Below are 72,089 nucleotides of genomic sequence, written 5' to 3' on the forward strand. Positions count from 1 at the left end.
AAGGCAAGTGTCCTCTGACCTATTATGTCCCATTTACTTTATAATTCATCAACCCGCATACCATGATCAACCTAAGGATTGGCTAGCTTTGTATTTACCTTGTCCTTGATTACCTTTTGGATTATTCTTGTTTAGTTTTATGCTATTGCTCAACTCTAATCAATGAACATGATGAGATTTATCAATGATACGTTGTTTCCCTTCTCTATTATGATGTTATACTTGTGTCATTCAAGGGGGCTCGAGCGGTTTCTCGAGTGCCTCTCCGTAAGGACCTGTTCGTTGGATGATCGCCCGGGAAAACAGTGCAACCATGAGGGTGGAATGGGATGCCCTTAGCTGAATAATTAGAGGAACCAGAGTGTAGTTCGCTTAGCCGTCGTGTCGTTAATGGGGCTCGGTATATGCGGCTCGCTCTGCCAAGTTTGGTTCGCCCCTTGGGGAGGAGTGCGGTGCATTTAGGAAACCTAACGGGTGGCTACAGCCTCGGGGAATCTTTGTAAAGGCTACGTAGTGAAACCCTGCCTATTCACCTTGGTAGTGTTTAAGGGTTTGATCGGCCCGAGGCAAGAGGGAATCACGACTTGTGGGTAAAGTGTGCAACCTCTGCAGAGTGTTATGAAACTGATATATCAGTCGTGCTCGCAGTTATGAGCGGCCAAGGGAGCTCCAGTGATTAGTGGTACTTGATCAGAGATGGTCGGATTACAGGTGGCAACGAGGTTGATGGTTCTTGGTTGACTCTGGTAATGGTAAGTGGTACTCTTTTCGTTTGGAAAGGAGTACGTTTGGGTTAATAACGTGGGTTAACTCTAAAACTTGGCTTTCTCTACTAGTAATAATAATCTGACCAACTAAAAGCAACTGATCGACTTACCCCCACATAAAGCTAGTCCACTACAACCAGACAGGACACTTGCTGAGTATGTTGATGTGTACTCACCCTTGCTCTACACACCAAACCCCCCATCCCCAGATTGTTAGCATTGCAACCCCTGCTCAGGAGAAGGCGAAGCCGTGGAAGAAGACTTCCAGGAGTTCCAAGACTACGACGACTTCTAGGCGTGGGTTAGCGGCAACCCCCAGTCGGCTGCCTGTGAAGGCCGCGTTTATCTATGTTTCTTTTCCGCACTTTGATGATTTGTAAAGACTATGTGGATGTCTCAGACATATGATGTAATCGACTACTATTTCCCTTTTTAATACTATTTGAGCACTGTGTGATGATGTCCATGTTATGTAACTGCTGTGTACGTGAATTGCTGATCCTGGCACATACATGGTTCGCATTCGGGTTGCCTTCTAAAACCGGGTGTGACAGATACAGAAGTCCAAAGTTGGCTCATTCCCACTGTTTTTTAGATTTCATGGTTAGGGTGACTCATAAACTTTTGCAAATTACTCCATGTTTCACCACAAAACATGGAAATCCCCAAACATGAAAGTTGCTTATCTTTTGTTACTCTATCACTTTGATGCATACACTTTTGACTAAAAGTGCATAGAACTTGAAATCACCTTATAGGACACTATTTAGGGTTTTAGGGTTCCAAATTAGGGTTTTGAGTGTTCTAGGGTACATATGGCACTTAAGCTCTCTAAGATTAACCTTCCTTGAATATTTTTACCAACTTGTTGAGATCATACCATAGTGCTCATTTCACAAGGCCATAGGTCTCTAATCCTTAAGGAGAGATACTCTAACCTAGGTTCAAGAATCCCTTTTACCAAGTCAAAGCATCACATCACATGTTTGTGTTGAAATTTTAGCCTAGTGGATGCATCCTAGGTGTATCATACATAATGAAATGCCAATGCATATGGTGTCATGCCAAAGTTTTAGTTTTCGTAACACCAAGAGTGTTACACCACCATGGACCAATCTTTCATTATAGCACTCGAAGGCTCAGCCCTGACATGGTACACCAGACTGCCGCCATTATCAATCGACTCATATGGAAAACCCCTCGCGACAAATTCTTGTTAAATTCCCAAGGGTACAGGCTGGACACATATGCCCTGGCAGAATTATCACTCTGCAGGCGGTAGGAGAAAGAAACCCTTCGGGAGTACTACAAAAAGTTCCTGCTCCTAAAGTCACAACTGCCCTCTATCGATGACCACATAGCCATCCACTACGCAATCAGTGGTCTTCACGCCGGCATCTTATAAAGTCACTACATAAGAGACCCACCCAAAACCTTGCAAGAGTTATATCAGCTATTCGAAAAGTATGCCCGGTCCGAAGAGCTCCACTAGAGAAAAGTCAAGTCACAACAGAAAACCAAGGACACTCCGCAGTCCAGCAGGACATGGGTCAGGCCTGCACAGTCGAACTCAGGCCAGCCAAACCGTAACCAGTCCCAAGTGCACACCATCGCTAATCAGCAGCAGACTGGAGACACCGCTCTCGCCACAAGTACCCCAAGCAACAGGGTCGCGGTGTCACCCGGATTTAAGGGCCAAATCCAGGCACAAATCAAATGTTTGCTAGGATCAAGTCTCATACCTATGATGACTCATGGTACAGAAATGAATGACATATATTTACTATATAATAGTAGTTCTGTACAAAATAAATAAATAATTACATCATAAGAAGACAACGATCCAGCAACCATAATTGACTGGGAGACGACGGACTAGACCTCTCACGAACTCATCGCGTCATCCTTCATCCTTCTTATCTTGTGGTACCTGTCCTTGACCTAGGGGGATGTGAGTACAACAAGAGTGGGCTCACATACGTTCATTACTCAACAAGTTGTGAGAAATAATGTGCATGAGCTCACTTACAATGGGGCTCATGTGAAGTGTAAGGCTTACCAAAAGATATGGTTAAAGCTGAGCATTGCTTTTAAAGTTGGTCAAAGTTTTATTAGAAGTTACTAGGCATAAGTAGATACCATCCCAAATAAATAAGAGATCAAAATTAATAATAACACCCACAATGCAATGCAAATGACAGATTAAGTTTAATTCCATAATTTAATCATGCGAGAGTCCTGAGTTGCTCTTGACCGTGAGTACGGCTGATATACCAGTTTTACACTCTACAGAGGTTGCGCCCTTTACCCACAAGTCGTGTTACCCATTTGCCAAGGGATCGTGACTTCCCATTCATCTCTACCGAGGAGACGAGGCAGGGTAGCACTACAAGGCCTTTACAAAGTTCCACCAGCTTCAAAAAACCCGCTATAATTTTTGAGAAGGACAATATAGGAATCCCTCATCCGAAAAGCCATCGCAACATGATTGACCCGAGAACTTCCCTATACCGCAACTGCTCTACCACCCTTGCCCCTTTCGGGTAAGGTAGTCTTCCACTAGCTTTCCTAATTAGTCAGCCAATGGCGTCCCATTCCATCCTTGTGGTAGCATGATTATCTCAAGTTAAGCTCAATGTTCCAATTAACACAATGATCTTGTCATGAACTATAATTAAAACAGCAACATAATTAGAACATGATCATAATTCAAATGTAACATTAATCCCAAAACCAGGTAGAGCAATAGCAAGTCTACCCAATAATTCATTTATCTGCAAGGGGTGGGGTAAACAAATCTAGGGAAACCTATTAGGTCCCATCAAATTAACCTAAGCATGTCACAGTGATTAACAGAGAACATTATTAGGTAAAGAAAAGTGATCAAGGGCACAACTTGCCTTAGACTTTGAGATTCCAAGGTACTTCTCCAAGTTGGTCTTCGGGTTTCTCGTGACCTCGCTGCTACTCGTAGCAATACATACAAATAGGCAAGTAGTACATAAAAATAACATTACAACAAACATGAAAACAAACAGTGTAATAATATTGTACGCGTTGCTACGAGGTCGTGGGTTCAAGAATCACCGGAATCGGAGTACTGTTAAGAAGATATGATTTTCTGAAGTTTTATGTGATTAAATAGTAAAAATACATTCTATATTCATTACTACAAATCATGTGAGAAAAGGTATAACCAACTTAAGGTTAATCTATGTTGTATCTTGATTAGAGATGTAGTCGGATTATAATTATAGACAAATTTACTTTGGTTAGAAAGATTAATCTACATAGATTAAACTAATATAATTATAAAAGTATGTGACACGATACAAATAGTGTGGTTACCGCATATGCAATATTATTACGAAGCCAACGCAACTAAAATGGAGTTAAAACGAGCAATATATGGCTTAAATGAGTTTCAGGTCATTTTTATAATTAAAATCGAGCCCTAGGGACTTATTTGCAATTATCCAGGGACTTTGGTGTATGAATTCTCTATAACCGAGGATGGCGGGTTGATTTATTAAGTTTCTGAGGTCTCTTTCACAAAAGGACGCAGCCGAAGGGGTATGAATCTATCATGGTCAATCGGATATGGACGATCTAGATTAGATATACGTGGGCCCGAAGCGGTATGTGATTTCGATCGCCCGCTGTAAACCCAAAATATTAACATGTGACTTAAGGAAATCCTTTAGAGAAAAAAATAATAATAATCATCAAAATAAGTACCATTGATGAATAATTAATCTTTAGAGTTCACCCCTTTCCAAAGTAAATCGTCATAATAAAATAATGTTAGCTAAACCATATCTTGATAAAGATTTAGACATTTGAAAATGTTTTCTATCAAAACAAAGGAATAATAATTTAATTTCAAATTATAAAAGAGAATAGAAAACAGAAAATGAGTAAAAAGAAAGGAAAGTGTAATGAAGTCAATTGTTTCCTTCTACGATTAAATAATAGGAAGAAAAGAAAAATAAATAAACAATATTATTGCCAACAGAAGGAATGGTATTCGCATTAGGATTATTTTTGACACTTGGAAATTCAAAGTTCAAAACAAGAGTTTAAAAATTAGTTTGAAATTTGCAAATTAGAGAAATAAAAATAAAAATAAAAAAGGAAAGGTAGCCATACCTGCACTTGGGCTGATTTCCCCATGTCTCGGCCCACCAAACTCCCCTGCGTAGCCTAGTCAAGGGTCCGGCGTTGACCAGTGGGCCATGGCTGGCGGTCTCAGCGTGTACTCACCCTTTGCGTGATGCCGATGACAAGCGGGCCCGTACGCCAAGTCGTCACTGAAATCACGGACCCTCAGACACTAAAATCACGGACCCTCGAGCTAGCCCCGCTTCCCTCACGGTATCGCTGCCAGTGGACCCAACCTCACCACGCCATGCACCGTCACTGCCACATGGGGTCCCGCTCCACTGTTCTTCTTCATATCAACCACCTTGAGGGATTTGTGTGTCGTCGCAACGACCGCACCTGGAACCCTGTCGGTGCATAAAAACCCAGACCGCGACCCTATAGTCATCCGCATGCCCCCCATCTCGCCTCATAGACACCAGCCGCCGTTGGGAGAGAAGAGAGGAGGGAGTGGAGGCCCAGAGCACCACCAACACCGTCTTCTGCCACCACCGTCGTTCGGCCCTCGCTAGGAGGCCCAGAGGGTCCATCGTGTCGCGTGGGATCTAGGCGGACCTTCCCTCCTCTGGGAGTCAGTTGGGCTCACCGGGAATCGCTCGATGGAGTCAACTCGCCACAAGCATCCGCGCCCTGCCATAGACCAACCCCTCCACGACAATTGCTCGGCGGTAAGATCATCCCCACCTGGTCACCTTAGGCTCCTCTCTATATAGCACCGGTTTAATTTCGAGATACTACAACTAAGCGAATGTTGGTCGTGCGACGACGAGCTCGCCGCCGTGGCTAGCTCGGGCGCGGCCGCCCAGCTGGTCGTCGGGGTCGAGGAGGGTGCCCTAGCCATCGATTCGATCTTGGGCGACTCGGATTTGAGGGTGTACCGATCGCTAGATATCGAGCGGACCGCAGAGATTGAACTGATGGTGTATCCCTCGTAGTCGGTTGTGCGCCGTCCGATCTGAATCTGACGCATGAAAACCCATCCAATTCTTTAAAATCTGGAGCATTGATCTTGATCCGAGGGTTGTCGGTTGGAGTCTGTTCGGTCTAATCTGGATCATCCAATGGAGATCCAATGGCCAGAGGTCATCGATACCCCTTCGGCTGAACGGTTTTACATAAGAGACCCTGATCTTTTAATATATCAACCTGCCATCCACACCAGTATTAAGATCAATACGATCAGGTCCCAATACTTATGAAACCAACCCTTAGCTTTTCACAAATAAAACCAGTAGTCCAAAGGATTTGCTGATTTGTATAAATTTGATTTTAAATTGATTTTTAGTATAAAGGTAATTCATACAACTTTGAAAATCAATAACTTCTACTATATAACTCCAAATTACTCCATTCAAGTTGCACTAGCCTCGTAATAAAATTGTCTACACTTTGGTAACCCTATTTTTTATCACGTGACATGTTTTTTTAAAAGAATACTTATGTTCTTTGGATTAACTTTTTTAATTAAAGTTAAAATGATGTTTTCAGTCCCTAGTTATAACTTGACCTCTATTCAAGTTATACCATAGGTTTAAAATTAGTTCTTTAATTATAATGTCTTTCTCACCTGAATTATAATCGATATAGAACATTAGTTTCAATATTCAATCCTCTGAACCTTCCGAAAGTCATATCTCTTTAACCATAACTCCGTTCTTAGACATTCTACAATCCATGATCTCATAGCATCGCGTAGAATTTACTATTTGATTTCTTCATATATTTATTTTATTATTTATATTTTTTTCTTATACAAAATTTGGCCCTTACATTATATGTGGTATCTTCTACATTGTCACATGGGTATGATTCTATGATCTCCGCGTACGACGGCTATGACTCACTCTTCACCGCGGGGCATTGTCATTTGGCACTAAGGAGTTTGGGATCACCATCCATGTAGGCTGCGATAAAAGGTACGTAAACTCTGCTTCTCCCTTATTTGACGCTACGATGATGCAAATGTGATACAAATGCTTGACAAATTTTGCAGGATGGACGAGAAGTACAAGGTGGTGATTAATGATGCCACATGATCAGCCTGTTGCATTTGAGAATGATGTTAGCGGGCTACTCCACTAATATCTAGGTCTTCGACCGTGCCGTGTGACGTAATAGTTGATGTAAATTTAGAGAGTAACACTAAACTGGTTGTCGGTAAAGAATTTATGAGATATTATGCCTCATTTTTATATAATCATTATGCACTAATATTTTATCGTATAATTATGTGTCATCGTAACGCACGGACATTGTACTAGTCTCTTATAAAACACCAATTTTCCAAGTTTCCACCGTCGTTTTTCCAAAAAAGTCCTTACAGTTCTTTTTAATCTAACCCATGGTCATCATCGTTGTACGTTATCAAGTGTCGTGAACCGTTACCTCCTATATGAGTCATGAGAAAACACTCAAACCCAACACAACATGAAGCAGCACGCAACGCTCCCGAATAATACCACCTCGCTAGCTAAAGGAGGACGGACAACCGAGTTAGCTATAAAAATGGATAGGTCTTCCTGTTAACTCATATATTTCTTGATCTTTTGGCTAAGATAAAATGCATTGGCTGCAGTTTGATATCTAATATATGGGTTATATGTCTATTTTAACTTTAGATTTATTATGTATGTGAATAATTCAATTTAATTTTAAATTTATCTTTTATCCATCATACTAGCTTATCATGCTGTTAGACCGTTTTCACTTAGAGCATCTCCAAGAGAGGTTCTAAACATGGTCCTATTTTAAATATAGGGATTAAAACAATAAAACATCCTTCCAACAGCGGGTTATAGGCCTCGTTCTCTCGTGCCCTAAATATAGTATCCTATATAATGGAGCACTATCTTCATTTTCAATTAATCTCCAACTATTTATTTTCTAATAATATGATTTATTTGCTAAATAGCATTATTTAAGTCCTATTAGAGTAAATATTTTTTGAGACCCTAAATATTTTAAATACGGTCCTATTTAAAATTTTTCGATTTTATTTTAGGATTTGTTGTTGGAGATGTTCTTATCGTTATCCAAAACATATAATAAATAAAACATTAATATTAGGCTAGTCACAATGGGGATTTTATGTCTCTGTTTCAAAAAATGCCACATAAGCTTTATGAATGAATGAAACACCCTCTCTCAATAGAGAGTTTCATCTCACTATTTCATATATCAACATACTTCTTAAATGCTGTATATAAATAACCAATAGGATTTACTTAATTATATGAAGATGAAACAAAACACTCTCAGTGGAGGTTTCACACAGTTTCAAAGACATTGGAAACGAGTTAATATGGTTTCATCCTTATGAAACTCCATAAAACCTTTCTTTCTTAAATGATGTGACATGTCATCCAAATAGCTGATTTAGTAGACTAATTAATACATGAAACATATCATGAAACAAAACCTTCATTGTAAATAGCCTTATGATGAAAATGTATAAACGGAAGCAACCATCGGGTCCCCTCAAATCAATCGATCACACGCGTCCCGCCCCATTCGGCCATTCCCAGCCTTCGAGAGGTCGCCGCCGCCGGTCGCTGCTCCGCCGACTCGGGGATGCCACCGGCGGTAGCGCCCGCCTCGCCGCGCCAAGACCCTAGCGGCTCCAGTCTTTCCGCCGCAGCCGCCGCGGCTTCCATGGCGAACCCGGTCCTAGGGCTTGGCCTCGCGCCACCGGGCGCTGAGCCCTCCGCCGGAACGCCACCGTCTTCACGCCGCGCGCCGCGCTTGGCCAAGCGGCGCCACGCGCCCGCCTCCTCCCGTTTCCGCGCGGCGCAGGCCTCAGTCGGAACATGGAACCCGTTTGGCGGCGGCGGCGGTACGGATGGACAGACTCGAGGTTTTGTGTTTGGTGCTGCTTCCCCAGTGAGCCAGCAGCCTTCGGAGCCAGCAGTGGAGATATCTTCATCCAGTGAGGCGCCCTTCGTGTTTCAGAGTGTGAGGGAGAACCTTCCTCGGTTTGAGGAGGGATTGTCTGGTTCATCAATGCTCCCTGATAAGATGGGGAAGCTGAACCTGCGCACATCAGGTGAGGTTGGCGATGGTCTCGGTCAGGGGAGGGATCGAAAGGATGGAAGTTCAGCATTTGGTGTTGATATATCTGGTTTGTTTTCTAACAAGGAAGATAATGGGCTCCAGGAGAAGCTTACACAGTTGAATTTAGGCCACAGAGAACCCTTGCAAAGTGAGAAGAGGGATAGTGCTAATGGTGTGCCACAAGCATTTGTGTTTGGATGTAATGGAGCTGGGAGTTTTGCTGATTGTAAGAACACAGTTGCCTCTGGTGCACAGTCAGATGATCCTAGTTCAGTTTGTGGCACTGATGCAAAAGCTATGGCTGGGAAGTCGACGCAATTCAATATAGGCAGTCAAGCACCTTCCTGGGGTGGAGGGATTGAGGGTACTAATGGAGCACCAGAAGCTTTCACGTTTCAAAGTACCGCAGTAAGTGGTCATGTGGATAATATAAACAATGTTGTCTCCGGTGCCAATACCAGTGCCAATACAAGTTCGTCCACTGTTGCTAAAGGTGTGGGTGATGTAGATTTGCTTCCAGAAAAGTTAACACGGTTGAATATAGGAAGTGACATGCCCTTGCATGAGTCGAAAAGTGGTTATCAGCCCAAAGTGTTTAGAGCAGTCCAAGGGACAATTTTTGGAAATGAAACAAGCAGCACATCAGATAGGAGCAGTGAATTCCTCTCTGCAAATAGCAATACTTCTAGTTCAAGCAGTGATTTGTTCTCTACAGCAAATAGCAACACTTCTAATTCAGCTAATGGCACTTACTGTTTTCCTCCAGAGAAGACACCAGATTTGAATGCAGGAGAGGGAGTCATGTCGGAGAGCTTGGAAAGTGATAGTTCTAACTGTCCACCACAAACCTTTTTATTTGAAAGAAATGAAACCCGAAGCTCTGTTTCACACTCTGCAAGCATAGCCATGGATGACGGTGGCAATTTTGTCAATCACAAAAATACTGACACCTGTAGTTCAGCTCGTGGTACATTTGATTATGCAGGTGCTCTCCCAGAGAAGATGACGAAATTAAATATAGGATGCAGAAATTCATACCATAGCAGGAAAGATGAAACTGCTACTGAACCACCAGAAGTATTTGTATTTGGGTGTAATGTTTCTAGCTTTTCTTCTACCCATACTGCAAGTAAATCACATGATCCCACGACTCCTGAATTTTGTTTTCAAAGTAAAGCAGAGGCAACTTCAGGATATGGGGCTGTTCCCCAAACCAAAGTTCAGGAGTCATACTTGTTTACGACTTTGAATAATTCTTGTAGTCCCTCTACTTTTGAGAATGCAGTTCCTGCTTTCAGTTTTGGGACAATGGATGCAGAAATAGAAACTGCTCCAGATGATCATTTTTCTGTCAAACAGGATTTGCCTGGGTTTTCCAGGGAGACCTTATTTGGTTTAGACAGTATAAAATCTGCATACAAGGACAAAAGGGAAGCACACAAAGGCAAAATGAAAAATAAAAGGCCAACTAGGCTAAAGCAACATGCTCAGCTCCATCAGGTTATTTCTAAGGAAGCCTGTAACGATGGAAAATCATCAGATTTAGCAGGTGACTATTCACCAATGGATTGTTCGCCATATCCTGCAGAAGCTGAACATGTGCCAACAGAGGCATATGTGGCTTCTGGTCAGCCCGTTCACATTGGTGATAGTGTTATCTCAAACTGGAACACCAGCTGTGCTGAAGATGATGTAGTTTCTGCAACCGAGCACTTGATTATTGATGTAAACCTACCAATGTTTGGAGATGAAGGTAGAGGACCGAAACTAGATGCATCTGAGAGCAATTTTGGTAGCAGCTTTTCTAGTTTTCAAGGAGATCAAAGTAATGGACCACAGCATTCTTTCACTAATATTGGGCAAGACTGTAACGATAATACCTACAGAACTCCCCATGATTTTGTTGAGCCTCCTGCTTTTCAATCAAGCTCATCAAATTTCAGTGGGCTGAACTTTAGATTCGGTGTGTCATCCTCTCCACAAATCTCTGCAGCAGCACAAAGACGTAACACAAGAAGGAAGTTAAGAACAAAGGGCAGTCTGGCATCGAAACCTTCAACTATCGGCTCTTTTGAACAGTCAAAATCTTCACAAGATACTAAGGGCATGCGGTTTTTCTGTGAAACAAGCAAAAATGAAGACCCAGTGAAAGAGCAACCGTCAAGAAAGTCTTCTACTTCTGCGGCCTTGGAGGCTTGTGAAACCTGGCGTACTAGGTTTGTGTGAACATGTTTAATGCTATCTTACTATCTCAATTTTCATGTATTGTATATAATTTTGTATTAACTCATGTGATTACACACAATTTCATATAGCATAGCCTGTTGTTTCATTTGTTCCAGTGGAAATAAAGCCTATGAAAATGGGCACTTTGCTACTGCAGAGGATTATTATACCCGTGGAATAAACTCTGTTACCCACTATGGTGTTTCTGGACATTGTTCTCGCGCATTGATGCTGTGTTACAGCAACCGTGCAGCTACAAGAATGTCGCTTGGCATGATGTGGGAAGCACTTCAAGATTGTTTGACTGCTACATCAATTGACCCCACCTTTCTTAAAGCTAAAGTTAGAGCTGCCAAGTAAGTCTTTCTTTATCTTCAATTCAACCTTTTCTTCTATTGGTTAAATATGTATTGGTATTATTTTAAACATGTAAGTACGGTGAGTTTAGTGATTGCAACCATAGTAAGTCTAAGAACATTCTGTTATGTTCCCACTGGAATGTGCTGCTTTTATATGTAACATGCCATGATAGCTTATCAATGTTTTCAACCATATGCTTGGTTGCGAAATCATAGGTACACGTTTTAGCACAATTATGCTTTGATATTTCAGCTTGAGTATAACCATGTTATATTTGAAATGGATAAAAATGTATTCTACTGGGAATATGTTCACTTCATTAGTTGAGTTGGTTAGGTGGTCTGAGTAGCACTCAGGTCCTAGGTTCGACTCCCCGTGGGAGCGAATTTCAGGTTGTGGTTAAAAAAAATCCCCTCGTCTGTCCCACGCCAAAGTACAGGTCTAAGGCATGGCTCCGGTCGTTCTCACATGGGCTACAGTGCACCTATGTATAGGTGGGGCAGGGGTTCGGGGGATTTCTTGACCTGCGTTAGAAGGTCTTGTTAATATAATGCCCGAGGGTTGTCTTACCCCAGGTCGAATTTTTTTATGTTCACTTCGCTTGTGTTATATTTGAGGGCTTGTCAGAGATTATTGACTCTGCAGCCTCAGTTGCACATATTTTCTATTTATTTATTGTTTTATTGCCTCCTTAAATGTCGATTAGGTTGATTTTTTATCATATATGATTGCAGTTGCCATCTTGCATTGGGCGATCTTGAAGATGCATTAAGGAGTTACATGGCCTGTTTGAACAGTAACACTGGGAGTTCTTCTGACCCTAAAATATTAGCCGAGGCTTCTGATGGCCTGGAAAGAGTCAAGGTATCTTGTTTTTTTGCTAGAGCTGACCTTAAATATATAAATGGCATACCTTAAATGTATAAAGGGCAGATCTAGTGCTAGAGGCTCTTACATGAGTGGGGTCTGGTAAAGGGATAAACTGAAGCAAGCCTTCCCCTGCAAATGCAGAGAGTCTGCTTTGAACCCACGACCTGGTAACTCAGTGAGAGCTCTCACCACTTTATTAGGCTTGCCCTTCACCTTAAATGCATCTGTTCACTATATCTAACTTTTACATTCCATATTTTATACATATTTAAATTGATATTTGTGTGGAAGGGCCTCTAGTTGAGTTGATTAGGTGGTCTGAGTAACACTCGTTAGGTCCTGAGTTTGACTCCCCGTGGGAGCGAATTTCAGGGTGGGGTTAAAAAAAATCCCCTCATCTCACGCCAGAGCACAGGTCTAAGACTCGTCCGCGGTCGTGGTCGTTTTCACATAGGCTATGCTGGTACGATGCCGTTGTGTATGGGTGGGGTAGGGGTTCGATGGTTTTCTTGACCTGCGTGAGAAGGGTTTAGGGTTAGGTTTTCTTGACCTGTGTGAGAAGGTCCTCTTTTTAATACAATACCCGGGGGGTTGTCTTATCCTCGCATGCCGAGTTTTTTTCTTTCTAAATTGATATTTTTTATCGTTTTATGATCCAATGTTTTCGACTCGAGTGTTAGCAGTATCTGCCGTGTACTAGGCAAGGATAGCAATCTGTGCTATTATGGATAGAAACCAGGCTAGTTATGGTAGGAGAGATCCTGATTGGTGTAGGGGATCAATCTGTATCAGCCCACACTAGGAAGGCATGATACTGATTGATAGAGGAGATCAATCTGACACTATTTCTATAAGCCACACATGATCTCCTCTTCCTATAAATACTGTAACCGACTGACACTCTATTCATTCAATACACAATAGCCTACACAACATATCTCTCTCACATCGAGAAGCCGAGTCGAGGCATGCAGCTACCGACTAGTAGACTAGTCGTGATATTGTTATAATTTTCTATATATGCTAAGACTAAAAACATGCCGAAACACTAAAAACACCTCGTTTAGTATATCTTCATCCATCTCCATATTCTACAATACATCATTAAATATTAAACAAAGTCTTTTAGCGAGTCTTCTATTGTTCTCTTTGATTTCAAAGAACTTGTTTGGATTCAAAAACAGTACTTCCTGTACAGCAATATCCATCTAACTGTCTCACCTCTTATCAACAATAGAAATTACTTCATCCATTAATTGCTCTTTGTGTTACAAAAGCTTCCTTGATGCTCTTTTTTGCATGGTCCATAGCAGCCCGCATTCCAGCCATTGCTGGTCTTTCATCACCATCAACTATCCTCAACAATCTTCTACTGCTTGCCAAAATGCAACAGACAACACATGCTTTTCCTACTTCATTGTTCTTCAATGTGCTCTCACACCATTCATCACTAACAAAGAGAGATTTTAGTTTCAGCCCTTGTCTTTGTTTCCACATACTAGCCAATGTTTTTTTAATCCAGGCATGTTTAAATTTACCCACACAAGGACACCTGGGACCTGGGGTTATACTTGATCCATGCAAACCCGTCAGGTAGAAGGCTTGGTCACTCTCTGTACCTGTAGTTATCTTGTACAGGCATACTAGAAGGAGCATCTATTATTTCTGTAACAGGCTCCACAATGTTCATTGCAGTTGAAAAAATTAAATATTTTGCATTACGCTTTAGCAACAGGTTCCCCCCCCCCCCCCCCCCCCCGAAAAACGCAGGAGAGCTGCGCATCTTTATATTAAGAAGGGGAAATTAAGGTCCAAGAGGACCAGTACAAAAAACCACCCTATGGTGGCCAGCAACAAGCATAAATAAAACTATCCATAGGACTAAGATACAAAAGGACGACCAAGGGAAAAAATTAAGTCGGGCCTGCTGCGCCTAGCGCAGCAGCAAGCCCAAGGCTTCCGAGATGTTTGGCACCAGCCAGCACCCATAAGGATAGCTCGTCGATGAAGCTTCTATGCACCTTGCCAATGGTTGGTAAATCTCCATCGAAAATAACTCTGTTTCTATGCAACCAAAGGCACCATGCTCCCAAAATAATGGCACTGTTGACTCCCTTTCTCTTGCTTCTGTGCACCTGAATGGTCACTAGTCCCCACCAATCAGCAAAATTAGTATCCTCTGGTCCTGGAGTTAAGTGGCCCATACCAAAGGGGGAGAGGATGCTATGCCAAAACTGCCTGACGAAGACACAACCAGTCAACAGATGCTGATCTGTTTCTTGCTCTTGTTCACAAAAAGGGCATGCTTCAGGATGGGGAAGACCTCTTTTTTGCAGCCTGTCAGCTGTCCAACACTTATTCTGCATGACTAACCATAAAAAGGTCTTGCACTTAGGAGGAGCCCAAGATTTCCAAAGTCTTTTCCAAGGTTCGAAGGTGATGGAGCCCAAAAACAGAACCTTGTAGCAAGACCTAGAAGAGAAAAGGCCCGAAGACTCGAATCTCCACACATGGTGATCCTCCCGAAGAGTGAGCACGATCTCACCCAGGGTGTCCCAAAGCGTAAGGTATTGCTGTATCCCTACAAGGGAGAGGGTTGGCTTGATGTGCCTGACCCACAACATGCCCTCTAAGGCTTGATGCACTGTCCTGGTAGAGGCAACCTTTTTATCCACCTTTGAGATCACTTCAGGTGCCAACTCAGCGATAGAGCACCCATTTATCCATCTATCCCTCCAAAAAAGGGTGTTTTTGCCATTGGCCACATTAGTGTACATCGAACTGGCCACTAGTTTCCTTACTTGTGACTGAACAGGGAGATCCAATCCACTCCAAGGCCTATTCGAGTCAGTCTTGATGAGCCAAAGCCATTTAGCTTGCAGCGCCCAACTCTTATATATCAGGTTTGGGATACCAAGTCCACCAAGGTCCAGCGGTCTGGTGACTTTATCCCACGCCACAAGGCAATGCCCACCTTTCACATCTTTTCTACCCTTCCATAAGAAACCTCGCCGAATTTTGTCAATAGCACTGATAACCCACTTGGGAACATTCATGGCGATGAAAAGATATACGGGGATTGCAGAGAGCACGAACCGGACCAAGGTTGCCCTGCCAGCAAGGTTTAGTAGTGGAGCCTTCCAACCGGGCAGCCGGTTAGCTATCTTGTCAACCCACTGCAAAAGGTCCCTCCTCCCCAACTTCTTATCAGAAACAGGCAGCCCCAAATAGTTGCATGGAAAAGAAGCCGAATTGCACTGCAAAATGTTACAACTGTCCTGAACAATCTGATCATCACAACTGAGAGGGATAGCACAACTTTTTCGCAAATTCACAACTAAGCCCGAGGCCTCTCCAAATCAATCCAGGATCATTTTGACACAAATAAGATCGTCAACTGCAGGCTTGACAAAAAGAACCACATCATCTGCGTAAATCGAGAGACTAGATTTCACGTTTCTGATGGCCAGGTCATGCAGCAATCCACTTTCCTCAGCATGCTTGAATAAGCTACTAAGCACATCCATCACGATTATGAAAAGCATAGGAGATAAGGGGTCGCCTTGGCGCAGCCTCCTCCGATGACGAATATAATCCCCTGGAGTTCCATTCAATAGCACTTGTGTGGAAGAAGTTGATAACAAATTGAACACGAGACCGCACCACCTGGGCCCGAAGCCAAGATGGGATAACACTTCTAGGAGAAAGGCCCAAGACACTGAGTCGAAAGCTTTTGTAATATCTAGCTTTAGAAACAGACCAGCGATCTTTTTCCTGTGAAAGGCCTTGATAGAATGCTGAACCAACATGTAGTTGTCATGAACGGAGCGACCCTTGACAAAGGCACTTTGATTTGTAGCCACCAGATTTTGAAGGTGCGGTGCTAAGCGATTAGCCAAGACTTTGGATACCAACTTGGCGAAGCTGTGAATAAGGCTAATTGGCCTGTAGTCTCCGGCTGTCTTGGCATCAACCTTCTTAGGGATAAGTGTTAGGTACGCAGAATTCATCATCCACAATTTGCGTGTGTTACCTTGGTGCAGGTTGATAACTGCCGCCATCAGATCAGCCTTAATTATGTGCCAACAAGTTTTATAAAATCTTCCCGTATAACCGTCTGGCCCCGGGGCTTTGTCCGAGGGAAGGCTAGCAATAGTGGCCCGGACCTCCTCCTCTGTAATGGGAAGGTCCAAGGCCCCAAGATCAACATTAGCACTGTGGCAAGCCTCCAAATCTAGAGTGAACTCACGCTGCTTCGCTACCCCCAACAGATTGGAGAAAAAATCAAACAAGACCTCCTGCTTTTGCTCTTGCGAGGTGACGATCTGGTCCCCATGCACTAATTCAGGTTTCGCTTTTTCCGATAGCAAGCCTGTACATGAAAAAAGGAAGTGTTGGCATCTCCCTCTTTCAGATATTTGATCCGCGATCTAAGTCTAGCAATTGTCCTTTCCAGAGATGCAAGCCCCAGGCAGTGATGCTTAAGCCTTCCTTTCAGCCATATCTCGTCCCCACACAACAATCTATTGTCTTGAGCAATCTCAAGTCTGTGCAAAATTTCCCTGGCCAAGCTAAGCTGAAATTTAACATTTCCGATCCTTTTATGACTCCACGACTGCAAGGCCTTTGCAAGCCTTTTCAACTTTAGAGCCATTCTTTCCAAGGGACAAGAAAACATCACTGGCTGCTCCCAAGAGGTAGCCACTGTCTCCAAAAAATCTGGAAACTTGGTCCAAAAACTCTCAAAATGGAATCTTCGCTTCCCCTTGACATTCTCATTAAGATGCAGAGCTAAGGGACAATGGTCATAGAGTTCTGAAGAGTTGCTATGGAGAATACAATCCGGATGGATCTCCTCCCAGCTGGCTGTACAGAAAACATGGTCAAGTTTAACAAGTGTAGGGACATTTCTCTCATTTGACCAAGTGAATTTCCTGCCTACCAACGAGATTTCTTTTAGCTCCAAGTCATGGATAAGTCTCCTGAATCTGCCCAGCATGGCCCTATTTATATTGGTATTGTTCTTGTCTTCTGAGCTGTAGATCTGATTAAAATCTCCAGCTATTACCCAAGGGCCAGCGCATGTCTCCCTGACATCCCTAAGCTCCTGGAGAAAGGAATGCTTGAGAGGGTCTTGGTGTGGCCCATAAACACCCGTGAACCACCACTGAGCACCACCTTCCTCTTGCAACTTGACTGAAACTGTGAAATCATGCACCAAACTCTCAATAACAGAATAGACTACCTCTCTACAAGCCACCAAAACACCACCTCTGGTTCCTTGCGCTGGGGAGTAAACGAAGTCACTAAACCCAGCACCAAGAATAGACAGGATGTCAAAAGCTGAGATAGAGCCTAGCTTAGTTTCCTGCAAACAGACAACCGCTGGTTTGATGCTAAGGACCAAGGACTTAACAATGTCTCTCCTAGACCTGTCATTCAGGCCCCTTACATTCCAGATAAGAAAAACAGGCTGCATTATAACAGGGTACACTAAAGAAACACGACCTACACCCCCTCCAATCAGGTTTGGGCCCGGCCTTCAACAGGCAATTCCCAGCCAAATAAGGCTGCCATGGCAGCAATATGCTCTCTGGAAAGTGCTGCATCAAAAAGGTGAACATACTTTTGGGCGTCTTCGAAGGAAATATGCTCCTGATCATCACAAAATCCCAGCTGCCTGCAGACTTTAGCTGCAGATTAGCCACCCTTCTGCTTCTCCTTGGATTGAAGTCATTGGGCAGGGTCTTCCTCTTCTTTCGCTTGGTAATCGGGGGGGGGGGGGGGGGGCAGCCAACAGCCTTGTAGCTGGCTTGGTAACATTATGCATGAAATCTTGTAACCTTTCAGTCCTCTCAATATCTGTCATCTGGGCCGCCGCTGCCTGGAATTCTTTTCTTCGTGAGTAGACTTTGAAACAGGGAGGCTTTACTTTGAATCTGCTGTCAGAGTGGTCTTGAAGGTGGGTAGGGGTGCCACTGTTAAGGCCCATAAGGCCCATATTGTCTGCCTATATGCCTATATATATGCTACAGTACCCGTGGGGGTCATTATCTCGCTTAATCAAGGTTAGTAACATGGTATCAGAGGAGGTTAGGGTTAGGGTTTACATCTAATCCGTCCCTCATCAATTTTCTCTGGCGCCGTCGCGTCGCTGCTGCGTGGTGCTGCGCCGTCCGCCCATCGCGGCCAGCCTTCTACCGTCCGCCCTACCGCCGTCGCGGTTCCATCCTCAGCCGCCGTCGCGGTTCTGCTTCCTCTGCCGCCGTCGCGGCGGATCTGGGCGGCCTCCATTCGCCATCCGCAGCCGCCGTCGCGGTTTCCCCGCTTCCTCTGCCGCGCCGTCGCGGTTCCCGCTTCCTCTGCCGCGCCGTCGCGGTTTTCCTTCAGTCCCGCAGGCCGCGGATCTGAGCTCTTGTGCCGTCCGCCTGCTGCCTGCTGCGCGCCTGCCTGCTGCCTGCTGCGCCGCACTGCGCCCTGCCTCAGCCGCCGTCCACCTGCTGTTGCCTGCTGCGCCGCACTGCGCCCTGCCTCAGCCGCCGCCCACCTGTTGCCTATTTGCCTGCTGCGTCGCACTACCTCCACCGCCTGCTGGCTTCTGCGCCCTGCCGCACCTCTGCAGTTGCTGTCTGCTGCATGCCGCAAGGGCTGCGGAACCGGATCTGCGCCGTCGATTTCTGCCGCACCTCTGCAGTTGTCTGCCTGCTGCACGCCGCAAGGGCTGCGGAACCAGATCTGCGTCATCGATTTCTGTGCCGTCCGTCGCCTCAGCAGATCTGGATCTGCGTCGTTCCTGCTTCTGCGCCGGTGCCTGCCATTGAGGGCAGAGTCATCAGGACAGCAGCCACTGTCCAACTCGGCTTCCGCGCCCAAGACCTCCGTCAACTCGTACTCGGGCTGCTGTAAGCTGCGGCTCCTCTGGTTTGTTTGGTTTCCGGTCTCCTGTTCCCTGATTTTCATTGAATTCAGTATGGCGACAAATGCTATTGTGGTCAATATCACTCTTGATGGCCAAAATTATCCAGAGTGGGCTTTCTGTGTTGAGACTGCACTTAGGGGACATGGATTACTCTTTCATTTGACTGATGTGGCACCTGTTCTTGCGGATGATCGTCGCAATGCTGCTGATATCAAAACATGGCAGCTTAATGATGGTAAAGTGATGGCTGCTATGGTAAACAGCGTCAAACCATCTATGATTATGAGTTTGTCTAAATTTCAAACTGCTAAAGCCATCTGGTCTCATTTGAAAGAGCGTTTTGTTCAGGACAGTGGTGCTCTATTACACACTCTCATGCAGCAGACACATGTTATTGAGCAAAATGATATGAGTATTGATGAGTACTACTCAGCCTTTGATCGCCTGATGAGTGCTTTGACATCTATGGTGCCTGCTTGTATTGCTGATCCGTGTCCGGCTCATAAGTTTATTGAAAAGTTCTTCACTTACAGATTTGTTATGGGCGTTCGGGCTGAGTTTGATTCTCTTCGTGCTCGTTTACTTCAGGGTTCTGACACTCTCACAATGGCTAAGGCGTTGTCTGCTTTACTTGCTGAAGAGACTCGTCTTAATTCTCTGACCTCTACTGGTGGTAATCCTCACAGTGTGTTGGCTGCTGCCCAGAAACCTAAGAATATTTTTAAGCCTTGTGATCATTGTGGCAAGACCAATCATCGATCTGAGCTTTGCTTTGTCAAGTTCCCTGATAAGTTGACTGATTTCCGTGCACGACGTGCTGCTCGTGGTCGTGGTCCAGGACCATCTAATAGAGGCTCAGTTGCTGTTGCTGCCACTTCGTCCGCTTGTACTTCAGAGTCGGCCTGGGTACTTGATTCAGGAGCTTCCTTTCATGTCACATCTGATCAGTCAAAGTTGGCTTCTACTACACCTGTCACAGATGGTGCTTCAGTGCAGACAGCTGATGGTACTGTATGCCACATTACTCATAAGGGTTATCTTTCAGATCCACACTTTACAGTACCTAATATTTTCTTTGTTCCTGAGCTATCTATGAACCTTCTTTCAGTAGGCCAAATTACGGATCATAATTGCTTTGTCGGATTTGATGACTCATCTTGTTTTGTACAGGACCTTCGTACAGGGGAAGTGATTGGGACTGGCCGTCGCCGTAGAGCTGCTCCTCGCCTCTACATCTTGGACTCTTTGCGGCTTCCTTCCTTGGCTACATCTCCAGCGCATGTGCTTTCAGCTACCCTTGCTTCTGTTGCGTCTTTTGCCCAGTGGCATCATCGTCTAGGTCATTTGTGTGGATCTAGATTGTCTACTCTAATAAAGTCAGGTTGCTTAGGTCATACTTCGGTTGAGTCTGATTTTCATTGTAAGGGTTGTCATCTTGGAAAACAAATACAACTTCCATATTTTCCTAGTCATTCTCATTCTGTTCAACCTTTTGATTTGGTTCACTCTGATATTTGGGGTCCTGCACCTTTTGTGTCAAAAGGTGGATATAAATACTATGTTATTTTTATTGATGATCATTCTCGCTACACTTGGATTTATTTCATGAAACGCCGCTCTGAGCTGATTTCTATTTATAAAACCTTTGCTCGTATGATTCACACTCAATTTTCCACTCACATTAAAACCTTTCGTTCTGATTCTGGTGGTGAATATTTATCTGATAATTTCCGCCAGTTTTTGACTTCAGAGGGTACTCTTGCTCAGCTTTCTTGCCCTGGTGCTCATGCACAGAACGGTGTGGCTGAACGCAAACATCGTCACATTATAGAAACTGCTCGCACTTTGTTGATATCTTCTTTTGTCCCGTCACATTTTTGGGGTGAAGCAGTTTCTACTGCGGTTTACCTCATCAATAGACAACCGTCATCCAAACTCTCTGGCAAAACACCTGGTGAAGTTCTTTTCGGAACTCCTCCACGATATGACCACCTTCGAGTTTTTGGATGTACGTGTTATGTACTATTATCACCTCGTGAACGTACTAAATTGACTGCTCAATCTGTTGAGTGTGTTTTTCTTGGATATAGCCCTGAACATAAAGGCTATCGATGTTATGATTCATCTTCTCGTCGCATGCGTATTTCTCGAGATGTGAGCTTCAATGAAAATCGTCCCTTCTTTTACAACTCTTCCACTCATTCTTCTTTTTATTCCACAGAGTCTACCTCCTTCATGAGCCTTCCTCCCATTTCTGAAACTTCATCAGTATCACCACCTACTGTTTCTACCCCAGATGTCCTTATTCCCATCACACCACCTTCCACTTCCACAACATCTCCGTCTTACTCTTCCAAACCACCTGTCACTCAGACTTACATTCGCCGTCCTCGCTCTACTCCCACGGCCAGTCCTGATGACGATCCTGTTGCTGATACTTGTACTAACAATGATGACTCTCATGTTGTTTTTAATCAGGGGTATCATCTTCGTGACCGTGGCACTATTGCAGCTCCAGAACGTTATGGGTTTTCCCGTGCTGGTGCAGTCATTGCTGAACCATCATCTTATAAAGAGGCGTCTGGTATACCTGAGTGGCAGCTTGCTATGACTGATGAATTAAATGCCCTTCATCGCACATGTACATGGGATGTTGTTCCGTTACCTGCTGGTGTTGTACCTATCACGTGCAAATGGGTATTCAAGGTTAAAACCAAATCTGATGGGTCTATTGAGCGATATAAAGCTCGTCTTGTGGCCAGAGGTTTTCAACAGACACAGGGTATTGACTATGATGAGACTTTTGCACCTGTGGCCCATCTGACTACTGTCCGAGCTTTACTTGCTGTTGCAGCCTCATCTTCTTGGACTATCTCTCAGATGGATGTCAAAAATGCTTTTCTTCATGGTGATTTACATGAGGAAGTCTATATGCATCCACCTCCTGGGATAGAGGTTCCATCAGGGCATGTATGTCGTCTCCGTCGAGCCTTGTATGGTCTCAAACAAGCTCCTCGTGCTTGGTTTGAGAGATTTGTTTCTGTCATCAAGGCTTGTGGTTTCTATTCTAGTGATCATGATCCTGCATTGTTCATTCATGTTTCTTCACGAGGACGCACGTTGTTATTACTATATGTTGATGACATGTTGATTACAGGCGATGATCCAGACCATATTGCTCATGTGAAGGCATCTCTGAGTAAGGAATTTCAAATGTCTGACTTGGGGGCACTCAGTTATTTCTTGGGCATTGAGGTTTTGCAGACTCAAAATGGTATTTATCTTTCTCAGGCCAAGTACATACAAGATCTTCTTGATCGTTCTGGTCTTAGTGATACTCGCACTGTTGCCACGCCTATGGATCTACACTTATCTCTTCGTCCGACTGATGGGACACCTTTGGAGGATCCATCTCGATATAGACATCTTGTTGGCAGCTTAGTTTATCTTACTGTCACCAGGCCAGATATTGCTCATGCGGTTCAGATCTTGAGTCAGTTTGTCTCTGCTCCTACATCAGTTCATTATGGGCACTTCGTGTGCTTAGATATTTACGGGGGACAAAAACACAATGTTTATTTTATGACTCAAATTCCCCACTTCAGCTTCACGCTTACTCTGATGCTACCTGGGCCAGTGATCCTATAGATCGTCGCTCCATCACTGGTTACTGTATTCTTCTTGGATCATCCCCTATTGCTTGGAAATCCAAGAAGCAAGCTGCTGTATCTAGATCTAGTACTGAAGCAGAACTTCGAGCCCTGGCTACTACTACTGCTGAGATTATCTGGATTCGTTGGCTCTTGGCTGATCTAGGCGTTTCTTGTGACTCGCCTACACTTCTTCGCTGTGACAACACTGGAGCTATACAAATTTGTCATGATCCAGTGAAGCGTGAACTCACAAAACACATTGGTGTTGATGTCTCATTCACTAGATCTCATTGTCATCAGAAGACCATTGATCTTCAATATGTGCCCTCAGAATTACAGCTTGCGGATTTCTTCACAAAAGCACAAACTAGGGCTAGTAACAGCCACCTCCGCTAAAATTGGTAACATCCTGCGGCTCAACAAACAAAGGCCTGTCAACAGGGTGAGGGGTACCCTGGGCAGGCACAGTGTCTGGAACCACAGCAGCACCAAGACCTCTTTTTTCTAAAATACGTAGCGGCCGGTTGACGGCTGGAATAATAGAATCAGCATGCACATCATCATCAACATTGGGCACCAGCTGCTCCACGGTCTCGAGCTCATCAACAGGGGCCAAGGGACCTTGGATATGCTCAGAGGCCGGAGCCATGGTCCCCCGTTCAGCAGCCAAATTCGGGACAGCAGCAAATTCTGCACGTATACCAGCAGTGATCTCCACTGCCGAGGACTCCTCCAATATCTCATAATTTCCAGCTGTCTGATCACATTGACTGGCATCGCCTTCCTTCCTAGGCTGAACTTCAGACCTTGGGCCTAGACGTTCAAGAGCAGATCGTCTGCCCAAAAGTACACTGTCTTCCGTAGAACCCCTTCGGCCATCACAGTCCCCTGGTGGCGAACGCGAACGGAAACGCCGCCTCTGTCGTGTGGAACCATTCATATCTGTTGGGATCTGGATGGGGTCAGGGACAACACGTTGTCCATCCAACACCTTAATCTGAACACGATAGGCAACAGATAGCCTCTCAGCGCTTGGTCCTATTCCCAGCGGTTCAGTAATCCAGAGATCTCTAGAATGAGGGATTGAGGCCAAGTCATAACACCAACCATAACAGCGAAAGGCCTCCAAATTCTTGAGCTCAAGAGTCTCCTCATGTACCTTCTGCACCCAGGCGAAAGGGTTCAAAATGTGCTGGACAGTGGAAAGTTCCCAAGCATGAATTGGGATGCCACTTAGCTCGAATTCCACAGGGATAGGCAAACTTGCACCTGAGGATCCAAAAAACCTGGACCATCTTTTACAGTGCAGAGAGAAAGCGCCTGCACGAATAGTGTTCCATCTCGATGTCAGCTGGTCAACAGAGTGGAGGGTGGGGAGCATGAGCAGAAAATGTCCATGAGCCAATTGCCTCAGGATTAGCGAATCAGAATTGACTTCAAGCTTTTGAGCAACTGCATCTGCGATATCGGCGACCGGCACAAGCACATCACTGACCACAAAGATAGACACTGCGTTCTTCAAATCTTCTTCTGCTTTATCCATCAAACTATTCCAACCGATCACACAAGGGTGCTGAAGATGCACAGGGCTGGGAACATCCAGAGGGGTCTCGTCATTTCCAGGTTGAATAGATTGTCCACGACCCGGATCAGAACCACCCCTAGGGGATGACTTGCGCTTTCGATGGCGTCTGGCGTTTGCGTCGCGGGCGGGGTGGGAGGGAGCCCTGCGAGACAGAAACAGCAGCAGCTCCAACGTCGCTGGAAGGAGTAACAAATGCTCGCGCATCCACTGCCCCATTCATCCTCTCGAAATGGGCCTGACCCTTCTCAATGCCTGGAGGGGAGATTCTACGCCAGACACTAACTCGCATCTTCTTGCAAGGACGGGGTGCTGGTGGCAAAAGTCGCTCCCAGACCGAGGCCCGAGCGAGCTGGTGCTGCGGCACAGGCCCTGTCGCCAGACGGTCGACGTTTGTTGGCGCGACTGTCGAAAGCCTACTCCAGACCGCACCCCTCAACCGTCGTCGATGCACAGGAAAAATTTCGTCACCATTCACCGGCCCAGAGCAGACGTAGGAGCGATGACCAAGAGCCTTGCAGCGGAAGCATCTTGGCCCAAGGCGGCAGGATGCAGCAAGGTGGTCCTCCGCGAGGCAGTTGAAACAACGACCAGCGAGGTCTCCTGGCACTGGACGACGTGCCCGTAGTGTGCGCAGGTGGCGCTTCTTCGAATTCCTTGATTCTACTCTGGTCCACCCACCGCCGAGTGTTGTCTCCGGCGCTCTCTCCAGGCCACGAAACCGGCGGTGTCGTTCCTTGTGATGAGGGAACGACGTCCCGGTCTCAAGTGGGGAGGGCTCCCTCGGAGACGAGGCACTCGGTGCTGGAGCAGGTGGCGCGCGCTGGAGAAGCAAAACGTCGCGGAACAGGGGTCGGCCGACCCAGGACCGAGGAGGAAGACCGTCTTCAGGGGATCCCGACGCACTCCCACTCCACCGCTGGAACTTGGACTGTCCCTGGGTGGCGGAGGTGGACGAAACCAGGGAAGGGGAGGAAGGGGCGGAGGACGATGGCGCTTGTCGAGGGGAAGCCGCGGCGGCGCCGTATATGGTGTGGACGGTGGCCGGCGTAGGCAGGTGGGTCGCCGGACCGTTGGTGGGGGGCGCAGCGCTATGGGAAGTGGAGGGGTCGCGCGCGGGGGACGAGGGATCGCGCGCGGGAGGCGAGGAGACGCGTGGACCGGGCGCCGAGGAGACACGCGGACCAGGCGCCATCAGCAACCTAGCAACAGGGTTTACTCCACAATCCACAAAATCCAAGAATACCACTCCCACAGTCTAAGGTCCACAAAATCTAAGAATACCATTCCACAGTTTAAGGCATGTTTTATCATGTAGGCGGTAGGCCTGATATTCTCAATAGCGTCTAACAAAATCTTTTGGGTTTTGTTATTCATTTGTTTTAAGATGCTGTGCAATGTATAAAGCTGACGTAGGATCATGACTGAGATTGAATTCTTCAGCGTAATCAAATTATCTTTATATGCATGATTGCATTTATGCCCCCTAGATTTATTGTTAATTATTCAGAAACATAATACAAATACTTTTTCGTGTGACCACGTTAGTGCAGCGGCACTTTGCTTTCCCATTATATTTTGCATTCAATTTGACCTGGATGTTTTTAGAGACATCCTAATTCAATTCCCCATAATTTCTATACATTTTTTTTAAATTAGAAACTTTTGCTGTGATCTACGGGCTCAGCAAAGCTGCCCATTTTTTCAACTAGACAACTTATGGAGTTATCCTGTAAGTTGGCTAGATTAATTTCTCTTGGGTTGGGGGTATGAATATCTAGTATAAAACCAATATTTAGGTGCAATCAAGCAGATTGGTTTGATTCAGGTACGAAATGAACACAAGTTCTTTATAAGTAACTTTTGTGCTAGCATTATTTGAATTTTCACTGACATTTTATTCCTAAAAGGGCGGTACAGATGCAAAGTTTTCCATGGAGCATGGGTCCAAATTAAGATTGTTTTTTGATTTTGTTCTACTGGCTTCCATGATTTGAACCTAGCTATTAGTTTGTGCTTTAACACTTCATATGGTATATTCTTGGTTATATTTGGATATATGTTGTTCCCATATTATTTTCTTAGTTTCTCTATTTCATTTAAGGTCGAATTTTCTCCACAAATGAGGTTTATCATTTTACCACACTCGTGTGCTTTTATCATTTCTGCAGAGAGTGATCGATTGGGTATCCCTGTGCAAGGAACTTATTGAGAAAAAAACATCTCCTGAAGCAACAAAAGCCTTAGAATTGATCTCCAATGCATTGCACATATGTCCATATTCAGACAGCCTCAAGGAGATGAAGGCAGAGGCATTGCTGATGGTTTGTATTTCTTTTTCTTTTGGCTCGTTGCCTCGTTCCATGAATTATTAAGAGCGCCTATACTTCAATGAATCATAAGAGCATTTATACTAACAAATAACCAGGGAATGCCTTCTTTTGTCATATATTTATCTCTTGCTACTAATGTCATCGCTGCACTGAACAGCTACGAAGATACGAAGAAGTGATTCAACTATGTCAGGAGTCTGTAAATCCGACTGAAAGAAAGCCAGCTTTATTCAAAGATAATGGAGAACCAAAGAATTCCAGTCTCTTTGAACAAACACACTTCTCTGGAAGGTATTGGCGGCCCTATCTCATTTGCAAGTCTTATTTCCTTTCAGGCAAGCTGGATGAGGCTGTCGAATTATTAAAGAAACATGAGCAAGTCACACCTGTCAAAGAAAGGTATTTTTTGTCATGTTTTTTGAATTTCCTTTGTTTTGACAGTTCATGATTATTTAGTGAATTGTGATGTATGTCTTCTGAATGATGCAACTCACAGTGACGTGAACACATATCAAGAAAATTTCTCATCATTGTCAGCGATTATAAGAGAACTACTTTCCCTTAAGGTATGCTTTAAAATCTCTCTCGTCGCCTCTTTGGTCCTCTTACTGAGTAGCAGTGGCAGAAATCTGGTGATGTGTTTTTATCATATCTAATCTTCCCATTTTATGTATTTTTTTTATCGAACGCGCAGGAGAACTGCACATCTTATATATATTAGAGAGGAATAAAAACCTTACAAAAAGGAGATCTTGCTGAGCAAGTCTCCCAAGGACTTTACATAAACCCAAAAGAAATTACAAACTGGAACCGTAGTTTGACCCGACCTCGCCCAAAGCTGCAGCTAAGCCTAGGCTCTTAAGCTCCTTAACTCCTGCTATTTCCCAGCTAACACACTTATCTGAGAAACATCTAAAAATTCTAGGTAAGGATGGAGACTCCCCATGAAACACTGCTCTGTTTCTCTGAAGCTATAGGCACCAAGCTCCCAGAATGATTAAAGAGTTAAGTCCCTTTTTCCTGGTCTTGATAACCTTGAGGCTCACCTTTCCCCACCAGTCTGCAAAAGACTCCTCATCAGCTGCCGGAGTGAGATGCTCCAAGCCAAAAACAGCAAGAACTTTGTGTCAAAATTGCCCGGCAAGAATGCAAGCATTAAGGAGGTGCTGAATTGTCTCTTGGGCTTGATCACACATGGGGCATACATCTGGGTGTGGCATCCCCCTCTTCTGCAACCTGTCAGCTATACAACACCTGTTCCTTATTGCCAACCAAAGGAAAAACTTGCATTTAGGCGGGGCCTAGGTCTTCCATAATCTCTCCCATGGTTCAAAAACAGTAGAGCCGAAGAATAAGACATTGTAACAGGATTTAGAAGAAAACAGCCCCGAGGCCTCATGTCTCCCCAAACATGGTGGTCTTCCTCCTGAGAAAGCTGCACCTCACCTAAAGCATCCCATAAGGGTTAGTTTGGAAACTCAAATCCCCTTCAGGATTCAAGGGGATTGGAGAGGAAACTAGTTCATTTCCACCTCAATCCCCTTCAATCCCGAAGGGGATTTGAGGTTCCCAAAGTAGCCCTAAGAGAATAAATTGTTGAATTCCAACCAAAGAAGAGGGGGGGGGGCTTTGATAATAGCTATCCATTGCCTGTTCTCAAGTTATATGCTATTATTTACTCTCTTTTTTATGTCCATGTGCATTCCAACAGTTATCTTCTCATGGAGATTAAGAACTACCATGTAGTAGATCTAAAATACCGTAGCATATCGCATCTCTTTGTTGGACATGTTGCAATTTCTAGTGATGTCTATGAGCTAGTTACGTGCGTGCTGTGTACTCTTTTTAATGTGATGATGTGCAGCTCTCCCATGAATTTAATGGAAGAAATAGTTTCCAAATGATTGTTCTCCTTAAATGTACTATAATTTCCCAAGTTACCTTGGCTGTTTAATTTGGCTTTATAAACGGGAACATGCTGAGCTTTCATGCTGCTCTTTATTGGAGCATAGGATGTACTGGTGATAAACAGTGCACATTGCTTAATGAAAACAGAAAAAATGATATAGCTAAATATCCATCAATTTTTAATGTTAAGTACAAAATCACAAAATAAGCCCGCCTTGAAAATTGAGATTCGTCACTTTATCTAGTTGCATCCAGGATTTCCATCTCTTTTTTCGCTGGCATGTGACCGCATGATTTGCAAATCCATGATGCATGGTTTAGCAAACTCTAATGGTTCAACCTTTGCAGCAGCAAAATATCAATTCCCCTTTTGATTTTCATTGATATGGATGACAAAACTAGTATCACTTATTTGTTGTTACCTTCTAATCGTTAGGCTGCTGGAAATGAATCATTTCAAGCTGGTAGATATTCAGATGCTGTCAAACAGTATTCAGCAGCTTTGGCATGTAATAGTGAATCGCGCGCATTTTCAGCTGTCTGTTTTTGCAATCGCGCAGCTGCGTATCAAGCACTCGGTCAAGTTACTGATGCAATAGCTGATTGTTCACTTGCCATGGTTCTTGATACAAATTACCCCAAGGTATACTGCTGCAGTTCTTTATTTTATATAAGCATTCCATTTTGAAATGATCCATTTCCCAATGCCGAGACATATACTCCCTCCGTTCCAAATTAAAATTTGTTTTAGTTAATTAATAAGTTCATGCAGTACTTGATGTATGTATTTTATATATGTGTCTAGGTTCATCTTCATTCATTTTAATATATACATAAAAACTAAGAGCTAAAACGTATACTATTTTGGAACAGAGGGAGTAACTTTTATAAGCCTTACATGGCTTGTTTTCAGACCTTATGTGATGTATTTATTTCAGGCAATTTCAAGACGAGCCACCTTATACGAGATGATAAGGGATTATGGACATGCTGCTAATGATTTAAGGAAGCTAATCTCACTTCTTGAAAAGAAAGTCAATGTGTCTGGAATATCACCAAAAGCTTTTAACAAGCATAAAGATATCAAGCAAGCACATGCGAGGCTTTCACACATACATGCTGAAGCAAAAAACGATACCCCCCTGAATTTGTATTTAATCTTGTAAGTTTTCCAAATTGATTTTACCTTTTTGTTCATTCAGTATGATTTTTTTGCCCCAACTTGTGCCTAGTTAACTTGAATGTTTGTATTCCTTGAAAGGAGTTATTGCTTATCCCTGCATTTTATTTTCACCGTTCGCTATAAATTTACTGACCCAAACAATAAAAAGAGATTGCTTATTATATGGATACTAGTACATAATACACTTTCCTTAGTAGCTGTTTAAGGAACTACGCTCTTCCTTATGTGTGTTGCAATGATATTGGTTTCATGATAAATGTAAATAAACTAGCAGAAAAATATTAGTATTTGGAACTGTGTAGATTGCTTTAAATACGATGTAGGCAAACTGTGAACTCGCTGGGATGTGATGGACGTGGATGTGTCCGACATCAACATGCTCACGGATGAAGTGGAGGTTGATCTCAACATACTTCATGCGCTGATGCTGGATGGGGTTGACAGAGAGGTAGATGGTGTTGACGTTGCCGCAGTAGACCAGGGTGCTCCTGGTGAGGGGCTATGAAGCTTCTAAAGAAGCTGGCACAACCAGCTTGCCTCAGCCACCCCATTGATGATAGTACTCAGCTTTAGCACTAGAGCAGGAGACCACAAGCTAATTCTTGGAAGACCAAGAGATCAGGTTGGCCTTAAGAAACATCGCATAGATGGAGGTTGACCAGCAGGTGTTCGGGTACCTGGCTCAGTTGACATTGGTGTAGACTTTAAACTCATGGGTGGAGGAGCACTGAAGATGGAGGCTGTAGTCGACAATGCTCTGAAGATACCGAAGGATCTGTTTGACCGCACCCAAGTGCGCGATTCACAGGGATCATGCATATAGAGGCAAGTCAAACTTGCTGAACGACATATGCGATGTCGGACCTGGTGAATGTGAGATCTTAAAGAGCACCGACGAGGCTCCGGTAGGCGGTGGGGTCAATGACAGGAGCGCCATCGCCAGAGAGCTTGGCCTGCGTGTCGACCGGAGTGACACATGGCTTGCAGTCCATCATTCCAGTCCGCTCAAGGATGTCTAGGGTGCACTGTCGCTGTTGGAGGAAGAGGTCCCCGGAGCGAGGCTCAACAACAATCCCCATAAAGTGGTGAAGGGGGCTCAAATCTTTCATGGCGAACTTATGCTGTTGAGTGGTGACAATCCAGTGCAGTAGAGCCAAAGAGGAGGAAGTGAGCACAATGTCATCAACATAGAGTAGGTACATAATGTCATTGCCACGCCGGTAGATGAACATAGATGTGTTCGACTTGGCCTCAACAAAATCAAGGGTGAGCAAGTATGTGGCGAAGTGGTTGTACCTGTTAGACTGTTGTTAGGGCTTAGTTAAGGTTTCACATATTCCAACATGGTATCTAGCTAGGTTCCTTTCTTCCCCACCTTCTCTCCACTCAACCGCCACCGTCTTCCCCCTGGCCACGACTCCCCCGCCGCCGCCATTCTCCCCTTGGCCGCGGCTCTCCCTGCCGCTGCCACCTCCATGGCCGCCAGCAGGCCGCTGTTCGGATTCCTCTCCATTTCTCTATGCCCGGGCGCCGAGGCCGCCACCATCCCTGACCCTCCCGGCGTATACCTTCTCCCTGGGCATGGGCGTCGCTGGCCCAGTCGGTGCTCTCACCGTCGCCGCCGCCTCCCTTGCTCGCAGCGCGACTGCGGTCGTACGTCCCGCTCTCGCCCCCTCAGCCGCCGAATCTTCCTCCCGGCCGCGGCACCTCTCCCTCATGGTGGCCCCTTTGCCCAGCACTGACGCCCTCTTTCCTGGGCTCCCTGCCTCCGTCGCGAGCGCCGCCACGGACCTCTACGGCTTGGGTGGCTCGACATCGCTGTCCCCTCCAGCAACTCCAGTGCGCGCGCCTGCCTCTTTTCCACCACCCGCTTGCTCCCTCCCAGCGCCGCCCTGCCCCCCTTGCGTCGCCACTGGTGTCGTGCCGGAGTTCTCGTCGGAGTTGGAACCGCCCCGAACTTCGGCGAGCAATTCCAGGAGATTTAGATCGAATATGAGGAAACCGTTTTGTGATTTGGAATGTGCTCAGCGAGGAGAAGCTGACTATATATATAGGTAGGGTTTGGACAAAATAAAAATCGGGTCAAATTCGGATTTCCACATTTATTAATTTCACAAAATACATAATTTCGTTTTTTATGCTCAAAATATTGTAGATGCTTCCAAACATTCCTGGAAATTCCTAGAAATGTTTTGGCACCTAATGAACTCAAAAAACATAATTAGAGTTTTTGAAAATGTTTTTAAGTACCTACAATAAATAGATTTTGGTTTCGAGAAAATAGAAAAAAATACTCGAAAAAACATGAAAAATTACCGGAGACTTCGACGAGGTATATTAACATGTTTCAAACAACTTTTGCACTTACAAACACTATGCAACGACATGAATGCAACAATCGAAGCTTCTCTAGGGTTTTAATTTACTACGCTTAACACTTATATAATACAAAATAACTCCTCATTATTTAGGAAAAAGAGAAGAGAAATAAAGAGAGGGTAACACCTGAATTTTGAGTATAGAGCAAATAAATTTTTATACCCCAAAATTCAAGGTGTTACAGAAAGGCATTCTTGACATAGTTGCAAGGAGGCATTTGCTCCACACATGACATAGTTGCAAAAGTTGCTTCTCAACGAGGATTTGGTCGGTCGCTCTGCTTTGCACACTTGCTCGGCGAGGACTTGGTCGTCCTGCCTTGCGGGCTTTGCTCGGTGGGGACCTGGTCGGTCGCTCTGCATCACAGACTTGCTCGGCGGGGACTCGGTCGTCCTGCCTTGTGTGCTTTGCTCGGTGGTGACCTAGTCGATTGCTCCACCTCATAGACTTGCTCGGCATGGATTTGGTCGTCCTGCTGTTGGGGCGAAGGCAAAGACGCCACCCTTCGCTCGAGGCCTTCGCTGCAGTCGCTGGTCTGACAGAGACAAAACGGGCAGGGACACCCTTCGCTCGATTCGGCACCAGACGAAGGCCTGCGACGACGTCATCCCACAGTGCGGCCTCGTCCAGCTCAGAGGCCCACGTGTGATCCGGCCCATTGTAACGGGCCCTGCGTGGCCGCCGTGTGTTACGGGCCTAATTTGTAAAGGCATCCCTGCAATTACAGTCTGTAACCCTGCTTTATGGGAATATTCTGGGGATAACCTAGGTAGCTGAGGGCACATGCGTCCTTAACACAAGGCGCTGGGCGCTCAGGTACCTATAAATACCCCCGCACAGTGCCCGTGAGAGGCCAGATTAACAGAGCTATTGCCATCTAGCGCGTAACCCTGTTAACGTCACTGTTCACCCTTGTTGGCCCCCCTTGCGACCGAGAACAAGTTCCAACATTTGGCGCCCACCGTTCGTGCTACGAGAAAACCACCCGCGATGGCACCCAAGAGAGCTAACCCGAAGGCTGACGAGGCTGCGAAGGCAGCACTGCTTGCCGCAAGAAAGGGCAAGGCCCTCGCCCTCACCCAATCCACCCACCAAGAGGCCACTGAAGACAACGTTCCCCGCACCTGCGAAGACGACACTCTCCGCACCTGCGGCCCTGAAGGACAATCGCAGCCACCCCCAGGCTTCGCCCAACTGGAGGGCGCGGACCTCACCGAGGATGGTGAAGTCCTCGGCGTCTTAGCGGAAGAACAGCTACAGCTGCGCGCCCTGCGCCTCAAGAACCGCAATCTCCAGAGGCAGAAAGAGATACTAGAGGCCAAGCGCCAGCGCGTGTCCGCACTAGCCAAAGTGCGGCAAATGATACACGACGAAGAGCAGAAGGCCCAAGACCTCGAGCGGGAGATCGCTGATGCAGCGCGAAGGCCACCTTGGCCTGCAGCACGGGCCACCCCTCCAGAAGCGCGCACAACTGGAAGACACGCGCGAAGGCCACCTCGGCCTGCAGCATGGGCCACCCCTGCAAGACCGCGCACAACCGGAAGACCCGCGTTTCCCCCAGCGCGACCACACCTTCCCGCACGCCGCGCCATTCCAGGGGGTAAACTATCTCGATGAGCGAAGTCCCCTGGCGCCACACCTGCAAGTGACGCCTTGGCCAGCTAACTTCCGGGCAGGGACCTATCCCAAGTACAATGGCAGCACCGACCCGGCGCAGTACATAATGAGTTATCAGGTCGCCGTTGCATCTTCCGGAGGGGACGACGCCACAATGGCGAAGTCTTTCATCATCGCCCTAGAAGGCCCCGCTCTCACCTGGTTCACCAGGTTGCCTCCGCTGTCCATTGATTCCTGGAGAAGCCTACGGGACAAGTTCCTGCTCAACTTCCAAGGGTACCGCCCAGACACCGACGCCTTGGCCGAACTCTCGCTCTGCAAGCAGCTGGAAAAGGAGACGCTGCGGGAGTATTACCGCAAATTTTTAACACTCAAGTCACAACTGCCCTCAGTCGATGACCAGATCGCTATCCACTACGCTATCAGTGGCCTTCGCGCCGGCGTCCTTTACAGCCACTGCATCAGAGATCCGCCCAGGAACCTCCAGGAATTATATCAGCTGTTTGAAAAATACGCCAAATCCGAAGAGCTCCACCAGCGCAAGGTTGAGTCTCAAAGGAAGCCAAAAGATGCTCCACAGTCCAGCTGCACGTGGACGAGGACTCCGCAGCCGGACTCCGGACGAGACGGCCGCAATCAACAGCAAGTGCATAACATCGCCAACCAGCACCCCGCTGCTGACGCCCCCCGTCGCCAGGAGTATCCCCCCCCAGGGCCGCGGAAATGGAACTCGCGGTAGGGGTCGGGGGCGTGCGCAGCCGCCTCGCCGATTCTACTGCCTCTTCCACGGCGAAGATTGCGCCCACCAAACCAAAGACTGCCCAGAAACGAAGGCCACCAGAGACAGGATGGCACGGGCGCAACCAGCCGACAACCCCAGAGTTGTCGCACACACTTACCAGCAACCCCCTCCACCATATATCCACGCCCCCGCCCCGCATCCACCGCACCACGCTTACCAACACCATCAGGAAGTACAAATCGTACCTCCCCCACCCCCACCACCACACCAGCAACATCAAAACATCCCCCATGCTCCAAAGCAGGAATACTTCGCCGATCAGCCGTATCGCGGAGTCATTCACATGATAACTGGGGGGTCCAGCACTGACTTCGACACAAAGAGGCAGAAGCGGGACCACTACCGCAACATCAACCACGTCGCCGTCACCGGCCCAGTCGTGCAGACAAAGTGGTCCCACATACCGCTAACCTTCGACGCACGGGACGTCGACCTGCGCAGCGCCCCCCACTGCGACGCCATGGTTATCAATTGCAGCGTGGCAGGCTAGGACCTGCACAAAGTCCTAGTTGACAATGGCAGTCAGGCGGACATCATCTTCCTCCACGCCTTCGATCGCATGGGCATAAGCCACAGCCTGCTCAAGCCTTCGGACAACCCGTTGTATGGCTTCGGCGGCAAGGGCACCTTTCCTGTCGGCAAAATAGAGTTGCCCCTCTCCTTCGGTGTAGCACCCAATGCACGAAGTGAGCAGGTGACATTTGATATTGTGGATATGGTATACCCATACAACGCCATCATGGGCCGGGGCTCTATCAATAAGTTCGAAGCCGCCATTCACGGACTGTACCTATGTATGAAGATACCAGGTCCGTTAGGCGTTATTACGGTCTACGGCAACCAACAGACGGCGCGCAACATAGAACGGGACTTCGTGCCCGGTCAGAGAAACGTGCACTGCCTCACGGCCCAGCGCGAGGTCCCCGCGCCCGCCAGCCCAACCGACAAACAATACGACAAGGCACAGCTGCAGAGCAACGACGGGACAAAGACTGTCCCCCTCGATCAGGCCACGCCCAAGCAGACAGTCACTATCAGCGAAGACCTCACTTCGCATGAAGAGGAGAAGCTCCTCTGCTGCCTTTCCAAGAACAAAGACGTCTTTGCCTGGTCAGCCCTCGATCTGGTCGGGGTCAGCCGTTCCATAATTGAGCACAGCTTGGGAATCGACCCTTCGGTAAGGCCGAAAAAACAGCGGCTTCGCAAGATGTCCGACGAGAAGACAGAGGCCGCCAAGGCAGAAGTGCACCGCCTCCTGGAAGCCAAATTCATCGAGCCGGTGGCTTACCCCACGTGGCTCTCCAATGTAGTGATGGTGCAGAAAAGGAGCGGGAAGTGCGAATGTGCATCGACTTCACCAGTCTCAATAAGGCATGCCCAAAGGACAATTTCCCGTTGCCGCGGATCGACAAAATAGTCGATAGCGCGGCCGGATGCGAAGTCATGTCACTCCTCGACTGCTTCTCCGGATACCACCAGATATACATGGAGGAAGACAAGGCTAGCACCAGCTTTATAACACCCTTCGACACATATTGCTTCATCAGAATGCCGGAGGGACTCAAGAACGCCGGGTCCACCTTCTCCAGGCTTACCAAGACAGTGCTCAACGGGCAAGTTGGCAGAAATATATTCACATATGTGGACGACATTGTCGTCGCCAGCAAGAGCAAGGCGGACCATCTCGCTGACCTCGCCGAGACGTTCGCGAACATGCGAGACGCACGACTCCGCCTAAACCCGGAAAAGTGCGTCTTCGGCGTTCGCCAAGGCAAAATATTGGGCTACCTGGTATCGCACCGCGGCATCGAGGCCAACCCAACCAAGATTCAGGCCATCATAAACATGACGCCTCCGCAGTCCGCCAGAGACGTTCAGCGCCTGACAGGCAGATTGGCCGCTCTCAACAGATTCATTTCCAGGTCCGCCGAGCGAAGTCTCCCCTTCCTCAAAACACTCCGTGGTGCAAAAGACTTCGCCTGGGGACCAGAGCAGGCGGCGGCCTTCGCCTCATTAAAACAGTACCTGACAGAGTTGGCCGTCCTTACAAGCCCCGACTCCTCGCTCCCCCTGTTGCTCTACGTCGCGGCTTCGCCGCACGCGGTCAGCGCGGCACTAGTGCAGGAGCAGACAGTTGAGGGCATGGTCAGGCAGTGCCCCGTTTACTATGTCTCCGAAGTGCTGACACCGTCCAAGTGCAACATGACAGAGCTGGAGAAAATTGCCTACGCAGTCGTTATGTCTTCGCGCAAATTGCGCCATTACTTCGAAGCATTCAAGGTCCGAGTCACCTCAGACAGGGGACTCGGCGAATTATTCAGAAACCCGGAGGCATCGGTGAGGATCGCCAAGTGGGCGGCCGAACTCTCCGGCTACCACATCAGCTTCGAGCCCAGGACAGCCATCAAGTCGCAAGTCCTGGCAGACTTCGTCGTCGACTGGACTGGGCCAACAACGCAGCCAGACCCGTCCGCAGAGAAGGTTTGGACGATCCATTGCGACGGCGCATGGTGCCATGCGGGGGCAGGCGCCGCTGCAGTCATCACCTCACCAGTCGGGGTCAAACACAGATATGCAGCACGCCTCAGCTTCGCTCTGGAATCCGGTAGATACACAAATAATATAGCAGAATACGAAGCAGTCATCCTCGGCCTCCGCAAGCTAAGGGCCCTCGGAGTCACCACCTGCATCATCAAAACAGACTCCAAGGTAGTTGCCGGCCAAGTCGAGAAAGACTATGCAGCCAAGGACCCCGCGCTTATGCAATACCTCGCGGCCATCCGAAGCCTCGAGAGACAATTCAAGGGATTCACCTTACAACATGTGGATCGGGCCAAGAATGAAGAGGCCGATGCATTGGCCAAGGCCGCCGCCAGGGGCGAGTCCTTGCCCTCCGACGTGTTCTTTCATGTCATCGGCACACCGCATAGTCAACCTCATCATGACCGAAGACTGGCGGGCACCAATAACCCTGTTCCTACAGGGGTACTATCATCCAACCGACATCAGTGAGGCCAAGCGCCTCAGACATCGAAGCCGAGACTTCGCACTGATTGAAGGCCAACTCTACAAGAAAGGGGTCAGTCAGCCAATGCTTAAGTGCGTCACCGAAATCGAGGGCATCCAGATCCTACGCGAAGTCCACAACGGCACGTGCGGCTCGCACGCAGGGCCAAGGGCCCTAGCTGCTAAGGTGATCCGCCAAGGCTTTTACTGGCCCGCAATGATCTGCGCCGCAAATCGGGTCACAAGGTCCTGGGAAGCCTGCCAGAAGTTTTCTCCTCGGTCAAGCAACCCCTCGCAGTATACAAAGCTGATTGCCCACACATGGCCTCTCCAGCGCTGGGGCCTGGACATTGTCGGGCCCCTGCCCACCCTCAGGGGAACCTTAAGTTCACCTTCGTCGCTGTCGAGTACTTCACCAAATGGATCGAGGCAAGGGCTGTTTCCACAATAACATCAAAAACTGTCCAGAAATTCTTTTGGCAAAACATTGTTTGCCGCTTCGGAGTACCGTCCGAACTAACAGTTGACAACGGCAAGCAGTTTGACAGCCAAGACTTCAAGGATTTTTGCTTCTCCATTGACACCAAGCTTGCCTTCGCCTCAGTCTATCATCCGCAGTCCAACGGAGTTGTGGAACGCGCCAATGGGAAAATCTTCACAGCTGTCAAAAAGATGATCCTCGATGAAAAAAGGGCAGATGGACAGATTTGTTACCCGAGGCAGTCTGGGCACTAAACACGACTGAGTGCAGGGCGACCGGGTTTACTTCTTTCCGCCTTCTATACGGATCGGAGGCCATGACCCCACAAGAAATAAAACATGGGTCCCCGCGAACAGTTCCGTCAGCCGTCCCCGACGTGGACGAGCCAACTTCAAAGGATCTCATTGACGGAGACCGAGTCTTCGCCCTACAGGCCCTAAACAAATACCAAGCCCAGACAAAAGCATGGGGCGACCACACAGTCATCCCGAGGGAATTCAGCGAAGGGGACCTCGTACTCGTCCGAACAGCTCGGATAGAGTCCAGGGCAAGCTGGAGCCCAAGTGGGAGGGCCCCTTTATAGTCAAGACGAAAGCTTCCCCCAGCGCTTACAGGCTTACAACGCCAAACGGCGAAGACCTGGAGCACTCCTGGAACATCGACAACCTCCGCAAATTTTTTGTCTGACTCATCAGGGCTGATTCGCCCTTGTAATTCGCAAAAACAATCTTATACTGGCCCGCACTCTTTTCCTCCCGGGGGGTGAGGTTTTTAACGAGGCGCAGCCATGTAATATATGTGTGAAAAATCCCCCGCAAAAACATGCGTCGAAAAAAGACCACGACGACGGTCTTCGACATTCGACCACTACGAAGTCACCGCGAGGCTCAGCGCTAGCCACCCTCGCGTGCGACAAATCCGCGCAGAAGTCGCCTAAGGGTGCAGCCGGACTAGCACAGCAAGTGCGAAAAAACCGAAGTCTACCGCGAAGACTATCCGCGCAGAAGTCACCTAAGGGTGCAGCCGGGCTAGCACAACAAGTGCGATAAACCGAAGTCTACCGTGAAGACTATCCGCGCAGAAGTCGTCTAAGGGTGCAGCCGGACTAGCACAACAAGTGCGAAAAAACCGAAGTCTACCGCGAAGACTATCCGCGCAGAAGTCGCCTAAGGGTGCAGCCGGACTAGCACAACAAGTGTGAAAAACCGAAGTCTACCGCGAAGACTATCCGCGCAGAAGTCGCCTAAGGGTGCAGCCGGAATAGCACAACAAGTGCGAAAAACCTTAGTCTACCGCGAAGACTATCCGCGCAGAAGTCGCCTAAGGGTGCAGCCGGACTAGCACAACAAGTGCGAAAAACCTCAGTCTACCGCGAAGACTATCCGTGCAGAAGCCGCCTAAGGGTGCAGCCGGAATAGCACAACAAAAGCAAAATCGACAACACCAAACTGTCCGCGCCAAGACCGACTATATGCGCACCAGCACAGCATAACAAAACACACCAGACCAAGTACATAACGCCTTCACAAGCATAGCCAAGTGTGCGGGGGCACACAACCTCATCGTACAAGCCTTTACACATATACAAGCGAGGGCACCACACTCTACATCGGCTCAACCTTAGGAATAATTCCCATCTCCCTATAATTAAATAACATTATCCTAAGCTCCTCACCCGCAAAAAGACTTCGCAATTCCCCTTCACCTGTACTCACGGCGGCTGGCAAAGACAACAGTTCCTGCCGGCCAGCCCTACTCACACGAAGCCGACCTCCCTTTGCTTCACTCACTCTGCGCTTCACAACCGCCCTTCGTCGCCGGCGCCCGGTACTAGGACCAGGCACATCTTCCGTGTCCGCAGCATGCGGTGAAGCCTCCGCCGCAGCCACATCCAAGGCCGCAAAATAGTCCAAGTCCTCCTCCGACGACTCCTCAGTCCACTCAACCGAGCTCCCAGAGTCAGCAAAATCAGAAAACTCAGATGCAGAACCATCACATTTATTACCACCATCCACGGTCGAAGCCGCCAAAAATTTAGTAGTGGCGGTTGCGTGCGCAGGCCCAAAATCTTGAACCTGTGCAGCAACCAAAATTCAGCAACATATCCAAAATTCCCTAACTATCTACACCCACTACGCCACCTGCGAAGACCCAGCCGTTGCGGGAGCCTCCACCGTTGCCTCCGCCGTTGCCTCCGCTGTCGCCTCCGCCGCCACCGTCGCAGGATCCTCAGCACTCGGCGCAGCGGCTGCGGAGGCATCTGGCGCGCCTTCGGCGGTCTCTGGGGGAAGGTCTCCGACGGCCGCAGCAGATGCGGGGGCATCCGGAGCGCCTTCCGCAGTCTCCGGGGGCGGCTCCAGGGCGGCCCCGGACACGGCCTCCGCCGGGATCGGCTCCGGGTCAGGCAGCACGCTGTTCAACGCCCCGAAGTCATCCACCCTCTCGCCGCGCGCCGCCTAAGACACAGCACACAAATTCAGCAAATCCACACATAGCCCACATCCAGCAAACGCCAAACGTTACCTGAGCCCTCGCCGTCTCGGCCCGCTCCCTGACCACCTCGCGACCGTGCGGACCCCACATCCGGTCGTAGATGGCTCCGGCGGATTCCTTCACTATGGGGTCCTCAACCTTGTAGATATCTCGCTCAAAATCTTCATCGGCTTGGTCGAAGACCTCGAAGTGCCGGCACCCTTCGCGGGAGAGCGCGTTCATCGCCCCCTCGCAGGTGACCAGGGAGGCATACGACATAAACCCCTCCACGATAGTGGGGAGTGCCTGCAACTCCTCCTGCACCCACTCCAGGCAGCGAAGTCCGGGCTCTCGGTCCGGCACTTCGAAGTCACCGGTCCGCGCGTCCAGCTCATGGTATGAATCCATAAGCTGTTTGCGCGTCCGCTCAGCCTCCGCGCGCGACGCGGCCTCGGCCCTCTCCACACGGCTCTCCAGGGCGGTGAGCCGCTCCTGCAGCTGCTCGGCGCGCTCCCTGGCAAGATTGCCCTCCGCCCGCGCCAGTTTGGCCTCCGCCTGCGCAGCCTGCTCCTTGGTGAGGGCCTCGTTGGTCTCCCTCCTCTCCCCCGCCAGTTGGCGCCGGAGGTCAGTCTTCTCCCTCTCCAGTGCGGCCACCTTGTCCGCCAGCTTGCGGCATTTACTGTCGGCGGTCGATTTTTCACGGACGGCGTCAGCATGTTGCGTCCGAAGTCTCTCAACTTCGGCAGACACAACTGCCGTGAGCGCCCCCGACGCTGTGCGGTCGACGAAGTCAGCCGCCTGCAAAACACACGTAAGACCGCGGCCCCAGCAAAACCGGCATAAAAAAAACACCGAAGTCTAGCTCAACGGACCTGACTTAGTGCCTCCTTCACCTCCTTCAGCCGGCGGGACACAGCGCCCGCCTCATCCCTGACTGCCGCGAGTGCCGACATCTCGCCTCCGGCGCTAAGAGCCCCGCCCTTCGCCTTCGGCACTACGACAGCCGTCGTGGTCGCCGCAGCAGGCGCAACTATAGCAAGTTGGCCTTCGTCCGACCCTGCGACGTATCAACGAATGAAAAGAAAAAAACGAGCCAACGACTTACCACCAAGATAGTCGTCCACACTAATGTCGGTGGCGAAGTCGGCGACGCGCTTGCCAGCCGACGGCAACACTCGGGCAGCCTTCGCGATCTCCGGCACCCTGCTGGGCGGCGGCACAGCCTTCGTCGATTTGGAGCCTCCGGCGCCTTGCTAGATGCAGGGACGCCCGACTTCGCCGCCAGCGGCGGCTTGCCTCCGCCAGGGGCCGCAGCCTTCGCAGCCCCCCGCTGCCTCTTCGGCCTGGCTTCATGAAGCCTGACAACCGCCTGGCGCTTTTGTGCAGCTCCCTGGCGATCCTTGTCCATCACTGCCGACACAACAGCAGCAATATTCCGCCCGTAAGGAAAAACTCCATTCACGAACCATGCGAGATGTAAAAAAGTCTTCGCCGGCCGCGCGGGGGATAGGAACATTCCTAGGCCAGCAACCCCCGGTAACCCTCAGTATCCGAGCCGAAGACTCCCGGAGCTCGGGCGAAGACATCCTTCCCCCCGGGGCCGCGCATGTCCTCATCAACTCTCTAGCAAAACCATCGGAAACCCCAAGTCCTCCCATAGCAGTACCTAATTTCCTCTTTTTAGAGGATGGGGCGGCCGCCGGCGCAGGGTCGTCTCTAGTCTCCACCACCGGCTTCTTCCCACGGCGGTCCACATCGTCTTGACCAGGATAGCCGTCATACGGCAATTGATTCAATTCAAAAACCCTGTTCAAACGGTCATTTGACCCGCGGATATCCCAGCTGCGCTGGCCCTCTGTCCTCGGCACGTAACGACCAACGAGCCGCAACGCCCCATCCTCCGCCTCGCGCACAAAGGCGGCCGGATCGCGGCTTTGCAAATTCAGCGCGAAGGCGGGACTTCGCACCACCCTCCCACCATGGAAAGGCATCTGGCGAGGGCACACTTCGCCCAACGCCCAGCCATGCGCCAAGGGCCATACCCCGTACGCCACAAATTCTTCAACCAAATCGTGCCCACTGCTCAAGCCGGCGGCGCACCGAAGGGCCCCTTCGTCCGCATCCTCCTCCGCCACCTCAAAGGGCGGGTACGCTGAGTAAAAATGAGAACACATCTCGGACACGGGGAGTCCCTCATGGTCTTCGACGGTACCCTCAGCAACGTAAAACCAAAACTCATTCCAGTTGCCCCACTTGTTGCGGGCGCAAGGAACCAACTCGACTACCTGCATCGTGGTCTTGCCGGTCTTCGGCGTAAACGTGCAGGACCCAAACTGAGCAACTTCATCTCCAATCATCCTCTTCTGCCAGTGCAAGCAATAATACTTCGCAAAGACTTCGACCGATGGCTGTCCGCCGTACGAAGTCGTCGCCCAGACATACTTCGACAGAGCCACCACGGCGTTCGGTGTCAGCTGATGTATCTGAACGTTAAACCTGCGCAGGACTTCGCCAACAAATCGGTGCGCAGGCAGGCGGAGACCGGCGGCGAAGAACGCCTCGAACACAACCAACTCGCCCTCCGGCTCGTGGACTTCCTCCGTCCCCGGGACACGAGCAACTCCGCCGCCGAAGTAACCCAACCACTGCATATCTTGCACGCGGACCGACGACATCCGCGACACTCCAAAATCCACAGAATCGCCGGCGCGCAACTCCTCTGCCATCAAACTACTCAGCGTCTCCTCAGACGAGGCGTCGGCCGGCGACGTAGCGGCAGCGGAAGAAGAGGAGGTCGGCATCGCTACGTACCGTCGGCGGCGGCGGGCAGTCTGCTTCACTCGAGCCAGATCTCCGGCGAACAAGAGCACGGCGGGCAGACGAGCAGCAAGACGGTGAAAAAGGCGGCTAGGGTTTTCACGGAGCGCGGAAAGTGAAGTTCAAAAAGCGCCGACCCCCCCCCCCCCTTTTATAGACAGGGCGCGGCTCTTCGGGAAACCCGCAATCCAACAGGGCGCGGCGCTTCGGGAAACCCGCAATCCAACAGTACGCTGTCAATCAACGGTCATGTCAAAAACCCCCGCGGAACCACTTCGAGCGAGGGCAGCGTCTCCGCCATCTAGCGACGTCTTCGGCACCAGGTGACTTTGTCGAACTGGTCCCTCGGAGGGCAAATGTTGGGGCGAAGGCAAAGACGCCACCCTTCGCTCGAGGCCTTCGCTGCAGTCGCTGGTCTGACAGAGACAAAACGGGCAGGGACACCCTTCGCTCGATTCGGCACCAGACGAAGGCCTGCGACGACGTCATCCCACAGTGTGGCCTCGTCCAGCTCAAAGGCCCACGTGTGATCCGGCCCATTGTAACGGGCCCTGCGTGGCCGCCGCGTGTTACGGGCCTAATTTGTAAAGGCATCCCTGCAATTACAGTCTGTAACCCTGCTTTATGGGAATATTCTGGGGATAACCTAGGTAGCTGAGGGCACATGCGTCCTTAACACAAGGCGCTGGGCGCTCAGGTACCTATAAATACCCCCGCACAGTGCCCGTGAGAGGCCAGATTAACAGAGCTATTGCCATCTAGCGCGTAACCCTGTTAACGTCACTGTTCACCCTTGTTGGCCCCCTTGCGACCGAGAACAAGTTCCAACACCTGCCTCGCAGGCTTTGCTCGGCGGGGACCTGGTCAGTCGCTCTGCCTCACAGACTTGCTCGGTGAACCGGGCTTGGAACAGAGGTCACGGGCTTACTTTGGGTACCCTGTTCCTATGTACTCGACACAATTGTTGAACCGGCCAAGAGCGGGAGAGTGCCAAAGTGAGGACAGTATGGACAGTAGCATGCTTCACGACGGGACTGAACGTCTCATCCTAGTCAACACTAGGACATTGCGTAAAGCCGCGGAGCACCTAACGTGCCTTGTACCGATCCATAGAGCCATCTGCCTTACGCTTATGTGTCTAGACCCACTTGCCAGTCACCACATTGCCGCCTGGGAGACATGGCACTAGATTCCAGGTGTGATTAGCAAGGAGGGCCTAATACTCTTCCTCCATAGCAGGATGCCAATGAGGATCGTCAGGGAACACTGTTTGGTAGCATGGGTAAAGGTTTGTAGACCCCTTAATCTGGGAGGCCTGAGTATTTCTAGTCTTTAGGAGCTCTGCTGGGCTCTCCGTATGATATGGCTGTGGTTGCAAAAAACTGAGCCTGGGCGCCCTTGGTCTGGCCTTTCTATCCAAATCCCGACCAAAGCACGTGTTTTCTTTGCCAGGGCCTTGATCCCCGAAGTGGGGGACGATGAAAACACCTTGTTCTGGACTGATAGGTGGTTGCATGGGGAAATAATTTCTGAGCTGGCCTCGAGGCTTTTTGGCATAATTCCTAAAAGATTGGCTCAGAAACGAACTGTGAAAGAAGCTTTATCCAATAGTCGATGGATTGAGGACATCCGGGGAGCCCTCACTGTTGAAGCTTTAACAGACTATCTTCGTCTTTGGGAAATGCTTTGAGGTTGAGTTGCAACCTGACAGGGAGGATAAGCACATTTTCAGCATTGCTCTAGATGGAAGATACTCTGCAAGGTCTGCTTATAAAGGTCTTTTTATGGGATCATGCTATTTTTGGCACTACAAGTGTGATATCCTGGCCCCTGGGATGATGATGTCCTGGCCCAAGGCTTAATAGAATTAATAGAGTATCCATACCAACAAGGTGCATCTTCTTTTTCGGAAGCCTATCTCAAAAGAACCTCCAATTTAAGCGTGCTTGGCTTGGAGCAATTTGGGATGGGTGACCGACCGAGAAGTTTTCTCGGGTGCGCATGAGTGAGGACAAAGTGCGCACAAAAGACTCGTGTTGGTCTGTGGGGACAATATATGATCCTAGAGAGCTGCCAGGAGTAAGTACCGCCGGTCCAGGGATTGGACGGGGTGTTACAATAAGCGAGTGTGGAAAACTTGGGCACCACGAAAATGCCGATTTTTCATTTGGCTTGTTGCTCAGAACAGATGCTGGACAACAGATAGACTCGCCAAGAGAGCATTAAATCATTCGAACAAATGCCCCTTATGTGATCAGGAGGCTGAATCTATAAACCATCTGCTCATCTCATGCGTCTTTGCCAGGGTTTTCTGGTATAAGGTGCTAAGAAAGTTCGGTATGCATTCCTTAGCTCCTCGGCCAGGTGTTACCTCCTTTTTAGATTGGTGGGAAAATGCCTCAGAAATAGCTACTGGGCTCTCCAAAAAGGATCTCAATTCCCTTATCATCTTGGGTGCTTGGCTGATCTGGCTTCATCGCAATAGATGTGTTTTTGAAAATGGATCTTCTTGCCTGTCTTTAATTCTCAAGCAGTTTGAAGACGAGATGAGTAGGTGGGTGGCTGCTGGTGCCAAGGGAGAATCTGGCAGCCCCTCCCCCTGCTAATTGAGGGTTGGAGGCATCTTTGTCTCTCCTGGTTGGTGGCTGTGTTCCTATGGACCAGTTTATGTATGCTCGTTTCTGGCCTCCCTAAGGAGTGAGTTTTTTTGTATTTTTCTTTTGTATTTTTTGGTCTTCTCATGACCATGTACCCTCTCTTCTTAAGTTATAAAATGGTGCAGTCCTCCCGCGCATTCGAGAAAAAAAGGATCATCAGGGAGCTATCGATGGAATACGTCATGAGAGGTACATGGTGCTGACGTTGTCACCGTAGACAAGTGTGCTCCGCTTCAGCACACTGTGTAGCTCCTAAAGCAGTTGACGAAGCCACACCGCCTTGGAGACGCCGTTAGCCACAGGGCGGTACTCGGTCTCGGTGCCAGAGCTGGAGATGATCGGCTGCCGCTTCAAGGACCAGGAGACAAGACTGTCACCAAGGAACACGACGGAGCTGGATGTGGATCGACGCGTGTCGGGACAACCGGTCCAGTCGGCGTCGGTGTAGACGACGAGGTCGATGGTTGGTCGGAGATCGTCGAAGAAGGCCAAAGTCGGTGGTGCCCCGTAGGTACTGTAGGATCCGCTTCATAGTGGTGATATGTGGCTCCCGCTGGGTGTGCATATGGAGGCACACTTGCTGGACGACGTGGGCAATGACGGGCTGGGTGAGGACGAGGTACTGCAGCGCCTCTTCGCACGTCAACTTACATCGGTTCGTCGTTGCCATCATTGATTGGGAGGCTCCACCATTGACATTACTAAGTTGCATGCACCAACCAGTTCAACACAAAAGCTTAAGCTGACAGGAAGATGTGGGCAATTCACTTATATTATATTCTAACACTCCCCCTCACGTCGAGCCTCTTTTGGATCTCTGACGTGGAATATAGGAATGAGCGACAATTATTTTATTTAATTGTGCTAACCAGGATTCGAACTCGAGACCTTTGGCTTTGATACCATATTAAGTTGCATGCACCAGGCAGTTCAACCCAAAAGCTTAAGCTGATAGGAAGATGTGGGCAATTCACTTACATTATATTCCAACAGACATCACCATCATTGTCTTTTGCCTCATGCCATCGATCTGATCAACCGATCGCACGCGACACTACCCTCCTGAGACATCTGTTGTCTATCGTGAGTTTCTTCACCAAGCACGTGGGTTGTCGCTGCATCGCCTCCTTGGATAGCATCGTCGTGCGCATGGTCATCTTCGGCTGTTCGAGTTCTTCATTGCCTTCATCGAGCACCTCTATCGCAACGTCTTGGCATCGTCGTGGCTCCGTCCTGCGTGCGCATCGCTTGCGCTGCCGCAGGTGAGCCTTGATGCGTCGCCTCGTCTACCACTTCGCCTTCGTCCAGCACAACCTTGTTGCCAGCGTTGCCGTCTCGATGGTCTCGTCCTCGTGTACTTCGTCCACTTCGCGCAAGCTGCAGTGGCACCTCCAAGGTTTTCAAGTCGATAAGTCGAGTCGAGTCGACAAGGTACCGACTTGGTGACTAGTCGATAAGTCAGTCGACTAGTCGTCGACTTGCCAATATAGTGGCTGTTTTCCCTATATAATGGCTTCATACAAACAATATAACATTTATATATGAAGAAAGGTCATGTTTTACCTCATTTGAAGCCTGAAATTGAACGAAACTGAAATAAACAGCAAGTCTTACCTCATTTGAAGCCTCAAACCGAACCAAATCAGCCACATAAGTGATAAGTCATAAACTCATAAGTCATAACAGCCATATATAGACATATAGTTCAAATTGGAAATCAAATAGCAACAAAATATAGTTCAAACTTGAAAGGACATAAGCTCCATTAGAATAGCTAAGCTGCTGCTGCTGCTGCTAGATGGATACTAGATACCCTAAATATCTCCCAAATCAAGATCATCCATTGTATTTTCTTCACCACCAACACCAGCTTGAGTTGGACTGCTATGTGGGGATTCACCAAAGTCATCCTCTTCATCATCACTAGGCATGTACTCTTCATCATCTTGTTCATTGCCCTCGTTGCCTTGCTCTTCCTCTTCCATAACTCTCTCCTCCTGTGTAGCAGCAGCTTGACAACGCCTTGAAATAAACAGACTCATATCGGGCTCTTCTTGGGAAGTTGCAACCTTGAAGTGAACTAGAAGCACCGGTTGCATCATCCACGTGAGCCATGCAAGATCATCCCTTCTCTAACTGTTTCATTTTGATTGTCCACCCACTCATTGTCCCATTGGAAATCCTCTAAAATTAAAGGGTTACCAATATTTCCCTCCCCACACATTCTTTGGAACCTAGCTGCCATCTTTCTATTGTATTGGATATAAACCAAATTGTTTAACCTTTGGTGCTTCAATCTGTTCCTTTTTTTGGTACGATTCTATGTGTTAAAATAACGAATCAGTGGTGCTGTCCTAGAATCAATTAAAACAAGATAGAAATTGAAATGACAATTTGTTTACTTACAAATTCAAAAGTGCTCCAATTGCACTCACATCCGGAAGTGGAACAACAAAGGCTAACAATGCGCTTTGCAAAGGATTGAATCTCAAATGCAAGACTACCATATGCATCCCACCAACTAACTAAAAAGAGAAGAGAAGTTGAATTAGTGTTGCCAGCCATACAAAACTTAAATGATTAATGAGGTAATGGAACTTACTGGGGCTCTTTTTTTTGCTGTTTCTAATTGCTAATGGCGATGAGAAGGCAGGGCCAGTCATTCATATACTCATCAGATTGTTTACTGATTATAGCTTGAAGGTCATAATCTTCAACCATCTTCCATAGCACCTCATTGAATGCTGCCCTCAGCTTACCAACCTCCCTTTTTGTTGGATCATTTTTTGAAGTTCAAAGAACTTATTTGGATTTAAAAACAATGCAGCCACATACAACTTCACCTCCATTTGATATTGCCACCTTCGATTAATAATGACAAGCGACTTCCTCTTCATTGCCTCTTTACCTTCAAAACCCGAAGTGATCTTTGCTTTTGCCATATCCATGGCAACGGCAACCTCTGGCATGGCTGGCTTTTCATCGCCATCAACAATTCGCAACACAATGCAACACAATGAGGAGTGGTTGTGATGCACAAATACAATCTTGGTCTGAGTTCCAAAAGTTTGTAGAAAGAAGTATCTCTGTGACCTTTCCTGCTTCTGTGCTTGATAGCTTGGACCTAGTCCAATCATCACTAACAAAGGCATCTCATGCCTTTCTCTTAGGATCTTTAGCTGGATCATATGGCTACTGGTTTCCTGACTCCCCTTGTGGTCGATCTGTAGATGCATCTTCCATCTCCCCTTGACGCATCAAGGCCTCCTGCAGATTGATGAGAGGGCGGGGGAGGGTGAGCAGAGGCTGGGCAAGCTTGCTGTGAGGGTGGGAAAGGGGGAGCAGGACTCACCAGAGGGGCGACGCAAGTTGCTGTGAGGGCGGGAGAGGGGGAGCAGGACATTAGGACTCACCAGAGCTTGCTGTGAGGGCGTGCAGAGGAGGGGCGGCGTGTAGAGGACTGGCTGGAGGCGGCCAGAGGTGCTGGGAGGTAGGGTTTATGTTGTATAATGGACCTTTGGGCTGCTTGGGCGAACTGGGACACAAGTCGGCCAACTTGCCAGACCAAGTCGATGACTAGTCGACTGAGAATTTCCAGTCGTTGCCAAGTCGCCCGACTTGCCAGAAAAGTCGAGCCTACCTCACCAGTCGCCAGTCGAGATCCCAAGGCCGACCCGACGACTAGTCGCCGACTAGTCGACAACTGAAAACAAGAGGCACCTCCTTCCTTGCCATTCTGCACCACAATCGTTGTCGAGGCCTTCTTTGCTGGTCCCTTTAGACGATGACGCATGGTTGGGGCCCTCTGCCTAGTACACTCGGTATTGGCAACATCGGTGCGTGCCTTTGTCTTCGACGCGTTCTCGGGCTTAGCAAACCCATAGTACGCCTCGCTCACGACAGCTTGACTGCATTGACCTCGACGTCAACCTTCTCTTGCACCGACTGCCGCGACTACGTCGCTGTCTTTGTCTATGGCGCCCTCCTGCACTACAGTCAACCTGATGCCTGGCGCCCTGCATTGACCTCGGCGTCGGACTTGTGCGTGCTGCGCCCGCGACTTGTGCGGGCACAACTACCCTATGCACGACACCTTGACAATGGCTCTGCCGTCCTTGCACTTGGCTACCTCGACATTATCGACACAAAAGGCTACCGCTTGCATGAGCTCCTTTTGGGTTTCTTCTATAGTCATTGCCTCTTCACCGCGACACAGTTATGACTGCGGGGTATGTCAACTCTTCGGCTTGTTCTGCGATGCTCCAACTACGACTATGGGGGGATGTTAGAGTATATTAGACGACTCTAGATATGGTTAGTCTAGGATTTATTATAATCCCGGAATAACCTTCCTTATCTCTAGGATAGGCTACTTACCTTCCAAGTCATATACTCCTATATATTCATCCTAGAGGTTCAATGCAAATCATCCCATACATTATGTTATACCTAATCTTGCAATATCATTTCATTTATATCCACTCTTAACTTCTGATGAATTATCCTGACATGAGGCATATTCTATTTTGCTGGCATTATGTGGAGATAAACTTAATTACTGATTACCCTTTCTGTATCAGGGGAGTGGAGCCATCCTGCTCTTCAGCAGATATTAAGAAGGCATACCGGAAAGCTGCATTGAGACATCACCCAGACAAGGTCCTTACTGTTTTTGACGATTGTTATTTATTCCTTCTATACATTAAACCTTGCTTTTAACAATTCTTTGGCCTGCAGGCTGCTCAATTATTAGTAAGGAACGAGAATGCTGAAGATGGATTTTGGAGGGATGTTATCAAGGAAGTCTATGCAGATGCGGATCATCTGTTCAAAACAATTGGGGAGGCATATAATGTTCTTTCTGACCCGGACAAGGTAATGATAACCAAGTACCAGTAAGATTTGCGTAGTCTTGAATTAATTATGTACACACGTCTGGAGAATATTGAATTTGGGAAAATAACTTAAATGGATTTTCTCAAGTCACAATTGTTGTGCAAAACATTCTTCTGGAAATAATAGGAGTAAAGGATAAATCACTCGATCCTTGCAGGATCCCTCATTGCCACTGGGCACATAGACAAACAATAGCGAAAAAGTGTAGAATACATACCGGGAGCAATGGTTCTTTTGATTTTAAGGACTTTGTGTACTTGAATCCGTGACAGTTGTCAAAATTGCGCTTTACAGCTCCACTATCACTAGGTTTTCTTCTGTCTAAAAAAGATTTACCATCCATGGTTTTTTTTGAGACTTTACTTTTGTTACTATCACAGTGACGATAATTGTTTCAAACTTATTATAGTCTGAGTGTCAGTCTTATGCTGTTTGCTTTATTTTCATAGCTTCCTAGATAAATGAATTTTGTTTTGAAGCCTGTCCTGTTTGGATTTTGCAGCGTCAAGAGTACGACTTTGAAGAGAATCTAAGAAATGCTCGGAGAGTATCGAGTTCAAGGAGCATGCGTAGGTCACCTGAACATAACTACAGCGACAGAGGCTTTAATCCACGGCAGTGGCAGTCAAGCAGAGCATCACGTTGGTACAGCAAATCAGACGATTACTGGTAAAGAAGGCACTACGGCGTGGTCATGTGGTGAGAAGCAACTTTTGCAACTATGTCATGTGTGGAGCAAATGCCTCCTTGCACCAAAGATGGGATGGGATGCACCTGCCTTCCCTTAGGTGCCGGTGCTAATGCACCAGCCTTGCAGTCAGCAGCTTTCCTGTTTGTTTGCTGCGTTTCTTTTTCAGAGGATGGAAATATTAGGATTGATCAATTGGGGATCTGGGATGATTGCTTGACACTGGTAGCGTCGTGACTTGACTAGCACAGGAAATATGGAGGATTAGGAAGTGGTATATCAAATAGTCTTTTGTTGGCCTGGTGATGTCTGAACACTGACTGCTTGGGAGTGGCTGGCATGATGGTATCTGCTCTGAAGTCAAAACACTGAGAACAACATCAAAGGTTAGAAATCTGGGTAAAGATGTCAGTTTGTCCAATAGGTACAGGCATTCTTTTGCTGAATGCATGGCCCGCTGTCGTAAGTTTACAGCAGATCAGCTGAAAGAAAAAGAGACAGGCTCTTCTGTTTGGCGCGTGCGCGTGCAGTTTTGTTCTGTTGTTTCCTTATTACCAAATGATGTAGCGTTGGAAAGAGTGGGTACATATTGTGACTGCCCAATGTTGAAATCTCGTAACATTTATTTATTCTTTATTACTAGACTTGTTAGCCTAATGTTGGAAGCATTTTGAGATAATCAAGGTTCCTTCAAAGCAAGAAGAGGATCTGGTTATGGTACCGTTTCGTTTGTAACCATGGTACCGTGGAGATTCTTTTGATTCGATTCTCGATTGTGCTAGTTCAAAGTTCTTAGTGGTTAAAAAATCAGAAATATTTGAAGCTTTTAGCAGGATTTTGGCTTTTTTTCACATAAAATCGGATTATAAGGGGAAACGAGCCATATGTGAAGTGCATGTTCTCTCATGTTGCTTATGATAAAAATATTTGGATGACTTGAACCCGCCCATGGTTTTTTTACGGAACGCCAGGGAGCCGTACTATTTTTTAAAGCTTAGCCCTGACTCAAACCAATGTAAGCTCTACTTTCCATCAAGTGAGAGAGAGGTGACCATTGTCGAAGATGATATTTTTCTGAAATGTCAAGTGGTTGGAAGGTCAAGTTCCAAACATGTACAGAGGCCCCAGGTCCAGCACGATTGCCTGAAATGGCATTCAAAGAAAAGGTGCATGAGAGACTAGCTTTTGAGTTGCACAAAACACAATTGTGTAGTCATCTAGTAGTTTATTTTTTTTTCTTGAGAAAACTTCTGGCCCTGCTGCGGGCGCGGGGCGCATGGGCCTTGACCTGTTAAGTCTCATAAATTCATTGTTCTTATAATAGAGCAAGGATTTCCGAAAACCCATAGCTAGATTATTCTTGTCTATATATGTACATGTACCTTATGGTTCTATAATCAATCTATTGTTTTTATGTAATTTCACTGTTTTCATGGTATCACGACGGTATGTTCTACTACCCTACGTGACCGTGTGTCCTGCCAGGGGCAGGTCACTAGCCAGAGATTATATGCCCCTCAATTCCTTACAATCCCATGTAATCAAACAAGTCTTTCATGTGCACCAACCTAGCTGTGCATCATGAGGCGTGGAACTCCTCCATGCTCTTGCTATGTCCAGGATCTTTTGTCGCCACAGCCACCTTAAAAACCAATGGCGCAGCTACTACCGATGCAGAGCGCGTCTGCATGTCGACGCTACTTACCACGACGCTCACGCATGGCAGTCTCCGGCATGTCCAAATGGCAGAGCAAGAAGCCACCACCGCCGCAGTGCTTAGTGTTAAAGCTACTGTGTTCCACTTAATGTAATGGGTTGTGTACTTGTGTTTATGTAATGGACCTAGGTCCAACTACTCTTATTATAATACATCTCCCAACACTGTTTAGGGTTAGGATTTTAGTTCTACTAACATGGTATCTAGCAAGGGTTTTCTTTTCTTTCTCCCTCCCACCCTCCACCAGCCGCCGGTTGCTTCTGCCTCTAGTTACCGCTGCCACCCCCTCCACCCCCATTGGTCACTAGCCCTATGCTTTTGGCTGGGCCTCCCATTGGCCGCATCTGGGCCACCGCCAATCGCATCTCCGCCGCCGGCCGCCAGACCTCTCTCCCCACGGCCCCCTCGCTCCTCCCTTTCCCATGGCAGGACCGTCCTGGGCGGCTGTGGCCGCCATCGTCACCAGCGCCGACCTGCAAGACTTCTATGTGTGGCTACAGGAGGAGGTCGTCGCAATGTGGGAAGGGGGACCTCGCTAGAGTCCATGACAGCATACATGGCATTGCCTCCATTGTTCTTAGCCTGAATTCGATCCAGTACACCCGCTGGCATGATCCGGTCCTACTGACTGTCAACCGTTATGCCCTCGGCGACCACGTCCTCACTAACAGTACCGTGTCGACACATTCCTAGTGGCAGATAGACAGCATGGTCCACTCCTAGATCCTCGACACCCTCACGGTCGAGCTACATGACGTCATCCACGAGGGGGGCACCGCTCACCAGCCTAGGTTGCTATCGAGGCCCAGTTCCTCAGTAACCGCCAGGTTTGGATCTTCCATTTGGACACTGCCTTTCGCCAGCTCGTCTAGGGGGATCTCTCCATCAATGAGTACTGCCGACGGATGAAGACCATGGTGGACACCCTCTATGACCTCGACTCACTGGTCATGGATGAGACACTTGTTCTCAACTTTCTGCTTGGGTTCAGTCCTCGATACACGCACCTGTGAGCCATCCTCATGCAGATCACCTCGTTCCCATCCTTCGCCCAAGTCTGAGATGATCTCCTGCTCGAGGAACTCACATCTATGGGCACCACCAGCTGACACCACCATGATGCTCTACAATGGCAACCCTAGGGGCAGCCCCAACGAGCATCTATTGCTGCCTCCGAGGGTGGGCCCCCTTGTCCAAGTGCGACCCCACCATCATCTAGTGCTCCTTGTCCAGCGACTAGCTCTGGTGGTGGTCGTCGCCGTCGCCAGGTCGGTTGTGATTATGGTGGTGGCCCTGGTTGTCCACTGGTGGACCGGGGTGGCAGCACATGGCCATCCTTCTACAACATTTGGACTGACTCCATCTCCATGTGGCCTGGACCGTCTGTGGGTATTCCATCGCGTTTAGCTACCCCAAAGTAGGCCTTCTACGTTGCTCCGCCCCAGTTCGCACTACCAATGCACTTGGCTCCACCTCAGCACCAACTAGGTCTCCTGCCTCCCCTGCCCTCCCCTCCTATGCCCTTGTGGGGCCCTTGGGGTGGTAGGTGAGACACACAGTCTCTTGCTGGCTCATTCAACATGATGACATTGGCACCACCCACCTCGCCCACTAACTGGGTGGCTGAATCAGGTGCCTCGTGCCACACCACCCCTGACTCCAGTACTTTATCCTCTCACATCCCCCTTGCACCCTTCTCTTCCTCCTCCATCATCATCGACGATGGGTCGGTTCCCATCGTCACCTCAGTAGGTGATGCAATTCTCCCTGGCCTCTACTACCTCAAGAACGTCCTTGTTGCTCCTAACATTATTTAGAGTCTTCTTTCCGTTTATCAATTTACCACTGACAACTCTTTTTATATGGAGTTTGACCCCTTTGGTTTGTTTGTGAAGGATCTTGCTACCTTGACACTTCTCGCACGCTGTGATAGCTCTGAGAGCCACTTTACGCACTTCACCTACCTACCTCCTCTTCCCCGACCTCTGCCACACATGCTCTGACGGTCTGACCGCTGCTGCCTCGTCTATCACTTGGCACCATGCCTTGGCCATCCCGGTATTGATGTGATGTCCAAGTTGTCTAGCTGTTCTATCATCTCATGTAGTCGAGGCTCTTTTGCGCATTTGTGTCATGCTTGCCAGTTAGGTTGTCATGTTCAGTTTCCTTTTCCCTCCTCTTCTAGAGCAGTAGACAATTTTGACATAATTCACTGTGATGTTTGGACATCTCATTTTCTCAACATTTCTAGTTATAAATATTACTTCCTCATTCTGGATGACCACTCTAATTTTTGTGGACTTTTCCCTTGCGCTTGAAGTTTGATACGTTCCTTACGCCCCCTCACTTTTTTCACTTGGGTTTCCACTTAGTTTGGTCGGACAATTCATGCTATCCAGTGTGACAATGGGTGGCACTTTGATAATTCTGTGTCCCGTGACTTCTTCCTTTCTCACGACGTTCAACTGAGGATGTCGTTCCCCTGCACTTCTTCTCAAAATGGCAGTGTTGAGCGCATGATTTGCAACATGAACAATGTCATGCGCTCCCTGCTGTTTTAGGCCCTCTTCCCGCTCACTACTGGGCTGAGGGTCTATCCACTGCCACCTATCTGCTTAATCGCCTCCCCGCCAAGGGATTCGTCACCCACACCCTACTTTGCTCTCTTTGGCACCTCTCCCTTTGACGATCACCTTCGCGTGTTTGGGTGCATTTGCTATCCTAATCTCTTTACCACCACCCCTCATAAGCTTGTGCTCCACTCCACTCATGTCTTCCTTGGGTACCCTCTTGGTCATAAGGTGTACCGGTTCCTTGACATCTCCACTCACAAAGTCCTCGTCTCCTGTCATGTCGTCTTTGACGAGTCTGACTTTCCCTTATCTGCCTCTGCTCTGAGTACGACACTGAAAGGGAATTAGGCTTACACCTAGTTCCTAAATAATTTTGGTGGTTGAATTGCCCAACACAAACAATTGGACTAACTAGTTTGCTCTAGTGTATAAGTTATACAGGTGTCAAAGGTTCACAACAAGCCAATTAAAAAGACCATAGTTGGGTTCAAAATGGAGAGCTAAAAGCATACCGAAGTGTGCCCTGGTCTGGCGCACCGGACATGTACGGTGCACCACCGGACATTCAACAGTACCTGTCCGGTGCACCAGGGGACTCCGCGCTGAACTCCTCAGCCTCGGGAATTTTCAGAGCCGGCGCGCTATAATTCACCGGACTGTCCGGTGTACACCGGACAGTGTCCGGTGCTCCAAAGGGACGCGGCTCTGGAACTTGGCAGCCTCGGGAAAATCAGAACGGCTGCTCCGCTATAATTCACCGGACTGTCCGGTGTACACCGGACTGTCCGGTGAACGAGCAGAGCAACGGCTACTTCGCGCCAACGGTCACCTGCAGGCGCATTTAATGCGCGCCAGAAGCGCGCAGAAGTCAGGCACGCCCATACAGGCGCACCGGACATTGAACAGTACATGTCCGGTGTGCACTGGACATCCAGGCGGGCCCAGAAGACGGAAGCTCCAACGGTCGGAATCCAACGACTTTGGTGACGTGGCTGGCACACCGGACATGTCCGGTGTGCACCGGACTGTCCGGTGCGCCCTTCGCCAGCAGCCTTCTCCAACGGCTACATTTCGGTTGGTGGCTATAAATACCACCCCAACCGGCCACTTCAAGGGGAGGGAGCCCAAGCAACATTCCAAGTCATCTAGTTGACATACTCAAGCCCTCCCATCCACATACATTCATTGATCTATCCTATACACAAGATCTAGACCACTACAACCAACACAAGTGCCACAAAAGAGAAAGCAAGCGAGAGAGAGCTACTCATTTGAGTTTAGCACTAGTGCCTTGTGAGATTCATTGAGAGATAGTGTGTGCTACATCTTTGTGTTCATTTGTGCGTGGAGTATTGACTCCCATCGAACTTCCTCCAAAGTTTTGGAGGCTTGTAAAAGCTAGCAAGAGACACCAAAGAGTGTGGTGGTCCTTGTGGGATCGAGAGTGATCCTTGAGAAGAAGAAGAGCTCGCCGATCCTTGGGTGATCGGTGGAGAGAGGGAAAGGGTTGAAAAAGACCCGTCCTTAAGTGGACTCCTCAACGGGGACTAGGCCTTCGAGGGCCGAACCTCGGTAAAACAAATCACCCGTGTCTCGTGTGCTTATTGCTTGTGATTTGTTTGCTTTCTCTCTCTAAGTTTTCTTGCACTATTCTTTGCTATCATCATTTAGTGTTGCTTCAAGATCCACTCTTATTTAGTGGAGCAACACCTTGCAAGAAAGAACTTTGTGTTCTTGCTCTTCTTGTCTAAGTCTTCTTGCTTTACTATCCATATATCTAGTAGTTGTATTAATTATTAATTCCGCATTATTTCAAAGCAACTCTCTTTACAAGCAAGGAACTTAGTTTTTATACTCCGATAATTGTTCATCTTGTTCTAACCACTAATCAAGGGATCTAGTTGGGGGATAAAGTTTTAATTTTCAGGTTTCGCCTATCCACCCCCCCTCTAGGCGACTTTCAATTGGTATCAGAGCCAGGCACTTCATCTTGAGTCTAACAACTCAAAGTGATGGCTCGTAGAAGATCCCAAAAGAACAAGAAGTCCAAGGAGAACAAGGAGGTAACTCTTGAGATATTACTTTCCGATTGTTCTAATTATGTTTCTTGGTCCACTAGAGTGATAAATGCTTTTAGAACCATAGATCCACAATTAGACCAAATTTTAGACAAGAGTATTATTCCTCTTAACTATGCTAGGGAAAATGCCTCCGAAGAAGATTTAAGATGTATACGCTTAAATTATCTAGCTTATGACATCTTAAGTAAATCCCTTAGCAAAGAAGATTACCATGCCTTCATAATAAAATATGACAAACCTATTTGTGATGTGCATGATATTTGGACTAGAATTAAAAGCAAATTTAATAAGTCCAAACATGATAGTTCATTTTGTGCTTCTACTTCCTTTGGTCCTTGTGATACTAACCCTTGCAAGGAAGAAGAAGAAAATGATCGATGGAGACCAAACGATGAATCCACCTCTCCAAAAGGTTTGTCTTCCCATTTCAATTCCCACATGTGTTGTGTGGCTAATGCAAATGATAGCGGAAGCATAAATGAGGATGAGGAGGAAGAAAGAAGCTTTATGCAACTCTACGCTCGCCTAAGCCAAGAAGATCAGGCGGTCATGCTCAAACTTCTAGAAAGAGCGAGAGAGCAAGGCAAAGCTCGTCAAAGGCTAGAAAGTATTCTCTCCATGAAGATGCAATGCTTTGACGAGTTGACTAAAGAACATGAGGAGTTAAAGTGCTCTCATGTTGATTTGGTCCAAAGGTATGAAACTATTTCAATTGAGCAAGATAATGCTTTACATTGTATAGCTCAATTAGTAAATAAGAATACCTTGCTTAAAGACCAAGTAGAAAAGCTAAAAATTGAAAATCTAGCTTTTCAAGAAAAAATATGATATGCTCCTATGCTCTCATGAAAATCTTAGAGATGATCATATCATATTAAACATTGCTCATGAGGTTGTGATAGAAAACTTAAAATTCCAACAACCTCACTCATGCACTTGTGTTCATATTGATACTACATTACCATGTGCTAATGCTTGTTGTCCGTCAACAAGCAAATCTTCTTTTGAGCTAGAATTCACAGGAACAAAAGAAGACACATATCAAAAGCTCAAAGAAGAGAATGAGAGGCTAAAGAAGAGCTTGACACAACTTAAAGGGAAGTGCATTGCTCAACCTTCTCAAGATAACCGTGATCACATGGTGAAGAAGCTTGAGACGGGAACAACCGTGGCATGCACTACATCCCTTGAAGAAAATGTCAAGGACTTGAGGATTGCCAAGAAGAGGAAGCAAAAGAAGAAAATCAACACCTCTTCCAAAAGCCTCAACCATGCCTCCATAAAAGGTAACATCCAAGGTAATAATCAAGTTACACTTCATACAAATGAAAATAAGAAGTGTAGTGAATGCTTTGAAAAGGGGCACTTGATTAGATCATGTCCCTACATTAAAAGTGTCTTGATTATTAACAAGGATGATAGACTTTGTTTTAAATGCTCCAAGAAGGGACACTTACTTAGATCTTGTCCCCATTTAAAACAAAGAGGCATAGGGTTAGAAAAGAAAGTTTTTACTAACCATGTAGCAAGCAACAAACAAGGAAAGAAGAAAGCTTCAAAACTTGAAAAACGCCTATGCTATACATGCCGGAAAAAGGGACATCAATGCAAGGATTGTCCCATTGGTAACAACCCCACCTCTAGCTTGTCAATCATTTCGCATGTAACTAGGCAACCCAAAATTGCAACTTGTGCTAGAAAGGTAACAAGTTTACCAAGCGCTAACACAAAGGACTTTTGGGTTCCTAGATCTTTGTTTACTAACCTTAACGGACCCATCAAGCGATGGGTACCAAAATGTGCTTGACAAGCTTTGTAGGAGAAGGAGATGGTATGAAGCCTTGGGGTGCTTAAGGGAGTTAATTCAATTCTTATCAACTCAAGCTATCAATCTTCAAATGATCTACATATTCAAGATTGACCCAAGGTTACTTCAATTTATTGTATTCAAAACCCATATCATCTCGGGGGAGATATTAATGTTGTAGGAATTGAAGAATCATCATGTGCGGAAAATCAAGACCTACAACATGGAGGACTGTCAAAGGATGGTAACACTTATGCTTTTAAGTGCAAGTACCTTAAATTATCATTTCTTTTGTGTCTTGTGTAGTCACATAGAAAAAGGAAGCACTTAAGATGTTTTTTTTAAATTTATGTCACCATTCTTTGAAGAAATTCCTCTCATATGGTAGATTGCATATTCTTCATTTCTATATTATGACAATCTACATGCTTTAAAATTGTTGCTTTTTCCCAATGGCATGGTTTACACTATTTATTCTATTATTGCCATGTTCTAGATATTGAGAGATATTTCATGTTCTTAAGAGAATAAGGTGTCATGTAAGGAATTCAAATACTTAGGACACTTATAAAAGGAAAATTCTCTCTATAGCTAGAAAAGTGAGACTAATGTTTTATCTAAGTAATTTAAGTAGTCTCACTTATAGAAATAAATTTCTCTTTGGAGATGCGTAATCCACCATGACAAGGAAAATCAATCCAATAATTTATGTTATATGTCTTTTTGCTTAAATTGGATATGATTCTTCTACATTTATCGCTTTCCATATCATGAATTAGATTTATTCCCATAATCTTAAAGGATTGGTTATGCTTGTTTTATGAGTTAAAATTGGCATAACATCTTCTATGGATAATCTAGTTCATGCTATGAAGTTTCCATGCTTTTAGTAATCTAGTTTTTCATTCCTTATCAAAATGATTACAAAAAGGGAAACTAGTGCTTGTGTTGCCATTAACCTTTCGCTTGAGCTTACTTATGAAAATCAACAAGAGAGTATGTGCAAGTTTAATGACACAAGCCTCAAGGGGTTGATCTTCACCCATAGGAAGAAAGGTAAAAGCAAAGGTATGGGAACTCATCTCCTTAACCAAATGTAGTTCCCATCAATGACTGTTTACTATAATTATATCTTTATGAAGAAATAGATTCTTTATTGAATCTAAATTGGCTAAGAAGTGCATTCAACCTCAATCTCATTAATGCACTTGTCCATTAGAATCTATTTCATACCTTTGCTATAAATGTTCTCATATTGACTTGTTTTTAAAGTAATGATTAATAAACTCAATATGAAGAAGTAAATTCCTATGATTGATCAAATGGTTAAATAGTGCATATTCCTCTTTTCCTATGATGTGCACTAATGCTAGGGATTTTACTTCATGTCTGTGTGACTTATGGATGATGAATTGTTCATATTTGTTTTCTAAAGGAAATCATCATTCATCATATACTCCCTTGCGCTATTGACATCTCTCTTGAGTATTTTCAATAAGTTTGGAAGGAAAAAGAGTCAACTACAAAGGGAGGACACTCAAATAAAAAAGGAAGAACATCAAGAACAACAACACCTACTTAGACAATAAGGTCTTCACAACAATCAATGGTGTGGTTGTAAAGCATTCCAAATCTTTTTCATTGTGAGAATACAAGGCTTAAGTTGTTTATTGCAAATTTTATAAGCCTTGATCAAGATGTATAATGGGTCTCCCTTTATGTCTTTAAAAGTGAATGCATCGAAATCAATTCTTTCAATTACTTGATGCATATATTTAGGGGGAGTCCATTCCTATATTTTGATTATGTTGAGACTATTGCTTTATCTTAGTAATTTCATATAGTCTCTTACATGAGAATAATGTTTCTCATAAAGTATGCTACTTCACATCAATTCAACTTGTTAAAATAATGTCGCTTTTATCAAGGATTGTTGCTCTCATTGCTAAAGTAGCTTGCTTATTGGATTCTCCTATTTTAAGCTTAATTCATATTCCAATATGTTACTCTCTTGATCGCATCCATTGTTTGTTTGATCATAGAATAACATCAAATGACACTTAGTACCTCATTCTTTCAAATCAAGATCTCTCTAAGATATGCACTAAGTTAAAAGGAGAATTCATGTTTCATTTATGCAATTTGTGATCCACTTGATATATGTTAATCATGACTTGGAAAAGGATCACAAGTTGTAGAACTCTCTCTTGTGCAAAATATTCTCATACATTGTCTTGAGTATAGGTCTTAAGCAACTAAGACTAAGGACAAAGCACAATGAAGAGAGCATCTCTATGAGAAGGTACTAAAGGGTAAAACTATTCAATCTTATTCATACATGTACCTAAATCTTCCTACATTCCTTGCATATCTTGTATAAAAGGAAGAGAAAGCATGTTCATGCATTAACCCTGCTTCATAACTAGTATAACTTCTAATAAATTTCACTCTTGTATTAGTGCACTTTTGTCATAACTAGATGAAGCGATTTTATTGTCAAAGAGCTTAAAGCTTGACCTTGTAACGAGGATAAGCTGCCTTTATTCCAAAGGTGGATGGTCCTTAAGTCTCTTTGAAATCCTTAAGGGTAAATGCTTAAAAATGCCATGAAAATATTCATAACATGCTTTCATAAGTGCATAAACTGTCATGAGCATCACACTTATACTAGGACACAATGCACTTCACATTCTGTATGGTATAGATTTGTTCTCATTAACCTCATTATGTGCAATTGGCATTTCAAGGCCAAAATACGTATTCCTATCAAGGCACATATTCAGGGGGAGCAATCTATATTAAATAGAACTATGATCATGCTTAATTGACATATCTTTTGATCATATCTCTTTCATTTTGGTACAAATGCATATATCTTATTATTCTCGTACCATGACTACGACTAATATGTTTCCAAGTATATTTCTATACTAAGTCATAGATTGAAAGGGAAATGGAGTCTTCGGCGAAGACAAGGCTTCCACTCAACTCTATCGGTACCATTTATCCTTCGCCATCACTCCACACTAGCTCTCCACATTGGTATAATCTTTCACTCATATATTATTTGCCAAAGGGGGAGACAACTTACAAGGGCTTATATTTCACTCAAAGTATCCGTTTTTGGCGATTCATGCCAAAGGGGGAGAAAGTATTAGCCCAAAGCAAAAGGACCGCACCACCACCAATTTTCAAAATTTAAAAGGTCTTGAAATGATGAATTTTCAATTGGTATAGTCTTTCAATTTGGTTTTAAAGAAGTATTTTCAAATTGGTATCTTACTTGTGATATAATTTCAAATTGATATACCCTCTTCAAAATTAATATCAAAACCCTCTTGAACATTAAGAGGAGGATTTCATTAAGGGGGAGTTTTGTTTAAGTCAAAGGAAAAGCATTTGAAACAGGGGGAGAAAATTTCAAAACTTGAAAATGCTTTGCCAAATCTTATTCACTTACCTTTGACTATTTGCAAAAGAACTTTGACAAGGATTTACAAAAGAATTTGCAAAAACAAAACATGTGGTGCAAGCGTGGTCCAAAATGTTAAAAACAAAGGAACGATCCATGCATATCTTGTAAGTATTTATATTGGCTCAATCGCAAGCAACCTTTGCACTTACATTATGCAAACTAGTTCAATTATGCACTTCTATATTTGCTTTGGTTTGTGTTGGCATCAATCACCAAAAAGGGGGAGATTGAAAGGGAATTAGGCTTACACCTAGTTCCTAAATAATTTTGGTGGTTGAATTGCCCAACACAAACAATTGGACTAACTAGTTTGCTCTAGTGTATAAGTTATACAGGTGTCAAAGGTTCACAACAAGCCAATTAAAAAGACCATAGTTGGGTTCAAAATGGAGAGCTAAAAGCATACCGAAGTGTGCCCTGGTCTGGCGCACCGGACATGTCCGGTGCACCATCGGACATTCAACAGTACCTGTCTGGTGCACCAGGGGACTCCGCGCTGAACTCCTCAGCCTCGGGAATTTTCAGAGCCGGCGCGCTATAATTCACCGGACTGTCCGGTGTACACCGGACAGTGTCCGGTGCTCCAAAGGGACGCGGCTCTGGAACTTGGCAGCCTCGGGAAAATCAGAACGGCTGCTCCGCTATAATTCACCGGACTGTCCGGTGAACCAGCAGAGCAACGACTACTTCGCGCCAACGGTCATCTGCAGGCGCATTTAATGCGCGCCAGAAGTGCGCAGAAGTCAGGCACGCCCATACAGGCGCACCGGACATTGAACAGTACATGTCCGGTGTGCACCGGACATCCAGGCGGGCCCAGAAGACGGAAGCTCCAACAGTCGGAATCCAACGGCTTTGGTGACGTGGCTGGCACACCGGACATGTCCGGTGTGCACCGGTCTGTCCGGTGCGCCCTTCGCCAGCAGCCTTCTCCAACGGCTACATTTCGGTTGGTGGCTATAAATACCACCCCAACCGGCCACTTCAAGGGGAGGGAGCCCAAGCAACATTCCAAGTCATCTAGTTGACATACTCAAGCCCTCCCATCCACATACATTCATTGATCCATCCTATACACAAGATCTAGACCACTACAACCAACACAAGTGCCACAAAAGAGAAAGCAAGCGAGAGAGAGCTACTCATTTGAGTTTAGCACTAGTGCCTTGTGAGATTCATTGAGAGATAGTGTGTGCTACATCTTTGTGTTCATTTGTGCGTGGAGTATTGACTCCCATCGAACTTCCTCCAAAGTTTTGGAGGCTTCTAAAAGCTAGCAAGAGACACCAAAGAGTGTGGTGGTCCTTGTGGGATCGAGAGTGATCCTTGAGAAGAAGAAGAGCTCGCCGATCCTTGGGTGATCGGTGGAGAGAGGGAAAGGGTTGAAAAAGACCCGTCCTTAAGTGGACTCCTCAACGGGGACTAGGCCTTCGAGGGCCGAACCTCGGTAAAACAAATCACCCGTGTCTCGTGTGCTTATTGCTTGTGATTTGTTTGCTTTCTCTCTCTAAGTTTTCTTGCACTATTCTTCGCTATCATCATTTAGTGTTGCTTCAAGATCCACTCTTATTTAGTGGAGCAACACCTTGCAAGAAAGAACTTTGTGTTCTTGCTCTTCTTGTCTAAGTCTTCTTGCTTTACTATCCATATATCTAGTAGTTGTATTAATTATTAATTCCGCATTATTTCAAAGCAACTCTCTTTACAAGCAAGGAACTTAGTTTTTATACTCCGATAATTGTTCATCTTGTTCTAACCACTAATCAAGGGATCTAGTTGGGGGATAAAGTTTTAATTTTCAGGTTTCGCCTATCCACCCCCCTCTAGGCAACTTTCAGACACCCTCCTCGAGGCTGACTCTATGGTCCCCTTCTTGCTCCATCGCTTCCTGCACCCCTGCCGTGCCATACATGGCCCTGATACCCCCGTGCTGCCTCACGTGACACCATGGTATCCCACGCTACCATGCGCGGTCCCAGCGCCTTCCATGCTGCCACGCGTGGCCCCAGAGTCTCCCATGCTGCCACATGCAACACTAGTCTCCCATGCTGCCACGCGCAGCTCCACCGTCTCTGCGCAACCTTGTGCGGCCCCAGCGCCCCCACGCCACCTCGTGCGGACCCAGTGTCCCCCCACGCTACCACGCGTAGACCCACCACCATCCACCGAGGTGACGTCTTTGTCATGTTTCGCGGACCCCGTTCACCTACCAGCAACGTGCCTGGGGTGACGCCTTGGCTCCTTCTCGCTCGAAGCCGCCAATGTATCACCCCGTTGCCCTCCAGTCGGCCCCTAGGTGTCACACCCGGTTTTGGAAGGCAAACCGATTTCGAACCATGTACGTGCCAGGATCAGAAACTCACATACACAACGATTACATAGTTGGACATCATCACACATTACTCAAAATAATAGCGAAAATAGTACTTTATTACATCAAGATGTCCAAGACATCCATAGAGTCATTAATCTTGACATAGTCATTAACATAATCAAAGTGCAGAAATACGAAACGTAGAGATAAGGCCTTCACAGGCAGCTGACTGGAGGTTTGCCACTAACACAATTAGAACTCATCGTAGTCCTAAAACTCCTCAAAGTCCTCCATGTTGCCTGCATCTCCTCCTGAGCACTGATTGCAATGGGGACAACCTGGGGTCGGGTGGGTTTTAAAGCAAGGGTGAGTACACATCAACGTACTCAGCAAATGTCTCGTTTGGCTAAAGTGGACTAGCTGTATGTGGAGTTAAGGTTAAAGTAGTTGCTTTTAGTTAGTCAGGTATTTATTACTAGTAGTAAAGCCAAGATTTAGTAATAAACCCAGTTATTATCCAAAAAGTATTCCTTCCAAGAGGAAATACCAAAGACCATAATTATAATCATCACCATTAATCATCATCATAAAGTATCCAAAGTTATTCTAATCAAAGAGGATCCCAAGGCTGCTCTTAACCGTGAGCACAGCTGATATACCAGTTTCTAACACTCTGCAGAGGTTGCACACTTTACCCACGGGCCATGATCCCTTTTTGCCTCGGGTCGATCAAACCCTCAAACACTACCAAGGTGAGTAGGCAAGGTTTCACTATGTAGCCTTTACAAAGATTCCCTAGAGGTCATAGCCGCCTGTTAGGTTTCTCCAGTTTGATAAACACAATACTTCTCCCCACAGGAAGGGTGACTAACAAAACCAAATCGAAAGAACCTCGATAAGTAACCTTGACAGAGCAAGTACTATTCCCGAACCCCATTGACGGCCCTACGGCGAAGCCGACTACACCTCAAGTTCCTCTAATTATTCAGCTAAGGGCATCCTATTCCACCCTCATGGTTGTACTGTTATCCTGGGTGGTCTCACAACGAACAGGTCCTTAAGGAGAGGTACTCAGGAAACAACCTGAGTCCCCTAAAGTATCACAAGATCATCATCATATCTAGAATAACATCATCATATCATAAATATTCGCATCATGTTTGTTGATTAAAGTAAAGCAATAGCATGAAGCTAACCATAATAACCCAAAAGGTAATCAAGGACGAGGTAAGTACAAACTAGTCAATCCTTAGGTTTCAATTAAGTAATGCGGGACAATGGATTATAAAGTAAGTAGGATATAATGGATCAGAGGACACTTGCCTTCACCAGGTTGCTGCTCAGGGAAGTCTTCGACAACACACTTAGAAACCACAGACTGCTCGTTGTCTACGCAAAGTGATCATGCATTCAACACATTTGGATAATGACAAAGAAACAGTACACCAAACATGTACAATCAAGTGAACACATGCTCAAAAGAATAGTATACACACAAGAGTGAAATCTAGGTTCTAGGGTGGATAATTACACCTAGAGGTTTGTGGTTCTCTAAGTACTGCTTATCTCAATAGATCACATAACTTAACTTCATTTATCTTGATGAGACATAAAAATTATACTAGGGATAGGTTCATACTTTACATGTTGTTACTTTCACAAGGTAGATTATCTAATTACTATTAGGGTTTTCTTTTAATAAATAAACCATCACTTACACTACCCTAAAGTATAGGCATAAAATTAACACATGCAGACAATACGAGATTATAATTTAAACAGGTAGGTAATAACCTTATGAACATTTTGCAATTTGAATCACTCAATTTGGAGTTCATATGCAAAAGATATGAAATAAACCAGTTTTGGAATTGAAAATACAAAACTAGGTCCAATTCTGCGATAAAACAAAAGGGCGGGGGCTTTTCTGCAAATACTCAGGGGCCTACGCGCAAAAACCAGGGACGACGAGTTGATATCTAGAAAGTCGAGGGTCTCTTTAGCAAATCTACCACGTGAAGGGGTACGAGGAAATCTCATCCATCCGATCGCAGACGAACGACCACAATCAGATCTGAGCGAGCGAGCGCGGGCTGTCAAGTGGGCTATGGGAGTCAGTGACTGGGGAGGGGCACGCTGACCAGCCGGGCCCAGCGCCAGGGCGCGCAGCACTGACGGGTAGGGCCCAGGGGTAGAGCACATGCGCGAACCAGTATCCAACAATCTAGATCGCTGGATCGGGTACGGACGGCTGCGATGAGACGCGTGGGGGGTTTCATTGCTTGGTGGCCGACGTTGCTCCCTCTGCGGCGGCGAGGTTGCCAGAGGCGAGGCAGACGCAGTTGCTAGGGGTCTGGGGCACTGGGAAAGGGATCGGGTGGGTTCCGGGTGACACGACGGACTCGGCCGTGAGCACGACACCGACGCAGAGGTACTAGAGGGCACGATCTGCGACGGAGTAGCCCGACGACGGCGCAGCTCAACGCCGACGAGCGATTGCGCGAACAACAGGGTAGGAATTGGTAAATTAAGGGCATGGGGAGGCTAGTTACCTTGAGAGACGACTCTAGGGCGCTCGAGCGACGATGAGGACACAACGAGGGCCCTGGTCGACGGCGGCGGAGACACGGCTGCGCGGCGAGAAGTCTGGTGAGAGCGAATAGATGGAAATAGGGGAACTGGGGTCAAACCAAAGGGTGTCTTGAGTTGCTGGCGAGGAGGCGGAGCTCATCGGGGCAATAGATGCGATAGGAGCTCGACGACGGTCGCGGAACGGACGGCGGACGACGGCGGTGCTCCACGGGTGCGTGCGTAGTGCGAGAGAAGGGTGCGAGGGGGTCTGCAGGGGAGCGCTACTAAGCGAGGGAAGTGAGCGAGTGGGTGCGGGCTCAAAAGGAGGTCGGGCACGTGGGTAGAGTGGCCGGGAAACGCGCGACATGGGCGTGTCCACGGCGGAGTGCACGTGCGGGAGGTTAGGGAAGGGGAGGAGGCTGACAGGTGGGGTCCACGATCAGCGAGGGCAAACACACGAATGAGCGGTCAACGCTGACAGAGTGGACCCACCGGGCAGAGAGAGGGATCGAGCGCGCGCACGAAGAAACCAGCGCCGACAAGCTGGCCCCACCGGGCGTGGGCATGACTGACGCTGACACGCGGGTCCCACCTGTCAGGCGAAGCGGGCGCGCGTGGCCTAGCTAGGCTGGGTTGGGCTGAGTGGGCCGAATGTGGGGTTCTCCATTTTCCTGGAATTTCTAAATGATTTTCTTTTTATTTTCTCTATGGATTTCAAATCAAATTCAAATTCAAACTAATCCAAACATGTGCATCAAACAAAAGAATAATTTAGGCTCAGCATGATGCAAAATTTCATGACTCACATAGGTTTTCTATATTAAATAAATAGTTAATCCCTCACCTAATTGACATAATTTTAATAAAAAGGAAGAGAGAAGAAGTCTAGAGAGAGAGAAACAAGAGGTAACACCTGAATTTGGTAGACATTAGAGAAGAAATATTATACCCCCAAATTCAGGGTGTTACACTAGGCACATTCACCCGATGGTTACCCAATAGGCCATCAGTGTCCTGCAGCCCGTCGACCTCTTGGTTCTCACAACGTCGTCCTCTCCAGTGCTCCCCGAGCCATCTTCTATCCATATCTTTCTCTCATAGGGCTTTGTCGAGGCCAAGGCGGACACCTCCATATTCGTCTTCTGTCATGACCTAGACATGGCTTACCTCCTCCTCTACGTTGATGACATCGTCCTCACAACCTCCTCCCCAACCTCCTATGGAGAATCATCTCCTCCCTCTAGTAGGAGTTTTTAATAAAGGACCTAGGTGAGATGCGCCACTTCCTGGGGATCACCGTGGACCACTGGTCCTAGGGTCCAAGATGAGTGCATTGTCAACACCACCACACAAATATCAACAGATAAGGAAGAAGGAAAAACTCACTTTAATGAAAAAGGCTAGACAAGATCTAAATAAAAGTCATTAGACTGAGCAAAGCTTGGTTTCTAAAGACATGGGCAATAACTCAACACAACCAAGCAAAAACGACCAACCCTCACGGAGAGCAGAAAATGGCTCAACACCACTAGTCAATGATCAGAGTAAAATTAGAGCAAAAGACAAAAACAAAATACTCTAAAAGCAAAACTAGTCCCTCTAGAAAGAGGCAAAGGCTTAACACAACTAGCAAAAGCGTACCCCTCTAAACTCCCCCTGACCAAAACATATCCACTTGAAAATGCACAACGAATCACAAATGAATGCACTCCCAACATGATATTTGTGTATGTATATAATTATCTCCCTTATAGATAAATACACTCAACAAGCATGTCTTTGTAGGCGTAATAGGATGCAATTCCCCCTCAAAAGGATTCCCCCTTGTGATATGCATGAGAGCAAAAAAGAAATGCAGAAAGTGGAAGTGCTTCATGAGTATGCTCTAAGCGGTGTTGTGCTATGTTAGTAGAAATATATGTTTGTGCTATTAGATGCTCAAACTAATCATATGCACAAGATTGTAAATTATAAGCATTTGAAATAGTTTTACACAAATTTCAAAATATGTGTTCACCACTAAAGTAGCACTTAACAGATGTAAGTAGGAAATCAACCAAGTGCTAAGAAATGTATATAAGATGAAATACACCATACAACGATCACCCATCATGCCAAAAATAAAACTAAACTTGTATTGATCAAGTCTAATTTATCAGAGTTTGCAGCGTGACACAAGTTTTAGTAAAAGCTTGTGAGTGCGAGAGGTTGTAAGCATTGTTAAGTCTAACTTTTAACTAGGTGTAGCCTATGTAAGAATGCAATTAGAAGCTAAAAACACTAGTTTTGATCATCCACTACACAACTCAAGTTCTTCTAAATGTGAAAGGAATAGTCTTGATACAGTGATGTGGTGACCAAATGCAAACCCATCTCAATCTTTTTTGTTTTGCACTTCTTGAACCAAATTTTTAAGCATTATGAACACGACCAAGATAATGTATGACTCAAGGCAGGAGACATAGCAACCTAGCATACCTATTATTGGGTTCTAATAGGTGGGCCCCAAATAAGGGGAGTAACAAGGTCACGATAGAAAGACAAATTTTAAACATTGGTTCTCAAATGTCTTATCAGCTGCCCCTCACCTTGTGTGGATGGTGGTGTTTATATCGTAGTCAACGGGAAACCCTCAAAAGTATGGGCATGCCCTTGGCTACCTGCTACATCCTAAAAAATATTCTATACAACAATGTCATTAGAGGAGGTTAGGCCTCCTATTACAAACACCTAATTGTGTACTTGTGCCAGAGTTAGGGTAGGTCCATTACTAAGATTGGGCCTACCGTTGGTATATGGGGCCCATGTTGTCAATGTAGCCTTGATGTTGCTCCTCACCCCCAAGTGGGGGAAGTCTTTGGGTCCTCGAGGATCAAGTGTGTTGTACAGTTGGTGAGACCAAAATCCTCATTGCCTTTAGGACCACTCGCAAGTTGATGGGGTCTTAAGTAGCATTCCAACGACCTTTGCTCGAGCCTTTGGATCTTTCGTGTCGCCACCGACGTCCTCCTAACTTGCTTCACTTGAAGCAAAGACCTTATGATGACCCTTGTAGCCTTCGATGGAAGGGTAGCGATCATAGGCTTGACATGCAATATTGAAGGGTTTGACCCCTACGAGGTCAAGTCTCCTTAGTGGAGCACACAACCTTAAGCGAACCCAACATTAATAGGAAAGATGTTTGATGCTGATTAGGCAAAGCCGGTTAGGTCAATTATTTGACCTTCTCCCCAACAGTAGCCCCTAAGGGTGATGCTCAATCTGATGAGCCAATCCTAAAGAGTAGAGGATGGTTCAAACGCTACCCTCAATCATCGGTTGAGCGGTTTTGGGGTGATATCTTTGTGACCATTATCTGACTGATTAATTTGATTGATGGAGTTTCATCACCATTATTTTTATTATTTTATTTCTGGTTTTGGCCTATATATTTCACCACCCGGTTAGGGTTCGAGTTATGCATTTCACTTTCAGCATCATAGTCTTCCTCGCATACGTTGCTCGCACCCATCTCCATTCTTGTTGTAGAGCTCTGACTAAAGCCTTGCCTGCGCTGGCTCACATCAAGCAAACAACCCAACTATGCCACCGGTACGTGATGTCTTCATCCTCCACATTGAGTTCTAACAGTGATCCAGTTGGACGACTACCAATGCACACTATTCTAGCAAAAGGCATGTCCTCCTCAGAGGCTGTGACATCTGGCACATCATCACCAGTTGGG

The 72,089-nt window shown here is 46.9% G+C and overlaps 1 protein-coding gene and 1 long non-coding RNA gene across 4 annotated transcripts; both read left to right on the top strand.

The window, feature by feature from the left end:
* The first annotated feature begins 5,108 nt into the window (after window positions 1-5,108).
* Window positions 5,109-7,141, top strand: LOC103635501 (uncharacterized). Its single transcript, XR_557411.4, has 2 exons — window positions 5,109-6,844; window positions 6,922-7,141. It is a non-coding gene; the product is annotated as an uncharacterized lncRNA (long non-coding RNA).
* A 1,239-nt stretch (window positions 7,142-8,380) lies between these two features.
* On the top strand, window positions 8,381-52,591 carry LOC103635502 (serine-rich adhesin for platelets). Of its 3 annotated transcripts, XM_008657937.2 has the most exons (11): window positions 8,381-11,194; window positions 11,321-11,560; window positions 12,299-12,428; window positions 26,760-26,912; window positions 27,079-27,320; window positions 27,418-27,487; window positions 29,266-29,472; window positions 29,768-29,991; window positions 50,824-50,902; window positions 50,981-51,118; window positions 51,642-52,591. In XM_008657937.2, the coding sequence occupies exons 1-11, from the start codon at window positions 8,499-8,501 to the stop codon at window positions 51,810-51,812; spliced, it is 4,350 nt and encodes a 1,449-aa protein (XP_008656159.2). In that variant the 5' UTR covers window positions 8,381-8,498; the 3' UTR covers window positions 51,813-52,591. The 3 variants fall into 3 exon arrangements, with proteins under 3 accessions (XP_008656159.2, XP_020398027.1, XP_020398026.1); XM_020542438.3 differs by lacking the exons at window positions 26,760-26,912; window positions 27,079-27,320; window positions 27,418-27,487; ... (3 more) ...; window positions 50,981-51,118; window positions 51,642-52,591 and adding exons at window positions 19,942-20,359; window positions 20,524-21,445 and having other exon boundaries at window positions 8,411-11,194; XM_020542437.3 differs by lacking the exons at window positions 26,760-26,912; window positions 27,079-27,320; window positions 27,418-27,487; ... (3 more) ...; window positions 50,981-51,118; window positions 51,642-52,591 and adding an exon at window positions 20,524-24,675 and having other exon boundaries at window positions 8,411-11,194.
* Window positions 52,592-72,089: the final 19,498 nt, after the last annotated feature.

This window comes from Zea mays, chromosome 8, assembly GCF_902167145.1.
Source record: "Zea mays cultivar B73 chromosome 8, Zm-B73-REFERENCE-NAM-5.0, whole genome shotgun sequence".
Lineage (NCBI taxonomy): Eukaryota > Viridiplantae > Streptophyta > Magnoliopsida > Poales > Poaceae > Zea > Zea mays.

Coding starts and splice junctions, on each gene's coding strand:
- LOC103635502 (XM_020542437.3), top strand. CDS start 8,499: ATGCCACCGGCGGTAGCGCCCGCCTCGCCGCGCCAAGACCCTAGCGGC. Junction 11,195..11,320: donor TGTGAAACCTGGCGTACTAG/GTTTGTGTGAAC, acceptor CATTTGTTCCAG/TGGAAATAAAGCCTATGAAA. Junction 11,561..12,298: donor GCTAAAGTTAGAGCTGCCAA/GTAAGTCTTTCT, acceptor ATATGATTGCAG/TTGCCATCTTGCATTGGGCG.